Genomic DNA, 72,089 nt, shown 5'->3' with positions numbered 1-72,089 from the left:
GTTGATCCTCTCTATTATTTTTTCAGTCTCTATTTTGCTTATCTCTGCTTTGATTGTTATTATTTCCTTCCCTCTGCTGACTTTGGGCTTTGTCTGTTTTTCTTTTTCTAGTTCTCTTAGGTATTAATAGTGTAAAGTTGTCTGTGATTTTTCTTGTTTTTTGAGGTAGGCCTGTATTGCCATATATTTCCCTGTTAGTACCACTTTTGCTACATCCCATGAGTTGTGGGATGTTGTTTTAATTTTCATTTGTCCCCAGGTGTTTTTTGATTTCTTCCTTGATTTCTTTATTGATCCAATAGTTGTTCTGTAGCATTTTGTTGAATATCCACGTCTGTGACTTTTCCAGCTTTTTTCTTGTAGTTTATTTCTACTTTCATACCATCGTGGTCAGAAAAGGTGCTTGATATACTTTTGATCTTCTTAAATTTATTGAAGCTTGCTTTGTTTCCCAAAATATGGTCTACCTTTGGGACTGTTCCATGTGCACTTGAGAAGAATGTGTATTCTGCTGTTTTTGGTTGGAATATTCTCCCTCAATTCAAAATATACTTCAAAACTTAATAATCAAAACAGCATGGTATTCACACAAAAAACAGAAACTCAGATGAACAGAATAGAATTGAGAGTACCAAAATAAACCCACACATCTATGGGCAGCTTATCTTTGACAAAGGGGCCAAGAACATAGAAGAGGGAAAGGAAAGTCTTGTCAATAAATGGTGTTGGGAAAACTGAATAGCCACGTGCAAAAGAATAAAAGTAGACCATTATCTTACACCATACACAAAAATTAACTCAAAATGGATTAAAGACTTGAATGTAATACCTGAAACCATAAAACTCCTAGTAGAAAATGCAGCCAGTATGCCCTTTGACATCAGTCTTAGCAGTATCTTTTCAAATATCCTGTCTACTCAGGTAAGAGAAAAAGGGGAAAAACTAAACAAATAGGACTACATCAGATTTAAAACCTTCTGCACAGCAAAGGAAAACATCAACAAAATGAAATGACAACCCACCAACTGGGAGAAAATATTTGCAAATCATATATATCGCAAGAGGTTAATTTTCAAGATGTATAAAGAACTCATGTAACTAAACAACAAAAAACAAAACAAAATCAAAAAATGGGCAGAGGGGGGCTGGCCCAGTGACACAGCAGTTAAATTCACACGTTCTGCTTCAGCAGCCTGGGGTTCCCTGGTTCAGATCCCGGGTGCTTGGCAAGCCATGCTGTGGCAGGCATCTCATGTATAAAGTAGAGGAAGATGGACACGGATGTTAGCTCAGGGCCAGTCTTCCTCAGCAAAAATAGGAGGATTGCTGGCAGATGTTAGCTCAGGGCTAATCCTCCTAAAAAAAAAAAAAAAAAACTTACAAGGAATTACAAGTCAAGAAAATTATACACCAACATTGCCTATAAACTTAGACACAGAAATCTTTAACAAAATTGAATAAAATCTTGCAGTGCATAAAAGGTTTATTATGTGATGATCATATGGGGTTTATCCCAGATAAGGAAGATTGGCTTAATATATGAAAATCAAAAATAATTCACTAACAAAATATAAGAGAATAATCACAATATTATCTCAACAGATACAAATAAAATGTTTGAAACATTCAACATCACATTGTGACAAATACTCCAAGTAAACTAAGAATGAAAGGGTACTTTCTCAAATTGTTAAAGGGCATCAACAAAAACTTACAGCTAACATCATACAAAATGGTGACATTATAGGCTTTTCTTGTAAGATTGAAAAAAAGGTAAGGATGTCTGGCTCATCATTTGTATTCAGCATTCTACTGGAGGCCTCAACCTTATTAATTAAGATTAAGGTTAATAAATAAGAATTAGTAAGGCAAAAGAAAGAAATTAAGGACATAAAGATAGTAAAGCAAGAAACCTAACTGTCTTTATTTGTAGGTGACATGATAGTCTCTATAACAGAGAACATTTGCTCCTCTTCTAGCCTTTTCTCTCAGTCCAGAGCCTGCCTAGTTAGCAGACAGTTTGCAAAGTTTGTGGAAGAACCAAATTAGCAATATAAGAAACCACTCTGGGAAATAGGAATAGCATAGAACATCTCATTGAAATTGCATCAATGAGCTAAACTATTTTTGCTTTATCTAAATTTTTAAATAAATATGAATAGCAGCAAAACCAACACAATAAAATTTATCATGGCTAAAACTGCATATAATAACATTTAGCTCTGTACAACTCAATCTGGGAAAACTGCATTTTGGTAGAAATAATGGCTACAAAAGAAAACTCACAGACGCAAAACTTTACAGGTAAAAGTCAACATTTGATTTGTGAATTTGTTTTTACAGGGATAATTTTTTCATATAAAAAATTGATGCCAATGAATATACTTTTTTTTTTTTTTTTTTAGGAAGATTAGCCCCGAGCTAACTACTCCCAATCCTCCTCTTTTTGCTGAGGAAGACTGGCCCTGAGCTAACGTCCATGCCCGTCTTCTTCTCCTTTCGATGTGGGACGCCTACCACTGCCTGGCTTTTTGCCAAGCAGTGCCATGTCTGCACCTGGGATCCGAACCCGTGAACCCCAGTCTGCAGAGAATCAGAACGCGCGAATTTAACCGCTGCGCCACGGGCCAGCCCTGAATATACTTTTAATAATATATAAATAAAATTGGGAAAAATAGAAATTAATTATTTGTGGTTTTAGGATAATAGAATTAAATTTGCATAATGGAGTTTACTTGGTAAAGTATCTCATAATACTTTAATTTGGAGATTTAAGTAGACTCCCAAAAGTTGGAGATATTGGGATTTTTAGATTATAAATGCAATATAGAGATCTCATTGAGGCTGACTGTAACTATGGAAAACATAAGCACAGATTCAGATAAAATCATCCACTTACAGCAAAGTCTTACTACAAAGCTCCCCACATCGAAAGAGTTTACTTACAGGGTTCCAAATTGAGTTTGCCTGCTCTTCTTAAAGTGGTGGGTTAAGATCAGGATCCCAACAGATGAACAGCTGTTACTGCAGGTGACTGTCCACATCAGGCACTGGGTTTCTCATTCAGAATGGAGTGAAACTGAGCAACAAAATTTTCAGAGGAAGAGCTGAACTTGATGCGTGTGAATGTCTCTATTTCACCACTAGGTGTCACTGGGAGCTAAACAGTTCCTGAACAGACTGGGAAATTGAGGTTTAATAGATACTGGCAAACTGATTTTCATAGTAGTTATACCAATCTATCTTCCATCTTCTCCGCATTCTCACACATATTTGATATTATTAACTCTTCATTTTTAGCCACTCTAGTGAGGGTGTAGTTTATCCAACTGTTGTTTTAGTTTATATTTCCCTCTTAATTAATGGTACTTAAAATATTTTCATATGTCTATTAGCCATTTAGATACACTCTTTATGAATTACTAGTTTAAGTTTTTATCTATTTGTGTGTACGTGTGGCATGGAGGAGGTCAGTCTTTTTCTTGCTCATTTGAAGTTCTTTATAATTTCTGGATACTAGTCATTTGTTCCATATATCTATTGTGAATATTTTTTATCAGTCTGGTTTACTTTTCACTTTCTTAAAGTAGTATTTTGATGAACAGTTTTTCTTTTTAATGTGATACAGTTTATTGATATTTTTCTTTATGGCTATTGTGTTCTACTCCTGTAAATTATTTATTCCTAATCCCAGGTCATGAGACATTCCCTTTGATCTGTGGTTCTCAGACTTGAGTGGGCATCAGAATCATCTGGAAGGCTTTTAAAGCACAGATTGTTGGGACATACTTCCAGATTGTCTAATTTTTTAGGTCAGGGAAGAGGTCCAAGAATTTGCATTTCTTATGTCTTCCAGATGCGCTGATTCTTACAGTCTAGGGTTCACATTTGAAAACAACTGTACTATTTTAACTTCGAGAAGCTTATCTATTTTATCTTTTACATTTAGATCTGCAATATACCTGACTTGATTTTCATGTATGGTGCGAAATAGGGGGAAAATTTTACTTTTTCAATGTTAGTTAATTGACTAATACCACTAATAAGCAGTCCAATTATGTTGTAATTTGTGTCCATATACCTGGATCTGTTTCTACACTCCTTATTCTATTCTTTTCTTCTATAATCCCTTCTTGCGCTACTGCAATGCAATACAAAATGTTAATTAATTTAGATTTATGATAAATCTTGATGATCACTGGAGTTACTCTTCCTACTTTCTTCATCTTACTCAAGTGCAGCTCATGAAACAAGGGGAAACGTAAAATGTTTCTCTTTGGGCTTAATAAAGAAAAATCAGCATTATTCATACATTCTAGGAAACACATCAATTTAAATATAAATGCTAGGACAACAATTATTACTAGTAAAATAAGACAGAATCACAGACTTTTTGGGTGTTAAAGGTTACTTTTCTAAGCCATAGCAACATTCTCTAGAGTCTAGATGTCAATGACACTCCTCTATTAAAAAAAAACACATTTAAGGGACTGGCCTGGTGGCGCAGTGGTTAAGTTTGCACATTCTGCTTCTCGGTGGCCTGGGGTTCGCCGGTTCAGATCCCAGGTGCGGACATGGCACCACTTGGCAAAAGCTGTGCTGTGGTAGGTGTCCCATGTATAAAGTAGAGGAAGATGGGCATGGATGTTAGCTCAGGGCCAGTCTTCCTCAGCAAAAACAGGAGGATTGGCAGTAGTTAGCTCAGAGCTAATCTTCCTCAAAAAAAAAACAAACAAACAAACCACATTTGAAACTCAAGATGATTTTGAAAAATGAAAATAGCCAGTGTTATGAGCTGAACTGTTTCACCCTAAAATTCATATGTTGAAGTGCTAAACCCCAGTATCTCAGAATGTGACTGTATTCAGAGATAGGGCTTTTAAAGAGGCAACTCAATTAAAATGAACCCATTAGGGTGGGTCCTAATCCAATCTGAATGGTATCCTTATAAGAGGAGGAAATTTGGAAACACAAAGAGACACCAGCTGTGCACTTGCGCAGGGGAAGATGTGAGGACACAATGATTAGATGGGCATCTGTAAGCCAAAGAGAGAGGCCTCAGGAGAAACCAAATCTGCTGATACCTTGATCTTGGACTTCTGGCCTCTAGAACCATGAGAAATAAATTTTTGTTGCTTGAGTCGCTCAGTCTGTGCTACTTTTTATGGCAACCCTAGCAAACTAATGCATTCCATGTTGGCAACATTTTCTTCTAGATGATTAGTCATTAAGCAAACTAGCAAAGTAAATAAGCATGCAAGGGGCAATGGAGGATAATAACTAAACATTTAGGGAGCATTTTCAGAACATGTTAGGGAAAATCAAATTCTCCTTAAAATGGTTTTTGTAGAGGATACGTTTAAGGAGAAGTTTGAGTAAATGCGTAGCAAAGAGTGTCTTCACCTTCTTTCTACCTGATAAGAAAGCCTTGATAAAGTAAACCAGAAGAGAAAGCAATATTAAATGTCCAAGGAGCTGGCCCCATGGCCAAGTGGTTGAGTTCATGTGCCCGGCTTCGGCTGCCAGGGTTTTCGCTGGTTCTGATCCTGGGTGCAGACATAGCACTGCTCATCAGGCCGTGCTGAGGTGGTGTTCCACATAGCACAACCAGAGGTATTCACAACTAGAGTATACAATTATATACTGGGGGTCTTTGGGGAGAAGAAGAAAAAAAGTAAAATGTAAATGGTCCTGGAAGAGGCATCTACCAGGTGTGTTAATTTATCCTTATCTAGTGATTGCTAGAACAAGTGAGAACTATTAATATGGCCAGGAGAATGTCCTATGACTATCCAAGAATTCTCATCAGTTTCTTATTAAGCAGTTAGGAGAAGCTGATATCTAACACACAAGGTGGTATATTTGGTGGTCACTATGTGTGTTCTGTTTCAATCCTTTTTGATATCCTTATAAATTTCTGAATTAAAAACCACTTGAAATTTTCTCCTTGATGTATAGTCTCACTGCCTTGGTCCTACCTGATTCTTGCAGCCAATATCCTGCTCTTCAGAGTGAGCAAGTCCACAAGCAGTGCAAAATTAGATACAACAGATTTAATGAGGCTCATTTGATCCCTATACTTTGTCTCAGAAGAGAATTATCACACTCTACATTTATGGTTGGTTGTGTTTTATTCTATACAGTTTGAACTTCTTTCTATTCTTTGCAATCTTAGTGTTTAACACAACCCTTGGTGTTTAGTAGTGTAGACATAGAAAAAATTTTCCTCTATCCTTCTAGGTTCTTCTGGCTAGTCTAAGAATTAAATAGACATGGGACAGAATAACAGGGGAAAATCAAAGTTTAATAACGTGTATACATGGGGAACATGGGATAATGGAGTAACTCACCAAAATGGCCAAAGCTACCACCTTAAATATCATCTTCAGCTAAAGACCAAAGAGGATGTTGGTGGTAGTGGTTTAGTACTTCAAAGGGGAAGAAGGTACTTTACATGGACATGTAAAAGCAGATGTTTGGTAACCTATGGATGGCCACAACAAAATGAGTAACATATGCCAAGGCTTCTAAAAGGGAGCTGGGAGGTCATTAAGGAAATGGGGCTTATGCACACACACCACGTTTCTACCCAGATGAAATGTAACTTTTGAATTGTGCTTCATTGTTGTCATCTTGACCTTCATAAAAGAAATATGCTCACTCCCATAGATAAGAACTTTTTGTCTTAGGGGTGGCCTTGACAACCAATCACATATAACCAAGAAGCAGTAGCTGTGGTCAACACCAATTAAAAATTTTGCAAAACTACCTATGTAATTTGTCCCTTTTTGCCTTTATAAACCCTTGTTTCCTTTATCTTCCTTGGAATGCAATTTGGGTTTCTGCCTCAATCCGTGTCTCCCAAATCACAATTCTAATTGCCCAAATAAATAGCTGCTGCTTAAGTTGTAATGATTTTTTTCTTAGTTGATAAAAACAACGTTTGCCAGGCCTTGCAGAGACAATGTGACATGGAGAGGAGTCTGATCTGGGCCCTGTTGTCTCCCCCCACCACACTTAGACCATATTCTTTGTAGATATCTCTAGTGATATCTCTGTTCCTGTCTAAATTCTTTTAGGCAGTTAACGGGGAGGTAACAAGAAAAACTTTCTGAGTCATTTGTTTTTAAAAAATAATACTCATGTTAAAGAGACACATTTTGGGGTGGTAAATTTTGTTCCCCTTCAGTGGACATTGACGGAATTATTACTTAAGAAATAATTGAAATCTAAGAAAAAACAACTTTGGTTTATTGACTTATAAGTTACCTAGATCTTTGAGTTGCTTTCTTCTCTATGGAAAATGAAGATTATATTCAAATCCATTAATTTGGCTTGCAGATTTATATTTTCCTGAATCTAAAGATTTATGGTTTTCATTAATTCTAGAAAATTCTCAGTGATTATTTTTTCAAATATTTCCTCCTCTCCTTGTGTGCTCCATCTCCTAATGAAATTCCTAGTGGGCTTATTCAGATTTCATTTTAGTCTTCAGGCCTCTTAACTTCTTTTTTCATATTCACAGCTCTTCAGCTCTGCATTGCATTATAAGATATTCTTCAACTCTCTCAATTTAGAAATATTTTTAAATTACTTATTTGTTGCCTAATACACCCATTGAGTTTTTAATTATGGTGACTGCAGTTTTTATTTCTACAGGCTTAATTTGCTATTAAAAACCTACCTGGTATTTTTTGATCATGTCTCTTTCTTCTGGTATTGTTTCTTTTTATATTTTTAAGCCTTTAAAATATCATTTCTTCTATGTGTGATTTCTTGAGGGTCTACCCTATTGTTTGTTTGTCTGCCAACTTTCCTTCACAATGAATTATTTTTTCTGTGTTCTCTGATTTTTGATTGTGCCCTCATATTAAGACAGACTTTATGTATGAGAATCATTTACAGCTCATATCAAGGGTGATTCCTTGAGATTAACTTGGCTTTAAATTTCACTAAGTGTCACAGATGTATTACATACCGGAATCACCGTTTATTTTCATTTACTGGATTGTGTATTCCAGGATCACACAAGTAGAATATTTTTTTACTCTAATCTCAGATTTGTGACTAGTAATTCTCAGAATGAGAAACAAACAAAAACCAAACCAACATTTACTGAATACAGAGACAGACAAGCTTCCTCTCTTGTATAATTGGGTAAATCTTCTCTTGAACTAGAGGAAAATGTAGCAGAAGCCTCAGTTTCATCTTTCTCCTTGTTTGCCTGGTCTCAAGACATTATCTCCTGATCCAAGTGACCACAATAGGCAAACCCCTAGGGAACCCATACAATACCTCCTATGCCCAAGTGTCAGTTCCTGCTTGCATCTCTGGCTTCCCATTTCTTCTTTGTTTTGTTCCCTAGAGAGTTTCCCTTATTTTGTTGTGAATGCACCTCTGTATTTAAAAAGAAAGACATTTTTACCTTTCATTTCTGGATGTTGTATTATGTTTTTTCAAGTTATGTAGTGTACCATCTTGCCAGAAATAGAATCCATAACTGTGTCTTATATATTTACACCCAGGAACCCAAGGATCATGTGATAAAATGAAGCTATAGGTTTTAATGTCAGTCAGGGAAGAGGGATTGAGATGAGATTGAATAGATAGGGAGTATGAGAAAACAGAGAGGAGGACCTGGGAGCTGAGATGAAGGCTAAGTGGAGAATGACTGAGAAGACATGGAGGAGTGAGAAAGAAAGAGGGAGAAGCAGAGTGGGGAACGAGAACACGCAAGTGGGAAGGAACAGGAGTCCATAGAAGTAAGACACACAGAATATTAGAGCCAAAAGTGATAGTAGAAAGTACTCAGTTCTTTCAACCCAGTCATTTTACATATAAAGAAACTGATGCCAGTGTGCTGATATGATTTCTCCAATTCATGGCATCCACCAAGTGTCCCATCTAGAAACTCATCTTGACTTTCAGTCCAAAGCTCTTTTTACTGCAAGAGATTTGCTGTGAAAGGCAAGAAGCACACATGCCAGATGCAGGAAGAGCTGCTGGAAGCCAGAAAGGTGAAAAACTTGAAGCAGAGCGAGAGGGAAAATGAGAAGCTCAGTAAAAGGCATATGGTTTTAAGAGCGGTAGATTTCTCTAGCTGGGAAGTTGAGGTTTTTATTGGTGGTGAGGGGGATGTCAGATGAGTATGTGAGACTGATACTGGCTCAACAAGGTTAACACAAGGGAAGCCATATTGTAGAAAAGAAACCGTGTTGTCACTTGGAATGACTTCTGATTAACTAACTCTGACTCACCAGCCCTTTTGAATCTTTGCATTAGTTTGCCTAGATAAGTAAGAGTCTGTCTCCCAGGGATTTGCAGTCTCTGTAGATTTTATGGCCCCTCCCAGCTGCAATAAGATGACAACTTTGTTCTTTTGAGTTCCTTTGGAATGTGATGACCCCCAGGTGGAGAATCTATGGTGATAGCCATCATCAATGACCACAGAAAGATCAGGGTATAGGGCATTGCTCCAGTCTCTGATGTATATCCAGTAAAACAAAAGATTATCAGGAACTAAGACCAGATGTCTATCCCCACTGGGAGATCAGATGGAAACTCCACCGAGAGATCACATGGAGGCCCCACCCAGAGACCAGCCCAATATATAACTGGTCTGTAGTCTTTGTTCTGTAAGATTGTTCTTTTGGACATTAATGAGCTATCTTCTCTTTTGCTGGCAAGTGTAATAAAAAAAAAACTCTCTCCTTTCACCTTATCTCTTGACTATTGGCAGGTCTTGCAGTGGGCAGATGACTCTCACTTGGGTGGTAACAGGACTGCATGGGGAGGGGAGTTCACATCTGGGTTTCTGAGGAGAGTTTCACAGAATAAGGAGGGATTCAGGAAGTGTTATCGTGGTTGGGGAAGGAATAAGTAAAAGCTGTTAGAAAGAACATAAGCAAGCTTGTGGCCTGAGCACCAATGAATCAAGAAGAGGGAGCCAGGGAATTCTGGCGACACGGGGAAGAATGCCAGACTCCCCTAGGAGAGCTGGGTACCCTGCCTGCTTGAGTTTTAATTAGAGTATATCTCACCCATACCAGGTTTCTTCTCTGGGGTTTCCTATGTCTGGGAGCACTCAATTACCAGTGACCTATATAGCCATCTCTTTCTCTCTCAGACTTTTTTTTAGTCCTGGTCCTGGTCACCTTCCTGAGTCTCCATTTTGTCTCTTGATTTTTGCCTCCAATTCTGCTCTTTCTCAGCTCTCCCAGTTCTTAGTATCTCTCAACTCCCAAGCAGCTCCTAAGAAGCCTCTTTCCTTTCTCCTCTTTCAGATCCTGTACATCATCTAATATTGCCATGTGTGCACTCAAAGGTGGGGCTGGCTGGGAAAGCTTCAGAGCCACGGTGAGATCATGACTCAAGTACCAGCTGCTTCCTGCATCCCTGATCAGGATTAACTCTGCCCACAGGAGCTGAGCTGAAGAAACTTGTGGCTCTGCTCCATTTCCCTTTGCAATACTACTGGTCCTCCTTCTCAGCCTCTTCTTCCTCCTCCTTTCCTACTTCCATCCTCTTTCTCCTTCTGCTTCCCTACTTATTATTCTGTTTCCCTCCTCCTCTCTTTCTCTTCTGTCACCTCCACCTGTTTGATTCTTAGTCACCCCCCCCCACCGCATCTGTTATGCCCTTGGTGTCTCTGACCATCTCCCAAGCCTTTGGTCCCAGAATTCTATTACTCGTTTAGTTACTCTTCCTTCTCTTTCCTACGCAAACCCAAACTGCCTCCTCCTTACTTACCCCACTCCACATTCAGGGGTATAAGTACTAGCGGGTACATAATTTTTGTGGCTCAGTGCAAAATGAAAATGTGGGGACATATTTAAAAAGTAAAAACAAAAAAAATGCTTTTAAAGGTACTAAAATGTAAACCTTTTTCTGTTCTTTTGGTGTCTCTCTCTCTCTTTTTCAACCTTTGTGGTGTTTTGTGTTGTTATTCTTTTGTTGTTATTTCTTTGTTTTAATTTGCTAATGTCACCCATCCTTGGGCATAGTAACTCACAGGGCAAGTAAAGACCCTCTTAGGTGACTGTAGGCTCTACTCTCCTTGTTTTTGTCTGTGTGTGTGTTTAATAATATTTGGTCAAAAGGCATACATCTTGTGTAGAAGAAGAGACATGAGGTAAACAGTATTTTTGAGGGGCTCTGGAAGTGGGCATGACTTTTCTTTTGCTAAGCATTGAGTGTGGGGTTTGAATCAATCTAGTCAGGAGTTAACTGGGTTTGTGTTTTGTTATTGTTTGAACAGCCTTCAAATGACTCTAGTATTACTTTGTCAGATGGGCTGTTTGCCAGAGGGTTTTTCTTAATGTCTGCTTCCCTCTCAGGTTTTGGTGCGTCCTTTGTGCTGTGCCTCAAGAAGAATTATCTCCATATTCTTGCTCCTCTTCCAGCAGTGCTGGCTCCTGTGACTTGACACTTACTAACCTGCTTGGAAGAGGGAGTAGGGGCATTATCTTTGTTCTGATTCAGTCTCATTAGCAGGTAGGAGCTTTTTTTTAAAGTTTGGATTGGGCCTTTAAGAGTTCTTGCCTTTCTCTCCGCAGTATGGAACCTTTAATAGTCTAGGACAGGACATTTTACTGTCCTTTCCCCATTTTTCCCCTTCCCCTAGCTGCAGGGTATCTTCACCTGTGGCCTGAAGGCAAGAGGGCTTTTTGCCCTTCCCCCACCAGGTTAAGATTTTTTTCTGTGTGGGAGATAGGGGAGAAAGATCTGGTAGGGACTTCCTGCCCTTCTCATTCTGTAGCTGTTCTCATACCTCGGGCTTGCACCATGAGAAAGAATTTCTCGGGCCTACATCCTTGACTCTAATTTTTCAGGAGCCCCTGGTGAGGTCTATGGAATAAGCCTAGAGATACAAGTGAGTTTTCTCTTTGACTCTCAGGTGTTCTTTATACTCATTTTAGTCTTTAGTAATTTGTTAACAATTTTAGCTGAATTATTCTTACTGGCTTGTATAACATCTGGCATCTCTTCCAAGTCAGAAGGTTTTGCGGTCCCCGGGTCTTTGGAGGAGTCTATCATTCCTTAGATTCTGGGTTAATTGGTTGCCCTGATATTTCAGGTCTCTTATTGATTCAAGAAAAGTTGTGATTTTGATTATCCAGCTTTTTAAAATTGTAAGTATGAGAGTAAAGCTCTTTCCAGCTTTCTATGTTCTAATCTTAACTTTCCAAAAAAATACTTTCTTCCTTACAGAAGCCTGAGATCATTTCTATTTACTTTAAAACTAGGAAATAACAAAATAAAAAGCCCAAATGATACTGGATCAATACAAGGTTGACATAAGGGAAGTCATATTGTGGAAAATAAGACACATTGTAACTTGGAATGACTTCTGATTAACTAACGCTGACTCACTAGCCCTTTTGAATCTTTGCTTTAGTTTGCCTAGATAAGTAAGAATCTGTCTCCCAGGGATTTGCAGTCTCTGTAGATTTTATGGCCCCTCCCAGGTGTGATAAGATGATAACTTTGTTCTTTTGAGTTCCTTAGGAATATGATGATCCTCTGGCAGAGAGTCTATGCTGATAGCCATCATGAATGACAGCAGAAGTTCAGGTATAAGGCATTGCTCCAGTCTCTGATGCATATCTAGTAAAACAAAGGATTATCAGGAACTAAGACCAGATATCTGCCCCCATCCAGAGACCGGCTGCCTCCCTCACCTGGAAATCAGCTCATATATAACTGGCCTATAGTTTTTGTTCTGTAAGATGGTTCCTTCTAGACATTAGCTGGCCATCTTCCCTTTTGCCAGCAAGAAGTAATAATAAGTCCTTTCTCCTACCACCTTGCCTCTTGACAATTGGTGTGTCTTATGGCGGGCAGACGACAGCCCCCCAACCTTGGCGGTAACACAAACACATTTATCCAGATGATACAAAGCACGGACAAATACTTAAGGGCCTTTAAATAGTTATAAACACCATGAAAGAGGATTGTGGTCACATCTGACAGAGACCAGGTTATGATAAGATAAGCACAAAACATCCAAGCAGGACCAATATGAAGGGAATCTTAGACAAATGATCCTAGGATACTCTATCAACTTCACTTCCCACAAATTCTCACCGGTTTCTTGTTATAAGTGATAGGAGATTTACAGCTGGACCCTCTGTGTAAACTTCATGTTTATTAGCATGTGCTTTCATCCTAAATAAAACTGCAAAATTGCCTAATTTCATCAAGTAGGGTTACAAGTAACACTTTCTGATGTTTTAAAAAATGTTCATGTTGAACATCTGCATAATTTAAAAAAATAATTGGATGCCTGAACCAAATTAATTTAATCATTCAAAACTATTCATTGAGCACTTGCCACTTGCCAGGAAATCTGTTAGATGTTGGAGATCCAGTACAATAGGGGTATAGATGTAACACCCCAAGCCAACCACTGAAGTCAAGATCTTGAGTGGACAAAAATCAGTTAAGGGTTGCCACTTTAGAAATTATTGTTTCAAGCATGCTTGTTTTTGTCTAAAGAGTCTATATATTATAAGAAAACTCAGCACTCAAAGATTTATAGTTCTTGGTTTAAGTATTTTTCTTCCCAATGACAAATTAGAAATGGCAAGCAATAGGATACATTTACATTGTAAAGGAAATCTCTGTCTGTAAAGGTGTCTCCCTCTCTGTACCAGGAAGGAAGGATAACCTTATCTCTAGAAACTCTCATCAATGTGGAAGGAAAGGACTCAAGTCTGCATAATAACCTGACTCTTGTTTACTGTACCTGTGTGGTAATCTCCCATGATCGACTCTCCTTCCACCCCAAAAATCCTTCTTTGTCTTGAGCTGAAGATGATATTTAAGGTGGTGGCTTCAGCTGTTTTGTAAGGTGCTCAGGTTGCCTCAGCCTCCCCCACGTATGCATGTTATAAAGCTTTGTTTAACTTTCTCTTGTTAGTCTGTCTCATGTGAATTTAATTTATTCTCCTGCCAGAAGAACCCAGTGCGGGTAGAGGAAATGCCTTCCTTCCCTACACCAACAATTGCTGTGCCCCAACAGAGCAGTCTCATGATTATTGTAAAAGGGACATTTCAATCATATGTGAAACATCCTCTTTGAGGGTATATAACCACTCTGTACACCCCATTTCTTTGGTGCCCTTTCTTCCTTCAGAAAGGAAGGCCCTGGGCTATGGTCCCCACATTTTGGCTCAGAATAAACTCACCCCAATTTTCATCTATAGATTAGTTATGGATTATTTGTGTCAACACCAAGTAGACTAAAATCTCCTTGAGTAAAGTGATCTTGTTGTCAAGCACTGTATGGCCATGAGTATAGCAAGCTGTTTGGATCCAGCAGGTGCTAAGCGACTGTTTGGTGAGTAAATCTTTATCAATGCAACTCAAACAGAGGGAGTACTTCTTCATGTGATTCAATATTCCAGTGGTCTCTATGATGAATACTGGTTCTTCCCTAAAAATAATGGAGAATTGGTGGTAATTTATATTGTGACACAGTATAGTCATAGTGGATACTGATAAAGCAAATAAAGCAAGCAATGAGAAGTCAGAGATGTGATTGAGGAGGGGTTGGGGGACAGGGGAAGAGAATATTCAAAAGGGTATGAGAAGGGCAGAGTGACAGAAAAGAGCAGGGGCATGAGAAGACTAGGTATGGTGCTGGGAAGCCACTTAGTTTCATGCTTTTATTGTATGAGTGAGAAAGAAAATACCCTAGAGGTAAAGTGACTTTTCAGCATCACACAAGACTTAATCCACAGCAATTGAATCAGGAGAAGGTGAACAGGATAGAAGCTGGTGCAAGCATAGAAGCTGGAAGCCAGAGAGGTGATTCAGAACTGGAGGGGCCACGAGTCTGAATAGGCAGTCCACAGAACTGAAGGGGAAATGACGTTCTGAGTAGGCGGTCCACAGAACTAAAGGGGAAATAAGAGTCTGAATAGGCGGTCCAGGGTTTAGGGAAGGAGTATATTTTCTTTCTGCAGATCATGAGGAAAGGAAAGGTTTTTCTGGTGGTAGGAGAAGGAAGTCAGAATAGAGGTATTGTGGGGTAGGTTTGTTTAGAACAGAAATCAAAGACCAAATTTTCTGAGAGAAAGAAAGAACATCTGCAAATGAAATGCTGTTCCTACAACTTGTATTGCTAGCAGTTCTCCTCCCACCTGGTGACAATAAAGATGGTAAGAACTCTGGCAACTGCCCAGTTGGATGCAAGATGATGTGTGTGTGTGTGTGTGTGTGCGTGTGTGTGTCTGTGTGTGTCTGTGTGTAGGGAGTGGGTTTTCCCCAGCATATATCTGGAGGGTGAGAGTGTTAGCCTGGTTCCATTCTGAGGATCCTTTACCAGATCCCTGTGCTCTTGTGATAGTTGAACATAAAGCGCAGGGCCTTGTGGCAGGCAAATGTCTCCTGAGATAACTATGGCTCCACTTTCCTTCGGATTCTGAGTTTCCCCTCTCTGGCATCTTTCTTTCTCCTTTCTCTCTCCTTCCCAATGCCTGTTTTTGTCCTCATTTTATCTATTCCTTCCCCACAGACTTCCAGGAACTAGTCTCCTTCCAAATCATCCAAATCACATCTTTCTACAACAATTCCTGGGTACAAAGTCTGTGCTCAGGTTGGTTGGGTGAGTTGCAGACTCATGAGTGGGACAGTAACTGTGGCAACACCATTTTCCTGTGGCCCTGGTCCAAGGGCAACTTCAGCAATAAAGAGTGGATGGAAGTGGAAAGATTAATCCGTATGTTCTTCACTGGAATTCCTCGGGCATTTCACAACCATGCCAGTCAATGGCAGCTTGAATGTGAGTTGAGTTCTCTCCATGGGGAGTGGGGATATGGAGGGAGGTGGGTGAGTATCTCAATGAGTTTCTTATTCCTTTAAGAAACAGCCTCCATTCATTTCTGAACATTACCTCCCCTTATGATAAGATGTCAATTATACACTTTTGGACAGGTAGTATAATCCACACCCTGATTCTTCAAAAGTTTCAAGTCTTCTGTTACTTACAAACTCCTCTCATTGCCTGTAGGCTTGTGCCCTAATAACTTCTGTTAGTGATTTTCTCTGGTCATCCTTTTCCCTGGCCTCCAACCAGATACTCTCAACTTCCTCACTCTTTGATCCTTAAAGTGTGATTTTCTCCTCCATTCCATCTCTTCAGCAACGTCTGTCAATACATTCATTGTAATCTATTGCATTTCTTTCACCCTAGATTACTAAAATGGGAACACTTTCAGACTCAATCTTATCTTACTTTCTTGCCCACATCATTCATGTTGCCTTCTTTGAACAATTTGGCCCCTTCCTCATGTCATTCCCTCTTCTTCCAACTCCAACTACTACCAATTCCCCTTATAATGAAAATCTGATCAAACCAAACTTTGCTCTATATCCTTAAATCTCCTATGCTTTTTCCTTCTTTTTCTTTTGTCTTTTGTTTGTACTCATTTCATGTTATCCTGTTTACTTCCTCTTTCCTCTAATTCACAACCCTTCTTCCCCAGATCCCTTTGAGTTACAGATAGCAGGAGGCTGTGAGCTGCACTTTGGGGGAGCCTCAGTAGGCTTCCTACGGATTGCTTATCAAGGATCAGATTTCCTGAGCTTGCAGGACACTTCATGGTTGCCATCTCCAAAGGGTGGAAGTAGGGCTCAGCAAGTCTCCAAACTATTCAATTTGGACACAGTCTTCCTGAGAATAAAACATAGGATGGTCACTGACACCTGCCCACGTTTCCTCTTGAGTCTTCTTGATGCAGGGAAGGCAGATCTCCAGCAACAAGGTCAGTTTTGCACTCTTATCCAAGAATTCTCCATTCTCAAATCACACATTCCACTCATCTCCTAACCCTTCCTAAGAAGGAACCAAGAGGAAGAGGGAATAATGGGTGACAGATTCCTAGAGGTGGGAAAGGTATGTCTATCTAAACTGATGTGAAGATCTGAACCTCTAAGTCTGTGTTAGAGTTCTCGTCTGAATATGTTTCCTGTTCTCCGCAGTACAGCCAGAGGCCTGGCTGTCCAGTGGCCCCAGTTCCGGCCCTGGCCGCCTGATGCTGATTTGTCATGTCTCCGGCTTCCACCCGAAGCCTATTTGGGTGATGTGGATGAAAGGTGAGCAGGGGCATCCAGGCACTCAGCAAAGTGATGTCTTGCCCAATGCTGATGGAACATGGTATCTTCGGAAGTCCTTGGATGTGGAAACCGGTAAGACAGCTGGCCTGTCTTGCCGGGTAAGACACAGCAGTCTAGGAGGCCAGGACATCATCCTCTCCTGGGGTAAGAATAAAGTGGGGCCCAATCTGGGTATGGGAGTAGATGTTTCTCAAGGAAAGCAGGAGAGCCAGATGAAAACTTTGGGATTTTAGGGACTTCAGGCCCACAAGAAGTCAAAGTAAGTTATCAAAGAAATAAATAAGTGGAAAATGAGGGACCTGCCAGTAGAGGAGGATGTTGAGGGTTAGATGAAGGATCTATCTCTAAAGAGAGATGAGGGAAGAAATAGGAAGAAGGGAAATTGGTGAGGCAGACAGTCAAATTAACAAAGGAAAATGAGGGAAATGCAGTAAAATAGAGGGTAGATTTGAAATGACACTTTTCTGTGCACCCAAACCCACAGAACGCCACAGCTCCATGGGCTGGATCTTCTTGGCGGTGATAGTGCCCCTAGTGCTTCTGACAGGTCTTGCGTTTTGGCTTAGGAAGCTCTGGTGAGTCCTTTGTATCCATCCTTCATGCTCTCTTCCCTATTCCCGACTTGTCTTCCCTTTTTTTTTGGTTTTCTCTCTCCTCAGTTTTCCTCCTTCCAGTCCCCTTCCTTCTTACTCCTCACTTCTTACCTCCACCTCATGCACGTGTCTTCCATCTCTGTTCTTATTAGGATACACAGTGAACTTCCAAGAACTCTTCTCCCTTTGGAATGAGATCCCTGCAGCCCAGAGTTTATCTAAATCCAATACAATGATGATGTCCTTTCAACTCTCTTTGTAAAACTTTTGTTATTGTTTATTTCTGCTTAATGATCAGTTGTCAACATAAGATAAAAGTAATTTTGCAAGATTTGTTGTTCTGCCCCGGGTTCTGGGACTTTAAAACTCAAATTGTAACTCTTAATGGATGAGATGCTAGCAACCTCCACATATTCATATATTAATGGGTCATCAGGCCCATTTCAGATGTCAACTCCTCCAGAGGGCCTTCACTGATTCACAAGTGGAAGCTGTCTCTGCCTTCTCTGAACTCCCAGTGCACTTGAACTGTAATTTGCCATATCTGCTCCTCACTTCCTGCCCTGTGTTGCAGCTATTTAGATCCTTTTCCCCTTATAATTTTAAAGCTTTTTGAGAGCAAAGTCCACGTCTTTCTAATATTAGTATCTAGGCAAAGTGTCTTACACACATGAATTATGTTCTCAATAAAAATATTTGTTGAATTTATGCCAAATTTATAGACTTTTCTTATTCTTTTCCTTACTGACATCTTTGTAGTAGTTGAGACATTTGATGCTCTTCCTGTTAAAAGTCTTCTCACTTGGCCAAGGGACTCACACTTTCCTAGTTCCTTAGTGACTTCTCTGAGCCCCTGATGAGAAACACAGTGTTCCCTCTGACCGTTCTTATTATTTAACTGTAGAGACCTATTGGAGTGAACCTATTGCTCCCAGTATTGTAAACAAAAAGTGTAAGGCAGGGTGTAGGCCCCACTATTCAGTGTGGTTCAGGAACACACAGCAGAGTTATCACCTTGGAGCTTGTTAGACATACAGAATCTTGGGTCTCAGACTTAGTGAATCATAATTCACATTTATGTCAGCAGGGGATTCACAGGTGCATTAAAACTTGAGAATCACTGATATAGGCAATGCCAGAGGGGTAGTAGCACAAGTGTATCAGTGAAGAGAAAAGAAGATGGTCAAGAAAAGAGAGCAAGACTGTTGATCCTCAGAATTGAAGTGAGAGCAGGGCAAGGAGAGAACATACAGTACATTCTGGCTATTCGTGGCTGTTGTATTAAAGTCACTGGAACACCAAGTTAGTGAATATATTGAGCCATTGCTCCCAGGGGAAATATAGGGTTAGGTTCCTGTGAGCCTCTGGTCACAAGATTTGTGTCAGCTGATGAATATATAACCTTGTTTTATGTGTGTTTCTGTTTAAAGATCTCTTATTAAATATATATATTTCCAAATAATTTATGTATATTATGTATTATTTCTTTATAAGAAAACACTAGCCAAGAAGTATTTAATGTTTTCCCCACCCTGGGTAATGTGATACTAAATTTCTTGGGTTTTCATCCACACAGCTGTACTGTCCACTATGTTTTTAAAAACAAATAAACAAACAAAAAATGGTCATCATCTCATGAATTCACAAATTTAGCTCCTTTTCTATCTTTTCATAGCTTCATCATAGCCTTATAGATATTATCTTACCACTCTCTGGGATGGCTTCACATACAGATCAGCCAATTTCCTCTTTCTTTCTTGGAGTTACTGAATTGTTGATTCATTAACACTGAACTCATGGCTCACAAATCTATAACTCATGACTGAACAAAGATTGTCTATGTGTGCATTTTCTCCATAAGCCATATCACAGTCTTCTTGTGCTTAGGAACACTAGACAACACTTCAGCTCTATGTTTCTGGGCCATTTTAAACTGCAAAATCTCTCAACCAAGAGCAAAAAAATGCAGAAAATTGGTACTAGTAGACCACAAAAAGAGCATTTGTTTACAGTGTGAGAATAGAAACAAGAAAGCAGAGTGCTATCTTGTTTGACCTCAGCTGGAAATGTGTGAGGAGGGTGAAAAATTTGGCACCACTCTGTACATGTCCTTGAATGACTATGAAAGTGTTGTAAGGAATTATTTGGATGTTACAAACAAATTTCAGCAGGGAGGCCAGTTAGCAAATACAGAATTCATGAGTAATGAAGATCTACTCTTTATGACTAATAACCCTAAATGGCAGTGTGAGTGGAGATATCCATGGCTAGATTTCAATTACTTTAGGAGTGATTTATTAATCAACAAATAGTTCTTATGCACTTACTGTGCAGCACAGATTTATTGAGTATAAAGTAGTGGGGAAGAGAAAGATGATCACTACCTTCTGAGCTAGAAAATTTTGCTTCCTAATTCAGTTCTATAGTTTACTGTTTTCACTGTTTGTTGTTTCTTTCTTAGTTTCTTAGTGCAGCAATTTATTTGGGTTGATCTAGGGGAAAGGGACTTCACTGGTATTTGTTTAGGGAGCTGAGAAAGGGGGCTCAGGGCAAGGAGAACATCCAGAGGGACCAAATGCAGATGGTAGCAGCTTCACATGTGTAAACTTTTGGAAAATTAAGTTGAGATTAGAGTGACAGGAAAGGTGAAAGCTATGGAATGGGGGAGAGCAAAGAGTGGGACCACCACAATCTTCCTACCTGAATTAACTGGTTGAATATTTCTCTAGGCTCCAATCTACCTTGTCACCCTGACATAGCAGCCATGTGGTATCTGGTTGTTTGATTCCATCCTCATCTGTAGTCCTGGACTGCAATCAGCCTGAGGCAATCGTGAGAAAGCATCCTTGAAAATGTGATAGGTTAAAGGATGAATGGGTAACCAACAATTTAAGCCAAATCAGAATATAGATCCCACTTATGCTTGGGGAGAGTTATGGCTCAGGGCTAGGCACCTCCTGTAAAGTGGCACAGTTTATATGAAGCTTGATTCTTCTGTTTGATGGTAGGGGAATGAGATGCTCTCTCTTGTCCTGGATGTTATGGTATGGGGTATAAACCATGAAATGCCATGGCAATGATAGTAAAATAATTGAAATGCAAGAAATTTTCTGTGCATTTCCTCCTGACACAATAAGGTTGTTTGTTCATTCATTGATTCATTCATTCATCACACGTTCAGCTTTTATTATTTGTATGTTAAACATATTCACTGGGATTCGTCCCAAAATGTATGAGAAGCAGCTGTGTCTCCAGGTATTTAAAACACAGTGAATAATCTCTTCCTCCAAGCTCATTCCTTTTTTGATGTCTATATTTACTCATCCAGAGTCAAACTTCAGAGAACATTATAGCCTTTCTTTCCCTGCTTTTCTGGTTACCAATTATTCTTTATAAAATTTCTGAAAATTATTTCTTCCTTTCCCTATTGGTAGGCTTAACAACCTCAACATGGGACAAATACAGAGATTTTCTCTCTCTTAGTATACATTCCTGTTGGTTTTTTAAGCAAACACTCTGCCTCAGCCACAATGGACTCTTGTTTAAGGGACAGAAGTTTCTGTTACCAAGAACCTACTTAAGAAAGGATCTAGACCCTAGTACAAAATGTGTGGCAATTGTGGTAGTTGGACCTGGAAGAAAATAGAAGCTGAAATATAAGCCTCCTGGGATTTCACAATTGGAAAGAGTTGCCTGTACTGTCAGAATTAATCGTCAGTGCAGGGAACTGGGCAAGTGGATTGATGACAAAGATGCTCCATTTGTGAGAACATGTAAGGTCCTCGGTATTGTGCCCACCACCCTGTGTCCCATCTCCTGATTACATGGTGTAAAAGTAACCTGATCAAGTTGAAAGATGAGATTTTTTTAAAATATGAAATTATATTGAATGTAAAAGGATGTACCTTAGTATTTGATGTTTTTCTAATTTATTAATTAGAATTTAACTTTGTTCTAAACTTTTTAATGACACATAAAGGATTTTTTTTTTAAGGAAATTCAGACATGTGACCAAATGGCTATAGTCAGCCATTTGTAAATGAGAGATTTCACACATCACTGCATCATCACATTTATAAATATTTATGTTTAATATTTATAATTATTGATTTATGAATTCTTTAGTTATTTTAATTGATTACATGAACTTTAAAAAGATCATTTTCTTATTCATACAAAAAGAGTTTAATTTACGAAGTCTACAGTAAGCTGAAAGTTTAGAAGAAATTTATCAGTTTTAGAAAAAAGGATAAAAAGAGAATTTGTGAGTTCAGGCATGCAAAATTCCAGGGAAAAACAAGGGAGGGGAAATTTCTTCTTCAAAGAGACCTCGCCAGGTCTACACACAAACATATTTTTCATCACAGTCATGAGTAAGAGATTAGGAGGAATTTTAGCAAGAATAAAGGAAAAACCAATCTATATCGTGTATCAAGCAAATTAGTATTATGCATTTTTACTTTGAAATTCATTTTCTGTGTGATGTTAGTTTGGGAGCTGGAAACATTCATTGGTGAATTTGATAACTAATGTGGTCTATAATCTTCAGAAATGATTTATTCAGGCTTTGTTCAATTTTCTGTGGTGATTTGGAAATTCAGTACCTCAGTGTTTAAAACGGGAAGCAGACCTGGACTGGGAACGAAGTGCATATCTGCACTCACAAATTTCTGCTTCTGTTTAATTTTAATCATTTTGAGATGTTTAAACGATGGTCACTGGGATTAGTTTTTGCAACCTGTTATCACCTATTGTTTTTACATAGGTGAGCACATATTCTCTTTTTCTGGTTTATAAATCTTTCTAAAGTGACATGTATAGAATAATTTATAGCTTTAAAGCATTTATTTGTAAATAAGACAGATTAAAACATATGAGATAAGATTTTAATTGAGGAAGCTAAAAAAAGTGACAAAATCAATAAAAAATTAGAGGTAAAAATTAATTTAAATGTAGTAAAATTTGAAATAAAAAGAAAAACAAACAATTGATAAAAGTGACTGGCAGTAAAGGTTGGCTTTTTGAGAAAATTAATAAAAATATAAAAACCTCTCTCAGAACTGATCAAAACAGTAATAAACATTAGAAAAGTAGACATATTACAGTAAGTAATATATAGATTAAAATAAGAAAATGCTATGTGTAATTTATACCAACATATTTGTAATGTATAAAATTTTATTTAAAAAAATCCTAGAAGAGAGAGAAAATCTGAATGTAAAAGCAATTGGTAAAGAAAATGAACAAATTGTCAACATTACTAGTTGCACAAGGTCCTAGGTCCAGATTCCATGGAGCAGCAAATAATCATATTTCATATACTTTGTTCCAGGTAGAGAATAAAATGGAAAACAATCCCAACTAACTTCATGACGCAAAATTCTCATGACACACAAGCCAGCAAAAAGTCCTCCAACAAAACCCAAAACACATATTAAAATAGTAATTATCAGCTAATCTCATTTATGTATTTTTTACCCAGAAATTATGTATATAAGTCAAATAAAATATTTACAAACAAAAACTATCACCAAATGAAGTGAGATTCATCCATAGAATTCAAGGATTTTTTTACCATTAAAAATCTCTTAATAGAATCACTGCTTCAACAGATTATGATTAAAACCATATAATCACCTCCAGAGTTACAGAAAAAGCATTTCATGTATTTAAATGTTCATCCTGATAAAACATTACAACTTAGAATAGAACAAAACTTCTATGGTGTGATCAAATGTACCTAAAAAGTACCTACATGAGATATATTTAAGTCGGAAGCTTTAAAGCATTCCAGTGAAAATCGAGAACAAAATGTCTGTCTTCTATAGTCATCACTATTCAATAGGATGCTAAAAGTCTTAGTTAATGTGGTAAGGCCAGAAAAACAAGGAGGTATGAAAATAGATACTAAAGAAAGAGTTATGATCCTTACCAGATTATATGATTGTATACAAGAAAATAAAACATAAAAAAAAATTGGGAATAATAAAAGAGCCCAGGAACTTATTTAGTTATAAATTTAATATAGAAATAAAAACTGTATGGATTTCAAGAGAATAGGTCTTTTTTTCAGACAATATGATTTATACCTAGAAACTAACAGAATAAAAAGTGAAGCATTAGAGCTACCACGAAAATTGAGTAAGTTATCTAGATAGGAACTAAGTATTAGAAAATCAAGAGCCCTTTTTTTTTTTTTTTTTTTTTGAGGAAGATTAGCCCTGAGCTAACATCTGCTGCCAATCCTCTTTTTACTGAGGAAGACTGGCTCTGAGCTCACATGCATGCCCATCTTCCTCTATTTTCTATGGGGAAAACCTACCACAGCATGGCTTGCCAAGCGGTGCCATGTCCACACCTGGGATCTGAACCTGTGAACCCTGGGCGGCCGAAGTGGAATGTGTGCAATTAACCGCTGCCACTGGGCCAGCCCCCAACAGCCCTTTTTTATACAAGCAACAAACAAAAGAAAAGAAGATATTATTTATAATAGCAATGAAACCTATAAAATAGTTAAAAATTAGCTAAAGAAAGAATATACAGGAATTCTATAGTGAAATTTTAAATACTGTTAAAGATCATAAAAGCATTTCTGATTAATTGGAGCTGTATGGAAGGAGTTATTATTATAAAAAATTATAATTCTTTTGAAACTATTCTATAACTTTGGTAAATACCTAATTGAAAATCCAGCTGGATTTTGGAGGTGCTTAGTAAACTTATTTTTTATATTTTATAGAAGAGTAAATGATTACAAATATCTAAATCGTTTTTGAAAGTGATGATTCACAATGGAAGAAAGTCCTAAATGCGAAAGATAACATTACAAAGCTAGTAGCATATAACAGCACAGTATCTTTATGACCTATTAGTGGGGAATTATTTCTTAAACTAAATTCCCAAATTGAAAAGTCTAGAGCCTTGGGGAAAAAATGGTCAATGGTGGGTCATTCCTCTGATCCTCTATACATATACACACATTCTACTTAAACAGTGGGCCCCTGAGGGTGCTGGTGCCCCTCCCTAACAGCCTTGACTTTAAGGGCTTGGCCCCTCCCAAGGTCCTGTAACTAAGTCTGTTCCTGCATGGACCGGGAACCTGGTTCTCCATCCCTTGGAGGACAAGGGTGGGCAAGTCCAGGTGGGGAAGGGCAGCATAGACTGTTCAATTATTTTGCATATTGTTGCATCTGAACCACAAACTGTATGAAATTGATGGATGATTGCAAAAAAAGAATTATAAACTTAAATGAAATTAAAAGTAAAAATTGTTGAATTTTGCTTTATAAAATTAAAGCTTCTCTTCAATGAAATATACACTGAACAAAATTAATGAGTGAAAAATTGAGATACGTATTTGGAAGTCTAAAAATAAAATGTATATATGTGTTTTTACACAGAGTAATATGAGAAGATTTAAAGAATGATGAAAAAATACATTAATAAATGAAAAATATATATAATACCTTTTGTTTAAATTAAAGTTGTACTCAAACTCATTGGTAATTAAAGTGGAAATTAAGACAAGCTCTCATTTTACCCCACCAAACTGGCAAAATCTGAAAGCTGCAGAAGCCCAGTGTTTACAGGGATGTGGGATAGGTGGAAATCCCCATTGATGGTGGTGAAGTAATTCTGGAGAGTTTGTGGCAGTACCTTCTCTAATGATATACACGTTGAGCCTGCAATCCCACTTCTGAGTATGCATAATAGAAAATATTTACCCAGCTACAGAGGGAACATATATAAAGATGTCTATCAAAGCACTTGTATGGTAGCGTAGTGTTGGAAGCATGCTAAATGTTCATCCTTATGGGAACGTGTAAGTAAATGGAGTAGATGCCCACTATGGGATTCTATGCAGCACGCAGAAACAACAGACTAGACACAGAGTAATATGGAAGGTCTCTAAAAGAGTACTGAAGGAAATACATTAGTAGATGATGCATACAAAGCCATATCCTTCATGGAAATGAAAGTTGTACAACATCAAATGCCACATTTTATAAGAATACATAGAAACAGAAAAATTACACGTTAATACTTTAGAATGTGGTGAAGGAGAAGGAAATGGGGATAAATAAATAAACCAGTTTGCAGAGAAGGCCTGCTCAGACCAAATGATATCTATGAGTCTTTAAATGGAGGAGAATGATTAACTCAACAATCTGCACTTACGATTATAAAGGCAAAACTCAACACAACTTAGCAAAAATTGGAAACCGTTTCATGATGCTCTATGGAATAGAGACCTAATTGGGATAATGGGTTGCACCATGGGAAGTACCTTCTGAGGGAAAAAACATAAAAATACATAATGTTATATAAAATACTTATATTTCTAACAGAATTAAAATCTCTGCAACATCAAAACCCTCTGGTTGAAAATGTCAGGTTTTTGTAATCATCAGGAGGTACAGATTGAGACAAATATCTGATTTTACCACTGGGTGACAGTAGAGATTAAAACAAAGTTTTGGCATCCCCATTATTACTAAAAACTTAGAAATCCCTCAAATCATCAAGCAACGTACACATCCATGCTTAAATTCTCAATAAATTGTTAGCTCTAAAAACAATTGAAAACAACTTAGAAAAATATGCCCATAAAATTTAAAATATATCAATAACAATATAGGAATAGAATCCAAGTGAATATACCTGGCAAAATATGGTAAAGACAAGAATGGAGTAAATTAAAAAAAGTGTCACGATCCCCTACACATTGGTTATATGTGTGTTGCAAATTATTAGAGGACTGTAAGATGATTAAGACAGGATTAATTACATATTCATAGTGTCCAGAAGATATAGACAAATAAGTTGTTCAGGAAAAGTATATCTATTCCTGATTCTGTGACCACAGAGAAATTTGTCCCCTCAGTTCTATTGGTACTGAACTATTTGGTTCAGTGAAAACTGTTCTCAGGAAAGTTCATTCAGTAAATTTTACTAGTTTCATAGGCCTGTTTGTTTAAGTCTCTTAAAGTAAGGTGATTATCTCAGCCTAAATTAAATAATGGGGAAAATAACTCTACACAACACAACATGATCTGGTCAGTGTTAGGCTCTCTGATGTTCTGTCAAACTCAAGGGTAGAATTTTACCTTATCTATAGGAATGAATAGACCCTAAGTCTCCCATAAATATTTATGTTGAACTAATATAATTATTTTGAGCAGCAGCAACTTTTAGATTATTCACTCTAATACACACCTTGTGTACAACAGTTTTATATTATCTGTTACATGCAGAGCAATAATTCTAACAATCACTTGAGCTATGAATGGAATTGGCAATTGGAAATTTCTTGTGGCTTCTGGAGATCTTCTGAAGAACGGTTGTTCTGATCTCAAGTTTGCTCCTGGAAAGCTGTTAACACTCATAGAGAGAGTACCAAGATTCTTCTTGAGATACAATTTGGTTCTGTTCTAAGACATTGGTGCTGTTGTCCTACCTACAACTCCTTCCATCCCCAGTGCACAACCAATTCTCCCTCAGAGAGAATGTCAGATACAACTTTAGATATGAAAATATTTAGTACAAGTATGAGCCTAATTGTCATATAAAGTGTCCTGAGAAAAGTACCTATGTCTTTGAGCTTTGAACAATATCATTTCCAGGTCACCTATTCAAGTGAAACAGATTACCAACTGTCTACTCACATACCTAAGTGGATAGATGAATTGCCAAAGGGGTTATACCCACTGGCTGTCTCCCAGAATCTATTTTCTATTTCCTTTAGAATAAATCAACTCCCCAACTATTAGCTGGGCAGAGTAAAAGCTACATCTCTTAGCCACCCTTTTAGCTGCTTGTGGTTATGTGACTGCAGTTGACCATTGGCGTGTACAACTTCTGTAAAGTGGATCTGAAGCAGTGGGAGCTGGACGTGCTTAGCTTCCTCCTTTCTGCTTATTTCTGACAAAAAGGTAGGTTTGATGGAAGGAGCTCTGGCAACCATCTCAGAGTACGAGATGACCTTTGGAATGAGGACCAAGCACGGTGAAGACAACAACAAAACAAAATATACAAAGAAAGAAAAACCTCAAAACAAAAAGGGAAACTGGGAACCAAGTCCATGATGAATGGCATCCCAGAACAACCCTGAATTGCCTACTTCCAGTCCCTTCACAAGATTGAGAAATATAAATGCATCTTTTTAAAGATATTGTATGTTCAAATTTTCTGTCACACGCAGTCAAACTTGATCCAAATGAATCCAGGTTGTTAGCTGAGTGTCATTGAAAGGTTGACAGCTTTGGTTCATGAAATGTTTGCCTGTAGGTCTGTATTTTTCTCATTGTAAGGATCTATATGGATTACTTATTTTTTGCCAAGGCTAAGTCAGATTTTTGACAATGACACCCATGTTATCTCCATATAAATTCATAATTATCTGTATATTCTCTAAAGCAAGGGGGTAAATGCAACCAGCCCTTCCAAAATTTATATGAAAAGAAACGTTACAAATCAGAGTGAAATTCTGGGAAAATATTAAAGTGACATATTTCATAACACATTGCTCTGAGATAAATCCAAAGTAGAAAATGTAGCTTCATCTATGTCGAATCTAAGGAAGAATTGTAACTTAAAACAAAAACCAAGGAAATTATAATCAAAGTTGGAGCAAAATTTTAGCAAACATTTTCATTAATTTTGATAAGATGAATGACTTGATGTTTGTGGTTTTGAGAGTAAATTCAATTCGGGAGAGAATAGCAAAGGCTACTGGGACGTTTGTTAGAAGACAACTGAGAAGAAAAAAATATTTTGAAAAAGGAGGATAAATTAATGTGTGAGAAATATTTGATAGAGCCAAAGCAAATGACCTTCAGCTTTAGAAAGTAGGGCATAACCATCCGAGTTTCGGCCTTGTTGGTGCGCAGTGGTCTATAGGGTTCCACGTGACTGGCTTTCATATGCAGCACAGTGGCTTCTTTACTGCTGTGGCCTGGACACACAGCTGTAGGATTTTTGCATCTAGTGCCCGTTTGAGGTTTTCACTGTGACAGATTGCTGTCGCTTAGGATGGCTTTGTCAACTCAAGTGGTTGTTTTTATATAGATGAGTGTCTTAGGTCAGTTTCTGAGGAAACAGACTCAGGTGGACATCTACATGTAGAACATTTATTAGGGAGTGCTCTCAGGAGCACGACCTGTACAAGAGAGAGGAAAGCAGGATTTAGGAGAGAAAGATGTTGAACTGTGATGCAGTTGCAGCAGAGGATTTAGTCAAGCTCACAGAGAGTTTGGGAGATAGGACGGCCCTTTAGAGATTTCCTAGAACAGTTAATGGGGCTGCCCTTTTTATTCCCACATTTGATATGTCCTCTCCCCAGGAAAGGAACATTCTCTTGGGCAAAGCAACTCTCTTCAACTGAAGACAATTCCTAGAGAGGGACCTATCTGTGAGCAGTCAGCAGGCAATACACTCCTAAGTTGAGAGAATAAGCATATTTGTCATGAAGTGAGTGTATTACTGACTGGCTACAACATCCACTAGAGCAAGAGTATGTTCCTATGGAAGAAGAGATTTACTTACTGGGCCTTAAATAAACGAAATCAAAAATAAAGTCAGTATTGAAAACACAAGCCACAAGGCCAAAGCAAACTTTAGGCAATGTGCATGAGATTCCATAAGCACTGATGTCAATGAGGCTGCCTCAGCAGGAATGGCTGTGGCAAAAGTTCAGTTAATGTAATCAGAGACCTCTTGAAATGAATCCTTTAAAAACATTAGGCAGAAAATCTTGATTTTTGCTTTGGTTCTCAGGCAAGACTAGGTATGTAGCCTAGATGTGATGCCCCAAATTTGGTTCCTCTCTTATACTATTTTGAACTGGCTTCATGGTCTAAAAGGAGACCTTTAAATAAACAAACCTTGAATTCATGTGGCTTGTACACAGGCTTAGGAGTCACCTCCACAATGTAGTCTCAATTTATCTATACCAGCTCTGTTATTGCCTAGATTTGTGAGATAAAATTTGTTTCTTCACTCAGGGAAGGAAGGTACATTTTATTAGTAAACAATTCAAAAAGAAACAGCAGGCCTTCTACTTCTAGAGATGATAGGCTACCTAATTTGGACCAACTCTTATGCATATATATTACATTTTTTGTTTGTTTGCTCATAAAAACTTTATGGTATCAGAGAACTCTTGTGTCCTGCCTCATGTCTCTTCAGCCTACATTTTTCCCCCAGACATTGCTAAGGCAACTGGTGACAGAACCTAACTTCTGCTACACTGCTTATCTTTTCCATTTTTCCACAAAGGCTTTTCTCACAATGTGGTTGGGACACCTGTGAGAAGTTGCTTATCACTGTGGATGCTCAAAATGAAAGAGTGGGGGAATTAACATTCCATGCGTCAGTCCTTGACTATTAGGGGCTGGGGATCAAGAGGACAACACTGAGGCAGGATCTGCATGATTCATCAGAGGGTTGAAATGGGATCAGATCCTGATGTTCTGTAGTGGTGACCACTCTGATAATACACTATTGTGTCTCTCTCATGGCTCCACTTCCTAGTCCTTTTAAAGACAACAAATATTCTGATCTCTATCACCGTAAATTAATTTTGATTCTGTTTTTGAAGTTCATGTTATTAGAATCATACACTAAGTCCTATTTTATGTCTGCTTTCTTTCACTTAACATTATTTCTGTTAGATTTATCTATGTTGGGGCATGTAGCAGCAGTTCATTATTTTTCATTGCTGTGTAGTATTCCATTGTGTGAATATAGCACGATCTATCCCTTCTACTTTGGAAGAACACTTGAATTGTTTCCAGATTTTAGCAATTTTGAATAATACTGCTTTGAACACTTTTGTCTTTTTGTGAACATAAACCCTCATTTCTCTTGTGCACATACATGGAAATGGAATTGCTGGGTCACAGGTTACACATGTTTCTTACATTTCATAGATACTGCCAAATTGGTTTTCATAGTAGTTATACCAATCTTCCTTTCATCTTCTCCACATCCTCACCCATATTTGATATTATTAATTCTCTTAGTTTTAGCCATTCTGATGGAGGTGTAGTGTACCCAAGTGTTGTATTAGTTCATATGTCCCTGTTGCCTATGGCACTTAGCTTATTTTCACATGCCTATTAGCCATTTAGATATACTGCTTGTGAAGTACTGGTTTGAGTTTTTATCTATGTGTGTGTAACAAGGAAGGAGCTCAGTGGTTTTCTTCCTGATTTGAAGTTGTTTCTAATTTCTAAATACTAGTGCTTAGTTGGATGCATGTATTGTGAACATTTTCTCCCGGTCTTGGTTTACTTTTCACTCTCTTAAAGTTGTATTTGGATGAAAAGGTTTTCTTTTTAATGGGATACAGTGTACTGATATTTTTCACTAGGGCTATTGTGCTCTACTCCTCTAACTTATACACTCCAACAACAAGGTCATGAGATATTCCTCTTAATCTGTGGTTCTCAGACTTGAGTGGGCGTCAGAATCTTCTGGAAGGCTTTTTTTTTTTTTTTGCTTTTTCTCCCCAAATACCCCCCAGTACATAGTTGTATATATATATATATATTTTTTTTTTTTTTAAAGATTGGCACCTGGGCTAACAACTGTTGGCAATCTTTTTTTTTTCTGCTTTATCTCCCCAAACCCCCTCTGTACACAGTTGTATATCTTAGTTGCTGGTCTTTCTAGTTGTGGGATGTGGGATGCTGCCTCAAGGTGGCCTGACGAGTGGTGCCATGTCCGTGCCCAGGATCCGAACCCTGGGTCACTGCAGCGGGGGTGCACAAACAACCACTTGGCCATGGAGCCAGCCCTCATAGTTGTATATTTTAGTTGTGGGTCTGGAAGGCTTTTAAAGTACTGATTGTTGGGACATACATCCAGGGTGTCTAATTGTTTAGGTCAGGGAAGATGCCCAAGAATTTGCATTTCTTATATCTTCCAGATGTGCTGATTCTGCTGGTCTAGGGATCACACTTTGAAAACAACTGTACTATTTTACTTGGAAAAGCTTCATTGTTTTACCTTTTACATTTAGATCTACAATAGATCTGGACTTAATTTTCATGTGCGGTGTGAAATATGGGTAAAATTATTTTTTCAATTTTAATTAACTGACTAATACCACTAAGAGGCAGTACCAATTTTGTTGTAAGTTAAGTGTCCATATACCTGGATATGTTTCTGGAATCCTTATTCTATTGTTAACCTCCATAAGTCTATCCTTGTGCCAATGCAATGTAATAATTTTAATGATTTTAGATTCATAAGAAATACTGATAACCACTGGAGTAACTCTTCCTACCATCAGTTTAAAGCAAAGAGGGTCTCTGATGTCTAGATCCTGCTGTTTCCCCCACCACACTTAGCCCATGTTTTTCTGGATATCTCTAGTGATAGCTCTGTTCCTGTTATAGGCCATTTATCGAAATTCTTTTGGGCCATTAAGGGAGAGGTAACAAGAAAAACTTTCTGAGTCTTTTGTTTCTTAAAATAATATTCAAGTTAAAGAGACACATTTTGGTGTGGTAAATTCTGTTCCTCTTATCGACAAAAATAATCCATATCCAATCTATAAGTGAAAATTTGGGTGAGTCTATTCTGAGCTTAAATCTGAGGATTATAACCCGGGAGAGTCTTTCCACAAAGGAACAGAGCACTCCAAAGAGGTGGGGGGGTATACAGGGTCGTTATATACCCTCAAAGAGGATGTTTCACATATGATTGGAATGTCCCTTTTACAATAGTCGTGAGACTACTCTGTCGGCACAGCGATTGATGGAAATAGCAGGTAGGTCTTCTGTCTCGGTGAACACAGCAGGTGGCAGTCTGTTGTCTCCAGCTGGGTGGTCACAGGTGAGCTGGGAGGTGAGTGCAGCAATCGGTTCCTAGCCTAAGGAAAAATGCTAATGTCGGGGGGAAGTTGCATCTTTATCTCAAGGGCCTTTGTTCTGGCCATAGGAAATGTCTAAGCAGATATGCAATGCGTGCTCAATAGCCAGTCAGGCCCTTTTGGAGGAAAAAAAGAAGTCAGGCCGAATTAGGTTTATACCAAATGGCTTCCTCATATACTCCAATATATCCTATTGCTTGCCATTTTTATTTGTCACTCTTCAGTAGACATTCATGGAATTATTACAGAAGAAATAATTGAAATCCAACAAAAAGGAACTTTTCTTTAAACTGATGTATATTCTAATTTACTTACCCATTTGAGTTGCTTTGTTCTTTATGAAAAAGTGAAGATTATTTTTCGAACTCATTAATTTGCTTTGGAGATGTTTTCTTTCCTGAATCTAGAGATTTCTGGTTTTCATTAATTTTGGAAAATTTTTAACCATTATTTCTTCATATATTTCCTCTTCTTGATAGTCCTATTGAGCTTATTTTGGGTTTTTTGTTAGTCTTCATATCTTAACTTCTTTTTTCATACTCTCCTACTCTTTAGCTCTGTGTTGCAGTATAAGAAATTCTTCAGATCTCTCAATATAAAAATATTTCAAATTCCTTTCTCTATTTTTTGCTTAATCTACCCATTGAGTTTTTAATTACAGTGATTAGGTTTTTCAATATCTTGAGGCTTGAGTTGCTATTAAAAATCTTCTTGGTATTGTAGGGGAGGAAGACATTTCCTCTCCCCAAATGGGGATTTGTCTGGCTGGAGAACGAATTAAATTCACATGAGACAGAATAGCAAGAGAAAATTAAACAAAGTTTTATGAGGAACCATGGCCCGGGGCCTTTCTTCCCGAAGGAAGAAAGGGCACCGAAGAAGTGGGGTGCACAGAGTGGTTATATAGCCCCCAAACGGGGTGTTTCACATGTGATTGAAAAGTCCCTTTTACAATAGTCACGAGGCTGCTCTGTCAGCACAGCGCTTGATGGAAACGGCAGATAGGTCTGCTGTCTGAGTGAGCGCCACAGGGTGGCAGGTGTGTTGCCTTGGGCTGGGGGTGGGGGGGGTCACAGATGAGCGCCACAATCGGTTCCCAGCCTAAAGAAAGATGCTTAATCTTTAAGGAGATGCCAACGTTGGGAGGGGGAGGGAAGTCAGTTCCAGGAGGTTACCAGAGAAGCACAATAAAATGCAGATTTAAGTCCTTGCCTTTGGTATTAAGAGTTTCTAGAGAGAAGGTCATCTCCTTTCTTCTTCCTGGTGCAGAGAGGGAAGCACCTTTTACAGGTAGAGATTTACCTTACAAATGTAAACATGTCCTAACAAAGGGCAAGTTCCATTCCTCCTTCCCTGTCCCAGTTTATCAAAAGCAATCAGCCTCAAATAATCCTGATGCCAAAGAGACATATCTTGGAGTGGCCAGCTCCAGGTCCCCACAGTATTTTTTTGATAATGTTCCTTCTTTTCTGGTGTTATTTCTTTTTATATCTTGAAGTTTTTAAAATATAATTTTCTCTATATTTTATTTGAGAGTTAAAAATAGATTTCTAAAATACATTTGTTTTTCTGTCGACTTTCCTTCTTGATGAATTATTTCTCTCTGTGTTCTCTAATTTTGGCTTGTTGCCACATAATAGGAAGGACTTTATGCGTGGGAATCCTTGGCAGCTTGTGTTGAGGGTGGTTGTCTTGAGATTAACTTTCTTTAGATTTCAGTAGGTGTCCTAGAGGTATTACCAACTTAGAATCACATTTTACTTTGATTTCTTGGATGGCATACTCCAGGATCACACAAGTAGGATATTTTCAAACTCCAATTTCAGACTCGTGATTAATAATTCACAGAATTAGAAACAAACAGAAACCTAACCAATCTTCACTGACTACACAGATAAGCTTCCTCCCCTGTACAACTGGGTGGATTTTTTCTTGGACTAGGTGAGAGTATAACAGAAGCTTCATTTGCATCTTTTGTTCCCTGTTTGCCTGGTCTCAAGGTCTTATCTCCTGTTCCAAGTGACCACAACAGCCAAACCCCTAGGAACCTGTACCTGCCTAGTACACTCAAGTATCAGTTCTTGCTTGCCTCTCTGGGTTCCAATTTCTTCTTTGTTTCATTCCCTTATTTTGTTGTGAATGCAGGTCTGCATTTAAAAAGAATTAAAAGATGCTTTTATCTTGCATTTCTGGGTATTTGTATTATATATCTTTTCAAGTTATGCAGTGTGCCATCTTGCAAGAAATAGAAGCCATAACTCTGTCTTATATATTTACACACAGGAATCCAAGTGTCATGTGATGAAATGAAGCTTTTGGTTTAAACATAAGTCAGGGAGGAAGGACTGAGATAAGCTTGAATGGATACTGAGTATGAGAAAATGGAGAGGGGCCCTGGGAGCTAAGATGAAGGCTAAGTGGAGAATGACTGTGGAGACACAGAAGAGTGGGAAAGGAGGGAGCAGCAGAGTAGGGAAAGAGAAGAACACACAGACGGGAAGGAACGGGAGCTCAAAGAAGTAAGAAACATTAGAATGTTAGAGCCAAAAGTGATAATAGAAAGTACTCAGTTCTTTCAACCCAGTCACTTTACAGATAACAAAATGGAGACCAGAATGCTGTTATGACTTCTCTAATTCACTGCTCCAGCAAGTGTCCCATGCAGGAATTCGTCTTGATTCTCTGTCCAAAACCTCCTTTGGATACTGGCTCAACACAAGTTTGACATAAGGGAAGCCATAGTTTAGAAAAGAAACCATATTGTAACTTTGAATGACCTCTGGTTAACTAACCCAGATGGATATGCATCCTCCAGGTGCAAATATACATGCTCTGTAGACTTTATGGCCCCTCCCAGCTGCAATAAGTCAATAACTTTGTTCTTTTGAGTTCCTTAGGAATGTGATGACCCCTGGGCAGATAGTCCATGCTGATAGCCGTAATCAATGATAACTGAAAGAACTGGATTTAGGGTGTTTTGTCAGTCTCTGAAGCATGTCCAGTAAAAGGAAAAATTCTCAGGAAGTAAAACCAGATGTCTCCCCGACCTGGAAACTAGTCCTCTATATAACTGACCTATAATCTTTGCTCTGTAAGATGTTTATTTCAGAAATTAGTCAGCTATCTTCCTTCTGGCTAGCAAGCTGTAATAAAACTCTTTCTCTCCTACCCCCTTGCCCTTTGTCTATTGGTATGTCTTGCAGTGGGAGGAAGACTCCCTTTTAGTGGTAACACTTTTACTGCAAGAGATAGACCTTGAGAGGGAAGAAGCACACAAACCAAATGGAGGAGGAGCTGCTGAAAGCCAGAAAGGTGAGAAAAAACTTGAAGCAGAATGGGAGGAAAATGAGAAGCTCGGTAAAAGGCAGAAGGTTATAAGACCAGTGTATTTCTCTAGCTGGGAAGTTGAGTTTTCTGTTGGTGGTAAAGCAGGATGTCAGATGAGTGTGTGGGACTGTGTGGGGAGGGGAGCTCACATCTGCATTCTGAGGAGAGCTTTAAAGGAGAGGGAGTAATTCAAGAGCATTGACGGTGTTTGAGGAAACAATAAGTTAGAGCTATAATAAAGAGCACAAGCAAGCTTGTGTCCTAAGCACCAATGAATCAAGAAGAGGGTTTCCAGGAAGGTCTGATGACACAGGGAAGAACGCTGGACTCCCCTTAGATAGCTGGGATACACTGCCTGGTTGAGTCCTAATTAAGGTACATCCCACCCATCCCAGTTTTCTCCCCTGGGGTTTCCTATGACTGGCAGCACACAATTATCAATGACCTGTATAATCATCTCCTTCTTTCTCATTTCTTTTCTTTCTTTTAATCTTAGTCCTAGTCACCTCCCCCTGCCCACATTTAACTCTTGATTTTTGCCTCTCGTTCTGCTCTTTCTCAGCTCTCCCAGTTCTCAACATCCCTCAGGCAACTTCTAAGAAGGCCCTTTTCTCTCTCCTCTTTCAGATTTTGCCCTTCATCCACCATAGTTGAGTGTACACTTGGGAGTGGGGCTGACTAGGAAAGCTTTAGATCCACAGTGGGATCATGACTCAAGTACCAGCTGCTTCCTTCATCCTTGGTCACATTTAACTCTGCCCACAGGAGGCTGAGATGATGAAACTTGTGGCTCTGCTCCACTTCTCTTTGCAATCCTCCTCTTCCTCCCTCTCAACCTCTTCCTCCTCCTCCTTTTCTTACTATTTCCCTCTTCCTCCTCCTTCTGCTTTTCTGCTTCTCCTTCTGCCCTCCCCTCTTCCTCTCCTGCTCTTTTTTCTCCTCCTCCTCTTTTATTCCTCCTCCTCCTTCATCTTTTTGTGCCCCTTGTTGTCTCTGACTGTCTCTCATCCATTTGATCTCAGAAATCCATTCCTCATTTAGTTAACTCTTTCTTCTCCTTCCTACCCAAACCCAAACTGCCTCCTCCTTGCTTTATCCATTCCACACTCAAAGCTATAATCACTGGCAGTGACATAATTTTGGGGGTTAAGTGCAAAATGAAAATGTGGGGCCTCATGCTTAAAAAGTAGAATAAAATGCTTTTAAAGGTACAAAACCATAAAACATTTTCCATTTTTTGATGTCTCTCTCTCTCTTTCAACCTGGCATGTGTTTTATTGTTGTTATAGTTATCTTTGTTGTTGTCATTTCTTTGTTTTAATTTGTTAATGTTGCTTTCCCTCAGGCATAGTGACTCACAAGACAAGTGCAGACCCTCTTACGTGACTGTAGTCTCTACTCTTCTTGTTTTCTGTGTGTGTGTTTAATAATATTTAGTCAAAATGTAGCCATCTTGTGTAGAATAATAGATACTGAGGTAAACTATTTCTGAGGGGCTCTGGAAGTGGGCGTGCCTTTTCTTTTGCTAAGCACTGAGTGTGGAGGTTTGAATCAATCTAGTCAGGAGTTAACTGGGTTTGTGTTCTGTTGTTGTTTTAATAGTCTTCAAGTTCCTCCAGAATTGCTTTGCTTGTAGGGTGGGACTGTTTGCCAAAGGGTTTTTCTTAATGTCAGCTTCCCTCTCAGGTTTTGAGGTGTCCTTTGTACTGTGCCTCAAGAAGATTTATCTTGCTCCTCTTCCAGCAGTGACTGCTCTTGTGACTCAATGCTTGCTAACCTTGGGAGAGAGATTAGGGGCATTACCTTTGTTCTGAATCAGTCTCATTTTTATGCAGGTGCTTTGTTTCTTAGTTTGGGATTAGGCCTTGAGGAATTCCTGCTTTTCTCTCGGCAGTATGGAAAGTCTTACAGTCTAGGACAGGAAGTTTTACTCTTCCTTCCCCATTTATCTCCTTCCCCAGCTGCAGTGCATCTTCACCTGTGCCCTGAAGGCAGCAGGGCTTTCTAGCCTTCCTCTCGTGGTTAAGGCTTTTGTCTGTGTGGGAGAGAGATCTGGTAGGGACTTCCTGTCTTTCTCATGCTGTAGCTGCTCTCATACCTCAGATTTGTACCACAGGAAAGGATCTCTCTGGTCTTCATCCTTAACTCCAATCTTTTAGGAGCCCCTGGTGAGATCTAGAGAGGCAAGTCTAATACAAGCTCAACACAAGTTTGACATAAGGGAAACCATATTGTAGAAAAGAAATCATATTGTAACTTAGAATGACCTCTGATTACCTAATCCAGACATGCTCTGTAGATTTTATGGCCCTTCCCATCTTCAATAAGATGATAACCTTGTTATTTTGAATTCTTTAGGAACATATTGACCCCTAGGCAGAGAGTCTATGCTGGTAGCCATCATCAATGACAACTGAAAGATCAGGATATGGGTGTTTCTCCAGTCTCTGATGCATATCCAGTAAAACAACAGACAATCAGGTGCTAAAACTAGATGTCTGCGCCTACCTGGAGATCAGATAGAGGCCCCCCTGGGATTAGGTATATTTTTCAAGGACTGGATAGGTGATTCAGGGTTTAGGGAAGGAGTAGATTTTCTTTGTTGCAGGCAGTAATAAAGGAAAAGATCTCCTGTTGGTAAGAGAAGGAAGTCAGCGTAGAAGTATTGCGGGGTACCCAGAACCTCATTTCCCCTCCAGTTCTCTGTGCTTCCTACTCAGACTCATGACCCCTCCACTTATGACTCTCCTCTCTGGCTCCCAGCTTCTCTTCTTGTCAACAGCTTCCATCCTGTTCACCTTCCCCTAATTTGATTGCTGTGGAACAAGGCTTGTGTGGTATTGAAGTCATTTTTTCTTGGACTAATTGCCCTGAAGATCTCAAGGGTGGGTTCGGAAGCATTTAACTGTTTTTCCAAATTATTTTTTTTTCCTTTTGTTATGTTAAGGAGATACAATCACCAACCACCCTGAAGCAGAACATACCTCACCACAAGATCTATGCCTATGACCTTCGTCTCATTTTTGATGCTAAGATCTCCTCTCCAGGAAGAACTTAGTTCTTATTACCCTAATTTGCAGTGTATGTGGAAGTACGTTTTCCAACTGAGCCTGTGCGATACCCACCCATCCTGTTTGAATATTCATTCCCCACATTAACATTTACAGTTCTTGGCTTAACTGTTTCTTTCCAAGTAGACTAAAAGCACCTTGAATAAAGTGATTGCATTGTCAACTACTGTATAGTCATGAGTATAGCAAGATGCTTAGATCCAGCAGGTGCTAAGTGACTGGTGAGTAAATAAACATCAATGCAAGTCAAACACAGGGTGTTTTTCCTTATGTGTTCCAATGTTCCTGTGGTCTCTGTGATGGCTACTGGTTCTTCCCTAAGAATAATGGAGAATCACTGGTAATTTATACTATTACATCAGACAGTTATAGGGATTCTGAAAAAGTTAATAAAACAACCCATGGGAAGTCAGAGATATGAATGAGGTGGGGTGGGGGTGAGACAGGGGAAGAGAATATTTTGGGAATATTCAAAAGGGCAAGAGAAGGACAGGGTGACAGAAAAGAGCAGGGGCATGAAAGGATTAGGTAGGGTGCTGGGAAGCCACTTAGTTCTATGCTTTCAAATTATGAGTGAGAACAAAAACGCCCTGGAGATAGTGATTTGTCAATGCCATATAAGTCTTGTTCCACTGCAATCAAATCAGGAGAAGGAGGACAGGAAGGAAGCTGGTGAAAAGGAGGGTCAAAATACACACATCCTGCACTGCTTGCTATATGCTTGTTTACTTTGCTACCTTGCTTAATGACTAATCATCCAGAAGAAATGTTGCCAACATTGGATACATTAGTTTGCTAGGGTTGCCAGAACAAAGAAGCACAGATGAGGTGACTCAAACAACAAAAATTTGTTTCTCATAGTTCTAGAGGTCAGAAGTCCAATATCAAGGTGTCAGCAGGTTTGGTTTCTCTTGAGACCTCTCTCTTTGGCTTGTAGACGGCCATCTTCTTGCTGTGTCCTCACCTCATGTTTCCTCTGTGCACATGCATCCCTAGTGGCTCTGACATATTCAGAAGTTGTGATTTTCATTATCCAGTTTTTTTAAATTATAGGTATGGGATGGAAGCTCTTTCTAACTTTCTATGTTCTAATCTTAACTTTCCAAAAAAGTATTTTCTTAAATTAGCCCGAGATAATTTCTTTTCACTTCTAAACCAAGAACTAACAAAATAAGCAGCCCATACTCATTCATCCAGATGATTCAATAGCTGGATCATATGGTATTTCTATTTTTAATTTTTGGAGTAATCTCCATATTGCTGTCCACAGTGGCTGCACCAGTTTACATCCCCACTAGCAGTGTATGGAACTGGAAAAGTTATGCCGTATGTTCTCTGTTGTGTTACTTCAGGCATTTCACAACCATGCTAGCCAATGGTAGCTTGAATGTGAGTTCAGTTCCCTCTATGGGAAGTAGGGATATGAGTGGGAGGTATGTGTGTGTCTCAATGAGTTTCTTATTCCTCTCAGAAACAGCCTCCAATCACTTCTGAACCTTACCTCTCCTCACTATAAATCTGCAAATAGACACGTTTGGGCAGAGTATAAAATCCAAATCCTGATTCTACGAAAGCTTCAAGTCTTCTGTTACTGACAAATTCCTCTCTCAATGACTGTAGACTTGTGCCTTATTATCTTCATTAGTGGTCTCCTGTGAACCCCCCTCCCATTTCCTTGGCCTCCACCCAGATACCCTCAGCTTCCTCACTCTTTGATTGACTCCTTTCTCCCTATCCATCTCTTCAGCAATCTCTGTTGATACATTCATTATAACCTATTGCATTCCATTCACCCTAGATTTTTATAATGCCAACTCTCTCACATTCAATTTTAGCTTGTTTTCTGCCCACACCATTCATGCTGCCTTTTTTGGACAATTTGACCCATTCCTCATGTCATTCATCTCTTCCTCCATCTTCAGCTACCACCAATGCCTCTTTTTCTGAACCTCTGATAAAACCAAACTTTGCTCCATTCCCTCAAATCTCCTAAACTTCTCCCTTCTGCTTCTATTATCTTTTATTTCCACTCATTTCATTTTATCTTTTTTACTTCCTCTTGCAACTAATTCTCAATCCCTCTTCCCTGGATCCCTTTGAGTTACAGTGGGCAACAGATTGTGAGAGGCACTTTGTTGAGGCCTCCATAGGCTTCATGCAGGTTGCTTACTAAGGATTAGATTTTCTGAACTTCCAGAGCATGTCATGGTTGCCATCTCCAAAGGGTGATGGGCTCATCATGTCTGCAGACTTTCAACAGGAGTTGAGTCACCTGGATATAATATACAGGCTCCTTGGTAACATCTGTCCACATTTCCTCTTGAGTCTTCTTGACTCAGGGAAGGCAGATCTCCAGGCACAAGGCCAATCCTGCACCCTTCCTCCAAGATTTCTCTATTCTAATATCATATCTTGCCATCCTCCTCCTCCTATGAAGGAGCTGAGAGGGAGAGGGGATAACGAGTGACAGATTCCTAGAGGTGGGAAAGAAGTATCCATTTAAACTGATATGAAGATCTGAACCTCTATGTCTGTGTTAGAGTCCTCTCTGAATATCTTTCCTGTCTTCTGCAGTAAGGCCAGAGGCCTGGCTGTCCACTAGCTGCAGGCCCAGTCCTGGCCACCTGATGCTGGCTTGTCACATTTCTGGTTTCTACCCAAAGCCTATTTGGGTGATGTGGATGCAGGATGAGCAGGAGCATCGGGGAACTCAGCTAAGTGACATCTTGCCTAATGCTGATGGGACATGGTATCTTTGGAAGTCTTTAGATGTGGAAGCCATTGAGGCAGCTGACCTGTCTTGCCAGTGAAACACAGCAGTCTAGGAGTACAGGACATCATCCTCTACTGGGGCAAGAAAGAACTTAGGCCCAAGCTGAGAATGGGAGTAAGTGGTCCTCAAGCAGATCAGGAGATCCAGATTAGAAATTTGAAATTCTAGGGACGTCAGCCCCAAAAGAAATAAAAGTAAGTTAGCCAAGAAATAGAAAAATGGAAAATGAGGGTCCAGCAGATGAAGAAGGATGTTGAAGGATTCATATCTGAAGAGGGATGAGAGAAGAAATAGGAAGAAAGGAGATTGGTGAGTTAGTGACGCAAATGAACAAAGGAAATCCAGGGAAATGCAGTAAAACAGGGGGGTGGATTTGAAATGACGTTCTTTGTGCACCCAAATCCACAGAACATCATAGCTCCATGAGCTTGATCTTCTTGGCAATGATAGTGCCCCCAGTGCTTCTGGCGGGTCTTACATTTTGACTTAAGAAGTGCCTGCGAATTCCGGGATCCACCCTTCCTGCTCTTTGCCAAACTTCCCACTTGTCTTTTCATTTTTTTTGTTTTCTCTCTCCTCATTCCTCCCTCCCAGTCTCCTTCCTTCTTACTTCTTACTTTTTGCCTCCATATCATGCAGAATGGCTTCCATCTCTGTTCTTTCAGGACACACTGTGAACCTCCAAGCACTCTTCTCCCTTTGGAATGAGATCCCAGCAGCCCAGGGGCTCAGGATGTATCTAAACCCAACACAGTGATGACATCCATTTGACTCTTCCTGTACAACTTTTTGTTGTTGTTTATTTCTGCTTAATGATCAGTTGTCAATGTAAGCCAAATGTAATTTTTCAGGATTTGTTGTTCTGACTTGGGTTCTCTGACTTAAAACTCAAACTGTAACCGTGAATGAGTGAGGTCCTAGCAGCCTCCATGTATTCAAATGCTAATGGGTCATCACGTCCATTTCAGATGTCACTTCCTCCAGAGGCCCTTGCCTAATTCACAAGTAGAAGCAGTCTCTGCCTCGTCTGAACTCCCAGCACACTTGAACTGTTTTCTGCCAAATCTACTCCTCACTTCTTGCCCAGTGTTGCAGATTTTTAGATCCCCTTTCCCTTATAATTTTCAAGCTTCTTGATAGCAAAGTCTTCGTATTTTAATATTTCTATCTGGGCAAAGTGTCTTACCTGCATGTGATATGTTCTTAATAAAAATCTGTATTCAATTTATGGCAAATTTATAGACTTTCCTTATTCTGTCCCTTCCTTACTTGTTTGTAGTAGTTGAGGCATTTGATGCTCCTCTTGTCGAAACTCTTCTCACTTGACCAAGGGACTCACATTTTCCTAGTTCATTAGTGATTTCTCTGAACTCCTGAGGAGAAGCACAATGCTGTCTCTGACTATTTTTATTATTGAACTATAGAGACCTATTGAAATGAAACTATTGCTCCAACTATTCTAAACAAAAAGAGCAAGGCAGGATGTAGACCCTTGCTATTCATCATGGTTCAGGGACGTGCAGCAGAGTTATCACTTTGGACCTTGTTAGAAATGTAGAATCTTGGATCTTAGACTTACTGAATCATAATTTGCATTTATAAAAATCAGCAGAGGATTCATAGGTGCACTAAAATTTGAGAATCACTGATATAGGTGATATCTGAGAGGTAGAGTGCAACTGTATCACTGAAGAGAAAAAAAGATGGTCAAGAAAAGAGAACAAGTGGTTGATCCCGCAGGATTGAAGTGAGATCAAGGCAAGGAGAAAACATACAGTGCATTCTCACTATTCATGGCTGTTGTGTTAAAGTCACTGTTAACACTGAGTTAGTGAATATTGAGCCATCGATCCCAGGGGTAATACAGGGTTAGGTTCCTGTGAGCCTCTTGTCACAAGGTTTGTGTCAACTGATGAATATATAACCTTGTTTTACGTATGTTTCTGTTTAAAGGTATCTTATTATATATATATATATATATTTATTTATTTATTTACAAATAATTTATGTATTTTATGCAGTATTTCTTTACAATAAAACACCAGCCAAAAAGTGTTTAATATTTTTCCCAACCTGGGTAATGTGATGGTAAATTTCTTGGGCTTTCATCCACACAGCTGTGCTGTCCACTATGCTTTTAAAAACAAACAAACAAGCAAACAAACAAAAAGCACTCATTACCTCATGAATCCACAATCTGGTACTTTTCCAGCTTTCCATAGCTTCATCATAGCATTATAGATATTACTTTGGCACTCTCTGGAATAGCTCCAAATACAGATCGGCAATTTTCCTCCTCCTTTTTCTAGGGTTACTGCATTGTTGATTCATTAACACTGAACTCATGGCCTGAAAATCTATAACTTATGCCTGAACAAAGCTTATCTACACATTCATCTTCTCCATAAGGCATATCACAGCCTTCTTGTGCTTAGAAACACTAGACAGCACTTTGACACTATCCTCCAGGACCATTTTAAACGACAAAATGACTAGCCAAGAGCACAATAAAGCAGAGATGTGGAACTAAATATACCATGAAAATGACACTTGTTTACAATGTGAAAACTGGAATAAGAAGGCAGAGAGCCACCTCGTTGGACCTCAGCCAGAAACGTGAGAGGAGGGTGACAAATTTTCCTTCACTCTGCACATGTTCATGAATGACTGTGAAAGTGTTGTGAGTACTGATTTGGGGGTTACAAATAAATTTTAACAGGTACGTTAATTAGCCAATATAGAATTAGTGGGTAATGAAGATCAACTCTTTGTAAATAATGACCCTGAATGGCAGTGTGAGCTGAGATATAGACTTTAATTACTTTAGGATTCAGTAATTAATTCCATAAATAATTCCTAAGCAGTTACTATTCAGCAGGGACATGTTGGATATAAAGTAGTAGGGGAAAGAAATATCGTCACTCTCTTCTGAGCTTGAAAATTTTGCCTTCTCAATTTAGTTCTACAGTTTGCCGTTTTCATTTTTTGTTGTTTCTATCTTAGTTTCTTAGTAGAGCAATTTTTCTGAGTTGAACTAAGGTAAAGGGACTTCACTCTAATTGGTGTAGGGAGCTGAGAGGGAGGCCCAGAGTAAGGAGAACATCCAGAGGGACCACATGCAGGTGGCAGCAGCTGGACATGTGGAAACTTTTGGAAAATAAAGTTGAGCTGGGAGAGGCGTAACAGGTGAAAAATATGGGATAGAGGAGATCAAACAGCAGGACTGCTGTAATCTTCCTACTTGGATTAGACTGGTTGATTGCTTCTCTCGGCTCCAATCTACCTTGTCATCCTCGCACAGCAGCCATATGATTTTTGATTGGTTGACTCCATGCTCATCTGTAGTCCTGGACTCTGATCAGCCTAAGGCAATCATGAGAAAGCATCCTTGAAGATGTGATAAGATCCCACTTATCCTTCTTCAGAGTGATACCTCAGAGATATGCACCTTTTCTGAGTTGGCACAGTCTATATGAAGCCTGATTCTTGTGCTTGAATGTGGGGGAAAGAGACATTCTTTCTTGACCTGGATGGTGTGGTATGGGGTATAAACCATGAAATGCCATGGAAATGACAGTTAAATAATCAAATTGCAAGATGTTTTCTGTGAATTTCCTCCTCACACAATGTTTGTCCATTCATTCATTCATTCATCATATATTCAGCGTTTTCCTATTTTTATGCTAAATATGTTCACCAACATTGGTTCCAAAATGTATGAGAAGCAGCTGTGTCTCTAGGTATTTAAAATATAATGAATAATCTCTTCCTCCAAGCTCATTTCTTTTTTAATGTCTATATTTAGTCACCCAGAGTCTAACTTCAGAAATCTTGTAGGTTTTCTTTCCCAGCTTTTCTGTTTCCCTTGTTATTCTCTATAAAATCTCTGAAAGTTGTTTCTTCCTTTCCCTATTGGTAGGTTTTAACAACCTCAACATAGGATAAATATAGAGCTTTCCTCTCTCCTAGTAGACATTCCTGTTGGCTTCCTAAACAAACTCTCTGCTTCACCCACAGTGGGCTCACGTTTAGGGGATAGAAGTTTCTGCTCCTGAGAATCTCCTCAAGAAAGGATCGAGACCCTGGTATAAAATGTGAGGCAAGTTTGTAATTGGACTTGGAAGAAAACAGAAGCTGAAATATCAGCTTCCTGTGTGTCGCAATTGGAGGAGTTGGCTGTATTGTCAGAATTAGTAGGCCATCCAGAGAAGCGGGTAAGTGGATTGATGGCAAAGCCCCTCCATTTGTGAGAACATGTAAGGTGCTGGATATTGCGCCAACTCGCCTGTGTCCCATCTCCTGATTACTTAACATAAAAGTAACTTGATCAAGTTGAAAGATGAGAATTTTTAAAATAGGAAATTATGTTGACTGTAAAAGGGTGTGATTTACTATTTGATATTTTTCTCATTTATTAAATAGTTTTTAATTCTGTTCTAAATTTTTTAATCACTTGTAAGAGATGTTCTTTTTAAGTAAATCCAGACATGTGACCAGATGGCTATAGTCAGCATCATAAATGAGAGAAGATTTAACACATCATTGCATCATTGCATTTATAAATATTTATGTTTACTATTAATCATCATTTAATTATGAAATATTTAGTTATTATTTTAATTGCTTAGAGTGATCTCAAAACAATTATTTTGGGGCTGGCCCTGTGGCTGAGTGGTTAAAGTTCCATGTGCTCCACTTCAGCGGCCTGCGTTGGTGGGTTTGAATCCTGGTTGTGGAACTCCTCCACTCATTAGCCACACTGTGGAGGCATCCCACATACAAAACAGAGGAACACTGGCACAGATGTTAGCCCAGGGTGAATCTTCCTCACTCAATATATATATTTTTTTCTTATTCACACATGAGAAGTTTAACTGACCAAGTCTACAGCAAGCTGAAAGTTTATAGGAAATTTCTCAGCTTCAGAAAGAAGGATTAAAAGAGAATTTGTAAGTCTAGGGATGCACAATTCTAGTGAAAAACAAGGGAAAGGAAATTTCTTCTTCAGAGACATCTGGCAACATCTATACACAAGCATATTTTTCATCACAGCCAGGAGTAAGAGATTAAGAGGAATTTTAGCAATAATAAAGGAAAAAATCAATCTGTATCACATATCAAGAAGACTAATACTAGTCAGTTTTGCTTTGAAATTCATTTTCTGTGTGACAGTTTGGGGGCTAAAACCATTTGTTATTTGATAATTAATGTGGTCTATAAGTTTCAGAAATGATTTATTTATGCTTTGCTCGGTTTTCGGTGATGATTTGTAAATGCAGTACCTCAGTATTTAAAATGGGAAGCAGACCTGGACTATGAACAAAGCGCATATCTGCACTCACACATTTCTGCTTTTGCTTTTGTTTAATTTTAATTATTCTGAGAGTTTCAAACAGCGGGCCCTAAGGATTAGTTTTTGCAATCTTATCACCATACGCTGTCTTTACATACCTCCGTTAAAGTGCATATTCTCTTTTTCTGGTTTATAAACGATTCTAAAATGACATATATAGGAAATTTATAGCTTTAAAACATTTATTTGTAAACAAGACTGACCTAAAACATATTGCGCCAAGATTTTAATTGAGGAAGCTAAAAAAGAAAAATAAAATCACTGACAATTTACAAGGTAGAAAATTAATTTAAAAGCAGTAAAAGTTAAAAAAAAAGGAGCAAAACAAAAATTGATGAAGGTGACTGACAACAACACTAAAGGCAGACTTTTTGAGAAAATTAATAAAAATATGAAAACCTCTCTCAGAACAGATCAAAAAGTATTATTAGAAAAGAAGACATATACAGATAAGCAATATATAGCTTAAAATAAGCAAATTCTATATATAATTAATATGAACACATTTATTATAGATAAAATTTTATTTAAGAAATCCTAGAAGAGGGAGAAAAATTGAATATAGAAGCAATGGTTAAGGAAAATGAAGAAGTAGTGAAAGTAGCTATTTGTACAAGTTCCTAGGTCCAGGCTACATAGAGTAACAGATAATCTTATTTCACACACGATGTTCCAGGTAGAGAAATAGATGGAAGACAATCCCAACTAATTTTCTGAGGTAAAATTTTCACAATACCAAAGCAAGTAAGAAATCCTCCAGAAAAAAAACCAAACAAATATTAAAATAGTAATTATCAGCTAATCTCAATTATGTATATTTACTTGGAAATTCTGTATATAGACTCAAATGAAATATTTACAAACAAAAACCAGCACCAGATGAAATGGGATTTATCCATAGAATGCAAAGATTGTTTACCATTAAAAATATCTTAACAGAATCACTTCCTTCAATAGATTAAAGAAATAAAATCATATTATCATCTCCAGAGTTACAGAAAAAGCATTTGATATATTTAAACGTCCATTCTGAGAAAATATTACCAACTCAAAATGGAAGAAAACTTCCACTGTATGGTCGAATGTGGCTACAAACAGCCTACATGAGCTATATTTAATTTTGAAGCTTTAAAGCCTTCCAGTGAAAATTAAGAACAAGATGTCTGCCTACTGTACTCATCACTATTCGATAGAATGCTAAAAGTCCTTGTTGATACAATAAGACAAGAAAAATAAGAAAGTAAGAAATAGAAATAAAGAAAAAAATATTATTTTCAGATCATATGATTGTACACAAGAAAATAAAAAATAAAATGTTGGGAATAATAGGAGAGCGCAAAACTTATCTAGTTACAAATTTAACACATGAATAAAACTGTGAGGATTTCAACAGAATAGGTATTTTTTAAGAAGATATGATTTCTACCTGGAAAACTGGTAGAATAAAAAGAGAACCGTTAGTGCGACCATGAAAATTTACTGAGGTATCTAGACACAAACTAAATATAAAAAAGTCAACAGCCCTTCTTAGTACAAGCAATAAAAAAATAAAAGGAAATAAGATACCTTTTATAATAGCAGCAAAGTCTATAAAATAGATAAAAATTAGCTAATGAAAGAATATATAAGAATTCTACAGATAAATTTTTAGTACTATTAAAGATCACAAAACTTTCTGATGAATTGGAGTTGTATGGAAGGAGTTATTACAAAAAGTTATAATCTTTTAAAATTAGTCTATAATTTCAGTAAATTCTTAATTGAAATTCCCGTTGGATGTTGAAAGTACTTAGTAAACTTTTTTAAAGATATTATATGGAAGAATAAATGACTACAAATTTCTAAATAATTTTTGAAAGAGGCAAGCAAAGCTTTATTCACAGTGGAATAAAGACCTAAATGCAAAAGATAACACAAAGTCAGTAGCATATAATATAGCAGAATATCTTTCTGAACTATTAGTGGGGAATTATTTCTTTAACTGAATTTTCAAATTGGAAACTCTGGAGTCTTGGGAGAAATGGCCTATGGTGGGTCATTCCCTCCAACCTCCATACACATATACACAGTTCCAGTTACACAGTGGGTCCCTATGGGTGATGGTGACCCTCACTACCTGTCTTGATCCTTAAGAGCTTGGCCCCTCCCAGAGTCTTGTCACTAAGTTCACTCCTGCAAGGACGGGGTCCTGGGGTCTTCACCCCTTGGAGGACAAGTGTGGGCATGTCCATTTGTGGGGGCAGCACAGACTGTTCCACAGTTCTGCATTTTGTTGCTTCTGAACCACAAACTGAATAAAATTGATGGATCTTTGAAAAAAAGAAGAAAAAATTAAATTTAGCTAAAAGTAAAAATTATTGAATTTTGCTTTATAAAATTAAGGCTTTCTCTTCAATAAAGTATACATTGAACAAAATTAATGAGTGAAAAACTGAGAGAAGCATTTGAAATTCTAAAAGCAAAATGTGTATATGTATTTTATAAGTATATATATACAGAGTAATATGGTAAAATTTAAAAGAATGCTGAATGAAATACATTAATAAATGAAGCATACAATACCTTTTGTTGAAATTAAAGTTGTACTCACGCTCATGGGTGATTAGAGAAATGCAAATTAAGACAAGAACTCATTTTACACCACCAAATTGGCAAAATCAGAAAGCTGCAGAAGCCCTGTGCTTGCAGGGATGTGGGATAGATGGCAGTCCCCATGTGTTGTTGGTGGTGAAGTAATTCTGGAGACGTTGTGGCAGGATCTTGTCTAATGATGTTGAGCCTGCGATCCCACTTTGAATATGTATAATAGAAAATATTTACCCAGCTCCAGAGGAAACATGTATAAAGATGTTTACCACAGCATTTTTATGGTAGTGAAGTGTTGGAAGCATGCTAAATGTTCATCCTTAGGGCAACACGCAAATAAATGCAGTAGACGCCCACTACGGGATTCTATGCAGTAGGTAGAAACAACAGAATAGACACAGAATAATACGGAAGATCTTTAAAAGAATACTGAATGAAGTACACTAATAGATGAAGCATACAGTATAATATCTTTTGTGGAAATTAAAGTGTACACATCAAAGAACATTTTATAAGAACAGATGGAAACAGAAAGATAACACATTAATACATTAAAATGTGGCAAAGAGAAGGAAATGGGGATAAATAAATAAATCAAACAGTTTGAAGAGGAAGTCTGCTCAGACCAAATGATATCCATGAGCCTTTAAATGGAGGAGAATGATTAACTCGACAATCTGTGCTTAAGATTACTAAGGTTTGGGGCTGGTCTGGTGGCGCAGTGGTTAAGTTTGCATGTTCCACTTCTCGGAGGCCTGGGTTCACCAGTTCGGATCCCGGTACGGACATGGTACCACTTGGCAAGCCATGCTGTGGTAGGTGTCCCACATATACAGTAGAGGAAGATGGGCATGGATGTTAGCTCAGGGCCAGGCTTCCTCAGCAAAAAGAGGAGGACTGGCAGTAGTTAGCTCAGGGCTAATCGTCCTCCAAAAAAAAAAAGATTATGAAGGCAAAGCAACACAACAAAGCAAAAATTGGAAAATGTTTAATGATGCTCTGTGAAATAGAGACTGAATTGGGAAAATAGGTTGCACCATGGGAAGTACCCTCTCAGAGAAAAACCATAAAAATATGTATTATTATAGATAATACTTAAATTTGTAAGCAAACAATCAAAATATCTGCAACATGAAAACCCTCTTGTTAAAAATGTCAGGGTTTTAATAATCATCAAAAGCTACAGACTGGGATAAATGTCTATATTTTACCACTAGGTGGCAGGAAAATGTTTAAAACAAGTATGAGCCCGATTTGGGGTATAAAGGGCCCTGAGGAAAGTGTCCATGATCTTTGAGCTTTGAGCAATGCTATTTCTAGGTTACCTATTCAAACTGGTCCTAACTATACACCGACGTGCCTAAATGGATAGATGAATTGCCAAATGGGGTTATACCACTGATTGTCTCCCAGAATCTATTTCCACTTCCTGTAGGATAAATCAACCCCCCAATTACTAACAGGGCAGAATAAAAGCTCCATCTCTTAGGCACCCTTTAGCTGATTGTGGTTATATGGCTGCAGTTGATCAACGGGGCGTACAACTTCTGCAAAGTGGATCTGAAGCAGTGGGAGATGGCTGTGCTTAGCTTCCTACTTTCTCCTTATTGCCGCCTCAAAGGTAAGCTTGGTGGAAGACCTCTGGCAACCATCTCAGACTATAGGATGCCCTTTGGAATGGAGATCAAGCATGGCAAAGACCACAATGAAACAAACAAGGCAAAACAAAAAATCAAAAAAATGACCAAATAAAAGAAGAAACTGGGGATCAAGTCCCTGACCAATGGAATGGCAGAACAACCCTGAATTGCCTACTTTGAGTCTCTTCACAAGGCAGAGAATATATACATCACCACAGGGAATATAACCACATGTTTTGAAAGTGGGTGTTCATTTGAATTTTCTGACACTTGCAGCCAGACTTTACCCTAAAAAATCCAGGATGTTGGCTGAATATCAATTAAAGGTTGACAGCTTTGGTTTGTGAAATGTTTACCTGTAGCTCTTTATTTTACTCATTGTAATGACCTATATGGATCATTTATTATTTGCTAAGGCTAAATCAAATTTTTGACCATGGTGTCTGTGTTATTCCTATAAGTTCATTTCTATCTTGTCAATATCATTAAAATTTATTTGTATAAATATATTTTCTAATGCAAGGGAGAAAAATGCAAGCAGCCGTTCCAAAATTTAAATGAAAAGAAACATGTTAGAAATCAGCATGAACTTCTGGGAAAATATTAAAGTGAAATATTTCATAACTCATTTCACTGAGATAAATCCAAAGAAGAAAAAATAACTTCATCTATATTGAATCTAGGGGAAGAGTTGTAACTTAAAACAAAAAACAAGGAAGTTATAATCAAAGTTGGAATACATTTTTAGCTTGTGTTTTCACTAATTTTGATAAGATGAAAGATTGATGTCTGTAGTTCAGGAGAATAAATTTAATTCAGGAGACAATTAAGAAAGGGACTACCGGGGTCTTTGTTAGAAGGCAACTATGGAGAAAAAAGTTTTGTGGAAATGTTGGATAAAGTAATGCGTGAGAATCTTTTTGTAGAGTCAAAGCAAATGGCCTTTGGCTTTAGAAATTAAAGCACGATCACAAGAGTTTTGACCTTGTTGGTGTGCAGTGGTCTATATGGTCCAAAATATCTGGGTTTGTATGCTGTGCAGTGGCCTCTATATCTTTGTGGCCTGGACAAGTAGTTGTAGGACTTTGCATCTAGTGTCCATTTGAGGTTTTTACTGTGGCAGATTGCTGCTGTTTAGGATGGCTTTGTCTGAGTCAAGTGCCTGTGTTTACATAAATGAGTGACTTAGGGCAGTTTCTGAGGAAACAGATTCAGACGGACCCATGCCTGTAGAACATTTGTTAGGAAGTGTTCTCAGGAACAACACCTGAAGAAGAGAGAAGGAGGTAGAATTGAGCAGACAGAGAGGTTGAGGTATGATGCAGTTGCAGCAGAGGATTTAATCAAGCTCAGAGAGTTCTGGAGCTAGGATGGCCTTTCAGAGATTTCCTAAAACAGGTCATAAGGCTGTAACTTTTTATTCCCACATTTGATGTGTGCTCTCCCCCAGGGAAGACACATTTCCCTGGACAAAGAAACCGTTTTCCACTGTTGGCAGTTCCTGGAGAAGGACATAAATGTGATCAGTCAGCAGCCAACACCTCCCTAAGCTTAGGGAAAGAGCATATTTGTCCTGAAGGGGGTATATTTTTGACTAGGCACAGCATCTGCTAGAGCAAGAATGTGTTCCTATAGAAGTAGGGATTTACTTTCTGGGCCTGAAATAAGGGCACAAGCCTAATAAATAAAGTTGGTACTGGAAATACAGGCCACAAGGCCAAAGCAAACTTAGGCAATGTGCATGAGATGCTATAACCACTGACCTTCAATTAGACTGCCTCAGTGGGAATGGCTGAGGCAAAGATCCTGTAAAAGGAGTCAGACAGCTCTTAGAAATGGATTATTTTAAAACATTAATCAGTAAACAATTAGTGCCAGTTTTTGCCTTGGCTTTCAGTATAGACCAGGTGTGTAGCCTAGATGAGATGACCCAAATTTGGTTTCCATTCTACGTTATTTAGAACTGGCTTCATAGTCAAGAAGGAGACCTGTGAAGAAACTAACCTTGAGTTCATGTCACTTGTACTTACACTCAGGAATCACTTCCCACTATATAGTCTCAATTTGTCTATACCTGTTCTGTTATTACCTAGATTTCTGAGACACAAGTTGAGGCTTCACTCAGGGAAGAATGGTAAGTTTTATTAATAAACAATTAAAAAAGAAATAGAAGGGCTTCTGCTTCTAGAAATTGTAGACAAACGAATTTGGACCAACTCTCTTGTCAAGGACAACTAGAAAAAGCAAGAAAAATATAAAATAAAATCTGCCTCAAGGCATTGAAAAACCAACAGAGATGAATTAATGGGTCAGTATCTGGGAAAAGACAAAAACTCACAGAGGTGAACTTTGTATTTGGGCTGCTTTTTCCCTAGGAGCATCTTCTGATTCAGCGAGAGGAAGCTAAATAGACTGAGAAGCTAAATAAAGTTTCAACAGACTCATAAATCTTCAAAGATATCACTGGAGCCTGAATTTGGTTTGTGACAATCCTAGGAGTAAGCATGAAGCAGCAAGAGAGTAAGCCTGGCAGAAACTATAACTGAGTTTCAAATTACTTTAATCTCTGAAATTAAGAAAGTAATTTTGTACTGCCAATGTCCCTAAATGATTCTGAAGGCAGGTAACATCATCCTAAGCCCCAAATTATTTTTACATTTTTTAAATATAAATGATCAACACTCAAAAACAAAGACAAAAATACAGCAAAACACCACCCAGAAGCATACCGAGAGAAAGTAATATCAAAAAAATTTAAAAAGGACTACAGAGGACAGATGCAGAATTACCAGTGTCCTAGATAATTGAGTTATCAAGTATAGATTTTTAATAAGTAGGCTTAACATGCTCAAGGAGGTAAAAACCAGATTGAGAGTTTTGGCAAAGAAGTGGAAGCAATAAAAAAAGATCAAATGGAAATTCTTTAATAGAAAAATAAAATGATAGCAGTTAAAAAAAATGGAAGGATGTGACAGCAGATAGCACCACACTGAAGAGAGAATTAGTGAGCTGGAAGCTAGATTAGAAGAAGATGTCCAGAGTGAATTTTGGAAGGACAAAAGTTGGAAAATATAGAAAAGATAAAGTATGAAATTGGGGGAATATCATTAAAAGGTCAAACATATGTCTAGCTGGAGTCACAAAATAACAGAAGAATGGAGAAGATAATTGTTGAGATGAAATTACGGCTGAGACCCTCCAAAACAGAAAGTGAGCTTCAAATATTCCAATGAACTGGGGAAAAATCATACCGAGTATGTCATAGTAAACCTACTGAAAACCAAAGACAATGAGAATATCTTAAAAATAGCCAGAGACAAGAGACTCATTTCTTAGAGAGGAATGACAATTATATGAGCATTTGACTTCCAAAAAACCACAATGGGAGCCAGAAATATGTGTAATATTATTTTCAGCATGCTAAGACAGTAAAACTGAAGAAAAACAATTCTATACTCAACAAATTATCCCTTAAAACTGAAGGTAAATACATTTTTTTTGTAAGAAAAAACTGGAATAATTTGTCACCATACAACAAAATGATGAGGGTATTCTTTGGGGAAAAGGTAAGTTATTACAAAGGGATAGTAAAACTAATTATGATGTTGGAAGTCAGGATAGAGGTTGTATTTAGGGATGAGACATGGAGTGGCCTAAGGAGTCTTCGGAGGTGCTAGTGACATTCTACATCTTGATCTGAATTGCATAACACAGGGGTGCTTCTCTGCGATGATTCAATGAACTTTATAATTATGATTATGTACTTTTCTGAATGCTCATTATACTTCAGTAGAAAGTTTAAGTAAAGATAGGAGGTTTTGAAACATTTCTTGCACACAAATTTTTTTGATTGGTGAAAAAATAACTAGATTCTGGTTGCTTTTGAAAATAACTTCATGTGTATTATTACTATTTAATGTATATCAGAACTTCTTAGGAATGACAAACATCTGATGAATGAGAATGAATAAAAGATCAGTAGATTTATCATGTTAAGAGCCAAATGAAGTGAAAACTCCTTAATACTTGAATACATAGTAAGTATTCAAATATCTAACAATTAAATTATGTAACTATGAATGCTGTTGAGACTATCACTATATGCTGTAAGTGAACATATAATATGAGTAATTTAAAACTGAGACAAAACTTGGCAAGACAAAATCAAGCATTCAGAGTACCATCCAAGAAAATGTATTGGTATTCTCTTCATTTAGTAAATACTATAGCCAAGTATGCCTATATAATGTCAGAACATTTGTTCAGAAGACTAACATTAACAACAAATAATATAACATTTTATTTAGGAAATGAAACACAAAGCTAAGCAATTAAGATCTTGGTAGATGTGGTGAATCAAATAATTTTTTTTTAAATATTTTATCTTTTTCCTTTTTCTCCCCAAAGCCCCCTGGTATATAGTTGTATATTCTTCGTTGTGGGTCCTTCTAGTTGTGGCATGTGGGACGCTGCCTCAGCGTGGTTTGATGAGCAGTGCCATGTCCGCGCCCAGGATTTGAACCAACCAAACACTGGGCCGCCTGCAGTGGAGCGCGCAAACTTAACCACTTGGCCACAGGGCCAGCCCCAAATAATTTTAAATAAAGTAAGAAATGCTAAATATTTTCCAATAAGATTTGATGATATAGCCTGAAATTAAGCCAGATAAAACAATTATTAGATTTGTGTATTTCCAAATAAAAATTTTTTTGTTTTTTGAAGAATTTTCCCAGTACATGAAATGACTGGAAAATGATTATATAAATCATTCATAGACAAGTTGCAAAAGCTGAATACAGAAAAACTGACTTGAATAGTCACACATATCATAACACCACCACGCATGGAAAAATATATTAACAACATCTGAAAATTCTTGAAAAAATTCTATGACATTCTGTATTCTTTGATCTGTGCACATTCTTTTGAGAATTTTGGTAGTAAAAGATATGGCATAAGTCTATCTTTAAATAGTTTTTAAAAATGTCGTACAACAATAGTACACTTACTTTTCAGTCTCAACAAAACTTTGGAGTGTGTTGAAAACATAAATAAATATAAAATTAAAATCATCCTTGACCATATGATGAAGAATTCAACTAATACAATCATGGGAGTAGGAACTCAATTTGTGATAATCTGCAATACTTCTTTAGAAATTTTGAAGATATTAATAAAATTATGGATTCTAGAAAACAGGCAAATGTATACTTCCGAAATATCCCTTAAACTGGTGTGTTTGGCGCCAGTTTGGCATGATATTTTAGTAAAATTCATACCATAAACAGAATGCCATTAGAATCCCAATTCAATGTACTTAATTCCTTGCAAGCTTCAAAGGATTAAGGGATTCTTCAAAGAAAAATGAAGTGATCATGTCAATAAGAAAATATCATTGCTAAAAAACTGCACATTCTCGATTGTGACTCCAAATCTTATGATATAAAGTCAGTCTTTGCTTTGCATGATAGTGTGGGACTGTAAAAATTGATCATGCAAGCTGAAACCATGCAAAAGAACCTTAACAATCAATGGGAAAAATTATGATCATTTTGTCACTTAAAAAAACTTTTTTTTTAGATTTTATTCTTCCTTTTTCTCCCCAAATCCCCCTGGGTACATAGTTGTGTATTATTAGTTGTGGGTCCTTCCAGTTGTGGCATGTGGGATGCCACCTCAGCATGGCCTGATGAGTGGTGCCATGTCTGCACCCAGGATTCGAACTGGCGAAACCCTGGGCCGCGGAAGCAGAGTATGTGAACTTAACCACTTGGCCACAGGCTGGCCCCCAAAATTTTTGTCAAAACGATCAAAGCCCTCTCACTGTCAGTAATAAATAAACAGGAAAATTAAAAAATAATAAAAGTAATATTAATTTAGAGCATTGCTACTTAAATCAATAGAAACATACGGAATTAAAGTGTTTTATTTCTTTGTAAAAATTTATCAACAGTGGTTTGAGCAGTGCTTGCTTTAGTCTCATCATATAAGTTAAAGATATGAAGTATCCTTCCTATGCCTTGGTGAATTTTCATACTTCTTTCTAAGTTTGGGTCAGCTTCCAATATTTTACACTTCAGGTTTTTGATACTGAGGAATATCTCTGAGAGTTCCTTAAATGTGAAGTTTCCTGGCAGCATCACTTCATCTGGGACAACGGCATCCTTTTTGTCACAATCACTTACCTCATTTATGTTAAGTGTGCCTTCACCAAGTTCCTCTAGGTTCATATCTATAATTTCTGAAACAGTGGGAATATCAACAGTCCCGAGCTCAGCCACTTCTTCTATAGCTGCGTTTACATTCAATTCGAATCTCACTTCCAGCCTTTTTCATCTTTGGTGGCCAATTCTGTCTTTCTATTACTTTCATGTAAAATGTCACATGGATTTATTATTGGAATACAAGGAAACAGAACACGTACACACTTTGCTGCCAGTGGGTGGAATAGAATAACAGTCACCGAGGAACTTTGAAAGAAGTCATATGATTGGTCACTGCTGTCTTTGGTTACTGACTGCACGTTTGTTATTTCCATAGTGATTGATGGACTGAACAGCTAGTAGTAAAGTTTGTACTTTATTCAATTTCTAACATTTGATATACTGTGGCAACTGAAATTTGAGCCGTATTCTTGGAGGATTGGTGTTATTTAAACAAACAATGGTAACTAAAATTTGTGTACATTAAAATTGTGAAAGCAAGAATTGCCCGTGTTAGAAAAAAGAAGATTGCATTGACTATGGACGCCTAGAAATCAGTTTTGCATTAGCTTCTCTCAAGTGACCAGCTTGGAACCACTTTTTTTTAAATGTAAAATACTTAGTATTTAAAAGATATGACAGAAATGACTATAAATTTCAAATTTTAAAAAGCTGACTAAATACCAGAAAGAGCATATCATTCAGAAAAAATAAAAGGATTTTTAAATTAATTGCCTGTCACTTCTCTGAAATATTTTTCCACTATATGTTTTCCTGCATGTTTTTTGATGGTCTTCTTCTAGGATGATTTTGTAGTATCGTTTTCCCTAGAGAACATCGAAAGATAATTCAGTCTGTCCTCTAGCATAAGTTGATCAAAATTGTTTTTCTTTCCTATTGATTGTTTACAAAAACTTTTTTGGCTTTACAATTTATTACTACTGTCAAATTAATAAACAGAAACGTCATGAGATTCATGTTGGGAGGTCCAAAAGGGGGAGCTCTTACACCGGAAGTGATAGCAGAGCCCAAGGGAAAGAAGAAAGACTTCCTCTTCTTGATTGGCATGAAGCTCAGGCAATGGAGACTGTGACAATTCAGCCAGTGAAAAGCCACTATGCATCAAACACTCAATTCCTCCAGTGGACTCTTTGTTTACAGTAGTCTTCTGAATTTCCTCTTCTCCTCTATAGAAGAATTTCTATTTTATTGCTGCTGAGGGACTTGCAGATGCCTCACCATTGTTGCAGATCCAGAATTGTAATTCTCAGTTGATTATGAATAAACTCACTTTTGCTGGGGAAATAACTGGCTGCCTATTTGTTTAAAGTCAACACTACTAATGTAAATTATTTATTTATCTTATTGATTTATTTTTTAATTTTATTGAGGTCAATTTGGTTTACGACATTAGGTAAATTTCAGGTGTATGTCATTATAGTTCAGCTTCTGTATGGACTGCAGATATTCACTACCAAAAGTCTAGTTTACATACAACACCATACGTATGAGCCCCTTTATCCCTTTTGGCTTCCCTCCTTCTGCTTCCCCTTTGAGAACCCCCAATGTGTTGTCCAGGTCAATGCATTTGTTTGTTTGTTTATCTTCCACAAATGAGTGAAATCATATGGCATTTGTCTTTCTTCATCTGACTTATTTTGCTTAGCATAGTACCCATAAAGAATATCCAAGTACTTGCAAATGGCACAATTTCATCCTTCTTTTTATGGTTGATTAGTATTCCATTGTATGTGTGTGTATATATATATATTTCTCACATCTTCTGTATCCATTCATCCATTGATGGGCACTTGGGTTGCTTCCAAGTCATGGCTATTGTTAATAATGCTGCAATAAACATAGTGGTGCGTATGTCATTTCAAATTAGTGTTTTCCTGGTTTTTGGATAGATACCCAGAAGTGGAATAGCTGGATCTCACAGTATTACTATTTTTAATTGTTTGATAAATCTCCATACTATTTTCCACAGTGTCTGCACCAGTTTGTATTCCCACAGTGTATGAGGGTTCCCTTTTCTCCACATTCTCCACTTGTTATTTCATGTCTCCTTAGTTATAGCCATTCTTATGGGTGTGAGGAGATATCACATTTTAGTTGGGATTTGCATTTCTCTAATAATTAGTAATGTGCAACATCTTTTCCTGTGCCTGATGGCCAACTGTATGTCTTCTTTGGAAAAATGTCTGTTTGGATCCTCTGCCCAGTTTTTGAATGGGTTGTTCATTTTTTTATTGTTGAGTTGTAAGAGTTATTTACATATTTGCGAATTTAACCTCTTATTGGATATTTGATTTGCCAATAATTTCTTTTAGCTGGTGAGCTGTATTTTCCTTTGGCATGGAGAAGCTTTTTCCATAATGTAATTCTACTTGTTTATTTTTTCTTTTGTTTCCCTTGCCTGAGGAGACACAATATTCAAAAAGATACTGCTAGGACTGATGTCAAAGAATGTACTGCCTTTGTTTTCTTCTAGGAATTTCATGGTTTCAGGTCTTACATTCAAGTCTTTAGTCCATTTTGAGTTAATTTTTGTGAACGGTGTAAGATAACAGTCTAGATTTATTCTTTTGCATGTAGTTGTCCAGTTTTCCCACACCATTTATTGAAGAGACTTTGCTTTCTCCATTCTATATTCTTGGCTCCTTTGTCAAAAATTAGCTGTCTATAGATGTGTGGTTTCATTTCAGGACTTTCACTTCTGTTCTATTGATCCATGCGTCTGTTTATCTGCCAGTACCACGCTACTTTGATTACTACAGCTTTGCAATATATTTTGAAATCAAGAAATGTGATACCTCTGCCTTTGTTCTTTTTTCTCAGGATTGCTTTGGGTATTCATGGTCTTTTGTTGTTCCATATAAATTTTAGGATTCTTTGTTCTATTTTCAGGTAAAATGTCATTGGGATTATGCTTGGGATTGCATTGAATTTGTAAATTTCTTTTGATATTATGATCATTTTAACTGTTTATTCTTCCAATCCATGAACGTGGACTATCTTTCCATTTCTTTATGTTTTTTATGATTTCTTTCAATCATGTCTTACAGTTTTTAGTGTATGGGCCTTTTACCTTCTTGGTTAAATTTTTTTCTAGATTTTTATTTTGTTGCCCTTGTAAATGGGATTGTATTCTTGATTTCTGTTTCTGCTATTTCATTATTAGTGTATTGAAATGCAACTGATTTTTGTATGTTGATTTTGTACACTGCAACTTTATTGTGTTTGATAATTATTTCTAATAGATTTTTGGTGGGTTCTTTAGGGTTTTTCACACATAGAATTATGTCATTTACAAATAGTGAGAGTTTTACTTCTTCCTTTCCAATTTGGATTCTTTTTATTTCTTTTTTCTTTTTAGTTGCTCTGGCTAAGACTTCCAATCTATGTTGAATAAGAGGGGTGAGAGTGGGCATCCTTGTCTTGTTCCTATTCTTAGCGAGATTTTAGTTTTTCACCACTGAGTACGATGTTGGATATAGGATTGTCAGAAGTGACTTTTTTTTATGTTGAGAAGAGTAAGTATTAAATCCTCTTTGAATGCTTGATAGAATTCACCAGAGAACCCATATGGTCCTGGACTTTTGTTTTTATTCAGTCTCTATTTCTTCTTGATTCAGTTTTAGGAGGTTGTATGATTCTAAGAATTTATCTATTTCTTCTAGGTTATCCAATTTGATGCTATTTAGCTTTTCATAGTTCTCTTGTAATCCTTTGTATTTCTGTGGCATTTGTTGTAATTTCTCCTCTTTAATTTCTGATTTTATTTATTTGAGCCTTGTCTCTTTTTTTTCATAATGAGTCTAGCTGAGGGTTCACCAATTTTATCTTTTCAAAAAACCAGATATTAGTTTGACTGCTCCTTTCTATTGTTGTTAGTTTCTATTTCAGTTATTGCTGCTCTGATTTTTATTATTTCGTTCCTTCTAATACCTTTGGGTTTTCTTTGTTCTTTTTTTAGTTCTTTTATATACAGTGTTAGATAGTTTATTTGAGATTTTTCTTGTTTCTTGAAGTAGGTCTGTATTATGATATACTTCCCTCTTAATATTGTTTTTGCTGCATCCCCTAAGTTTTAATACATTGTGTTTTCATTTTCATTTTTCTCTAGGTATTTTTTGATTTTTCCTTTCATTTCTTCATTGATCAATAGTTGCTCATAAAGTAAATATTTCTAGAGTATTTTTTAGAACAGTTTTCAGGTTTATAACAAAGTTGAGAGGAAGGTATACAGATTTCAAGCGTAGCCCATGACCCCACATATGCATAGCCTCCCGCATTATCAGTATCACTTACCAGAATGCACATTTTTTGCCAAAGATAAACCTACACTAATACATAATCACAAAAAGTCCATAATTTACTTTAGGGTTCACTCTTGGTTTTGTACATTCTATTGTATTGAGTAAAGTCATAGTGACATATATCCATCATTATAATATCATACACAGTATTTTCACTGTCCTAAAAACCCTCTGTGCTATGCCTATTCATTCATCCTCTCCTGGAGCCACTTTTTATTACTAATTTATTGGATTGGGGATTCCAAATTAAGTAGAATATTTTTTCAATGCCAAATTCATGTGAAGGCAAATGTAATTAAGAATTTTCATAAGAATAATTTTAAAAATTTCTACCCAGAGCCTGAGGCAACCATGTGATTCCTTGCTATATCCCTATTCATTTGGACAGATTTTTCTCCTGGTCCAATTTCACTGAAGGTGTGGGAAAAAGTCTCACATCCAACTTGCATCATTTTTTGAGTGGTCTCAAGAATTTATCTCCTCACCCAGGTGACTGCTTGAGCCAAAGCCCTTGGGAACCAACTCTTGACAATGCCCTAGGAAGCCCAAGTGTCAGCTTCCATTTCCCTCTCTAGTTTTCAATGTCTATCTGTTTTATTCTTGAAGATTTCCTTATCATTTTGTGATGTCAGTGTACACATGTAAAAATAATTTTTAAAACTGTAGCTTAGCTAGTATATCTATTTGTTTTTTAGCAGGTTTTTTTATTTTTTAAATTTCCTGGCTTCTACCTAGAAAATAAAGCATCTTGTCTGAACTTCATATATTTATGCACAGAGACCTAAGGGCCAAGGAATAAGGCAATGCTTTTGGTTTCAAAGTTTAGCTGAGGTGGTAAGCAGTGCTTAGAATGAGTGGGTAGGGAGATTAAGTAGGAATGGTGATGAGATAGAGAGGAGGCCCTGGGAACTCAGATCAAGGGTAAGTAGAGAACAACATGGAACCATAGGAAAATAAGAAATGGGGACTGGAAGCAGAGAATGAAAGGACTATGTAGATAACAATCAATGTGAACATACACCACATCAAAGAATATTAAAGTAGAAGCAGAATTAGAGAATATCAAGTTCTTTCAATCCAGTCATTCCACAGTGGGTCACACTGACGTCTAGAGTGTTAATCAATGCATTCCTGTAAGTGGTCCATCTAGGAGTATATCCTCACACTCAGGATGGGACTTTTCGCACTGTTGTAGGTATGAGAGGGAGGAAAACACAGAACAGAGGCAAGGACAGCTAGTAGAAGCCAGAAAAGGGAGAGAATAACTGGAAGAAGTACTAACTGGGAAATGAAAGCCCAGTAAAAGTCAAGTGGTTGTGGGAAGCAGTGTGGTTGCTCAAATAGGGAAGTAAGCAGAGAGTGAGGTTTCAACTGGCAGAGAGGGGGATAATGCAATGTGAAACTGTATGGAGTGAGGACACGACATCAGCGTTCTGAAGAGAGCTCCGTCTTTAATTGGACAAAAATAATCCCAGGAGGTGAACCTCAGGGAGTGCCAGATAAGAGCCCAGTTAAAAGTTAATATGAGGGGTCCCTGGCCTGAGTCCCAATGGGGCAAGCAGAAGGAGCCTAGAGAAGGCTGGTGACAGAGGAAGAGTACTGGGCTCCCCCAGGATACCAAGGACCCTCTGCTCAGGCCAGATTCTAATCATACAATATCCCATACATCTCAGATTATTCCTTTGTTATTGTGTGTGCCTAGATGGCCTATATAACCACTTCCTTCTCTCTCGATTGTCTTTTATATAAATCTCAGATTCTTGAATCTATGTTCATAAGTATTCACCAGGAAAAATAGTCTGTCAGTTTCCCTTCTCATGGAACCCACTCCCTTCTACTTCTCCTATGCTTTTTGTTGGGGATTGAGCTGGATAAGCCTTTGTGCATTATACTGATGTCTTTAGGAGTTTGTCTATTTTTCATGAAAGAAATTTAAATTTTTAATCATGAGCTTGATGTGGTTGGGTTTATATTTTATGTAGCAACTCTGCAGCAGAGTGCTGAATAGACGTGGAGAGGATTTTAACTGTGATGTACAGCTAAGGCATCGTGGCAGTAATCTTGGTCACACCTGATGAAAGCAGTGTTAAATGTCAGTGAGTTTAGAGAGGAAGAGGCAGATTTTACAAATTATGGAGAGAAAAGGCATGGTGACCCACGTTTTCTACCATTATCCAACATAGTTGTTCACCCCACAGAAGTTTAGCTCTCAGATTGAAAAACCTGCTGTACTTTCAAAACTTCAAATTCTGGACACCCCAGGGGTTAGGCAGTCAACATGCTTCCCTAGAGAATATTGTTCTGAATAGCCTTGTATCTGGGATTCTAGACACTGAAATGGCAATTGTCACAACGTATTTTAATTCTTGGTTTCAGTATCCTTCTCCTGTAGTTTAAAGCTCCTTGATAAGAGTGAATACATTATCAATCTGTGTATGTCCTACTAAGATGCTTGGTACCAAGTGTGAAATGTGAAACAAAGTGGAGTCACTTGCGTCTAAGGGCTTTAAAATAGAGCCAGGCACTCATGAAATCAATCATACACATCAGGCAACACATGAGCTTTTCTTTTCCTTTTTTTCTTTTAGTGAGGAAGATTGTCCCTGAGCTAACATCTGTGCCAATCTTCCTCTACTTTGTAAATGGGATGCCTCCACAACATGGCTTGATGAGAGGTGTTGAAGCCCATGTCCAGGATTTGAACCTGTGAATCCCAGGCCATGAAAGTGGACTGTGTGAACTTAACCACTATGCCATTGGGCCTACTCCCAAAACATGAAGTTTTGGGCTGAATCACTATCCAAATATTCTGAGAATGCTGCAAGAAATTTCCAGCTTGTCACAGTGTTGGACATTTGTCTCCCTCTAGCTATCTTTAGCAATCAATTATATTTAGTGAAAATTAGTTTTCTACTGCCAACCCCAAATAACATCCCTTATAATGCAAACCTCTCTCTTTTGCCTTTAAAAGACACTGCATCTTACTCCCTCACAGGACCAGCCTTGGGTTGCTATCAGAGTCTGGGTCCACTGAATTGCAATTCTTCAATCTGAATTTAAACTTGTCTCTACTTCACATTAGGCTCTTTATTTTTAGGCTAACATACATGGTGCCAGAAGTGGGACCAGAAGTAACCTCACGCTTGTGGAATAGTGTCCCCTAGAACTGGGTACCATACCAATAAGAGTCCCTTACTCTCACCATTTCCACAGAGTTCTCACCCTTCCAAAAGTAAGCCCCCTCAGGTTCTGACTTTTTTCCATTTGGTCCAGGTAAGTGCCTTCTTTTGGGTGTCAGGTTTGGCTGCCCAGGAGACCATCATCTCAGTGCCAGTACAGCTTTTTTGGCTCGTGGTCATTGCTACAGGACGGACTTTCTTAAATAGGGTTTTTTTTTTTTCCTAATTGGTGAATACTGTGACATATTTGAAGGGTTTCCCTATTGTCTTTCTTGTTTGTGTGATTTTATTTTAACGTGGGTCTGTCATTTTCTAAAGTTTCCTGAGAAATTCCTCTCTCAAGAAAGCCAGCTGATTTTATGTTTAAGAACTATAATCTCTTCTCTTGTAAATGCCTGTCTCAATGAATCAAACTCACTAAGGATTATTTGAAATTACAATGGCCAGTAGAAGGAACATTCTAATTTGATAATATCATTTAAAAGTGCTCTTAAAAGCAAAGGATTCAAAATTCCAAAAAAAAGCTAATGAAAAATTAAAGATATAAAAGATACTTAAAAGAAAAGATTACACAACAGGAAACAAAAGTCCACCAAGTTAGTGGCCCTACAGAAACCTTCAAAGCTACTCTTGTAGGAGGGCCCTGATATGGGCCCCTCCCTGAGTTGACAAGTCTCTGAGGGTTTTCCTGGTGAACTGTTACCTTATTTCCTTAAACAGTCTAGAGAAAACTAAAATTGGAATTAATGGTGTTTAATACTGCCAGAAATACTTTCTGTTTGTCCCAACTGAAACCTAGTAAGATATATGAAAAGATTTAATAACTTTATAATCAGAAGTTTGGCCAAATTTGAAGCTGATATTCAGAATCTGATAGGCATTTTTTGGACTTTCTCCTCTAAGCTAAAATAAAACTATGTACCCAGAGGGAAAGAAGCAAATTAAGGATAATGTAGCTGGGTGGATCAATTTATGTCATCTAAGTTACATCTTACAAATCTTTGCAAAACTGGAAATGTAACTCTAGAAGCAATTCAATTTCCAGCAATTCCTTTTAATTCAATTCCTAGTTTTTAACAGAACTCTATTAATTTGATTAAAAACACTATATAAATTGAGTATACTCTCAAAAATGTAATAGAAACCAACCTAAATGAATTTCAGGATCATGTGTTCTCTCAAAATATTTGGTGTTAAAGCTAATTTAAATTTGTTAGGTTAATTGAAGTAGGTGTGTCCTTAGAGTTATCAGTATTTGATATAAAATTTTTTCTACATAGATTTATTGAGTCAAATTTATGTTATCTGTTACAAAATTTGTCAGCAAAAAATTGATGACTGACTTTGTATAATGTGTCATGAAGTTTTTGTATGTAATCTAAACATAACTATTGGGAACAAGTAAATTAAATAAATGTAAGCAATATAAAAATTTCTTAGGTGAACTTTTTATAAAAATTATGTTATAGTATATGTACTTAAAAACCTTTTGGCAACTTGAAGCCTTAGAGTTTTTCCAAATTAAGTTAAAGGATAGAAATTTACTGAGTATCTAGATCATTTCCAAAGAAGATATAATATTAGACATTAATTACTAAACCCACATTGATATACTTTTTGTTTCTGTATACAAAAAAAAGAAAAAACTAAAAGATGTTTGGGTCTATTTTAAACATGTCTTGTGTCACATTGAGAAATTTATGGTATGAGAAACTGTATGTTTTCCGTAAGAGAAGGTATGAAGAATGTATATGTTTTTGTCCAGAAAGTCAATTTGTATTAAAGTAAAACTGATTATGGGAAAGAGGAAAGGATAAATTCTGAATATAAAAAAGAAATATATAGAAGGTTTATGAAAAAGGAATTCTGAGAAAAGAAGTTTTATGTCTAGTCAAGCTGGAAAAAATTGGAGGAAATTTAATGAAGTAAATGAGTTTTAATACTAAAATAAGCTGGTGCAAAAGTAGAATTTGGTTTTCTCTCTGTTAGAAGGATAAAGTTTTCTGGGACTTTTGGAAAGAGCTCTCTGCTCTTGACAAAGAGATTATTAAAGGTTTTCTTTACTTTTGAGTAGTCTACCTAAAAGGCAGAAATTTTGTTTTATCAAAATAATTTCCTGTGCTGTTCTTATCAGGTCTTTAATTATAAGAGTTAAGAGTCTTCTTAAAACTATCTAAACTTTCATATTTGCCTAAAAGTCTTTAATTGTCATCATGGTTAAACAGATAATTGACTATTATTTCGCAGTGACCTATGATCCTATTTGACCAAATGTTTTAAATTTTTATTTTGATTTTTTTTAACGAACTTCCCAAAATCAGATTCTAAATGAAGTTTTTTTGACCTAGATTTCAAAAAATTTGTTAAACTAATTAAGTTTATTTGATATGTTAAGTTACATGGAAAGCATTGTCAAATAAAAAAATAACACTAAGCTTTCTTTATATTGTATTTTCATAGGTATATAAACATTCTACATATTATGTAAAATTCCTAAATATCTGCTATGTCTTGGTTATCACCTATAACTAGTTTTTATCTTAAAATGCTGTATGTCACAGAAATAACCAAATTTATTTGTCAATTGCATTATAATGAAGCATTTTTAAGTCTTTCAGTATATATAGTTACCTGATGCTTTGGCAAAAATACTTCATAGAAAGGAAATATATAAATAAAGTGAGTTTCTGTCATCAAAATTCCAGATGGTACTGAAAAGACTGAATCTGAGTGTCAGCGAAATGCCCTAGCTGACTTTGATATAAAGGCAGCAACAACAGAATCTATAAAGTTTGGCACTTGTGGATGAAGTCCATTCTGCATCCTCATTGCCAGAGTTTTGCCATCCTGATGTCCTCGTAATATGGCAACAGTCTGTCCCCGAATCAGAGAAATTAAGAGAGAGAAACAATGACTGCAATTTAAATAGTCAAGCCTATGGGAAACCCGAGATGGCTGCTTGATTCTCTTCATTGTTCCCTTGAAAATCATATTTCTTAGTTTTTGCATTCCTTCAACTACCATAGTGCATTAGGAAAAGCTATTTCTGCCCCTTGAGTCCTTAAACCTTTTCCCTCTGGACACTTTGAACACCTGCTGCTGGATTTGATTCAACTGACACTTAATATGGTTTATCAATATGTTCTTGTTCTTGGGTCCAGCCCCGTGGCCGAGCGGTTGTTTGCACACTCTGCTTTGGCAACCTGGGATTTAGCCAGTTCAGATCCTGGGCATGGATCTAGCACACTCATCAAGCCATGCTAAGGCGCATCCCACATAGCAGAGCCAGAAGGACCTACAGCTAGAATATACAACTATATATTGGGGAGCTTTGGGGAGAAAAAGAAAACAAAACAGATTGACAACAGATGTTAGCTCAGGTGCCAATCTTTAAAAAAAAAAAAAATTATATATATATATATATATATATATATATATATATATGTTCTTGTTATTGTGTGTATATTCTCTGGATGGCTTAAAGTCTCACCCTGCTGCAAGGCTGATACCCTTACCATGGCAAAGAAACTTAGAAAATGTATTTCCCACTTGGGGTATACCTTTCATAATCTTTAGTGATTGAGGCCCCCTCTTCCCTGGACATATTATGTGAATCTTGAGGAAAACCTGGCAAAAAAACTTCTTGGAATTATCACCATCCCTATCATCCTCAATCATGAGGCAAAGGTAAGAAAACTAATGGAAAAACTGGATTCAAGCACAACAAGTATTAATTTTATGAAACTTCATGAACTGAGCAAGATGATCTAACGTTTTGCTTTCCAGATTTAAAGAAATCTTTTCTCTTTGGTAAGATACCTTTGTGAATAAAGATGAAACATTTATTTTTTTCTATCTGATCCATCCAAAATTCAGACATTCTTACGTATGTAAATAACCAGAACAAGTTTTTTTTTTTTCTTCAGGAAGACCAGCCCTGAGCTAACATCTGCTGCCAATCCTCTTCTTTTTTGCTGAGGAATACTGGCCCTGAGCTAACATCCATGCCCATCTTCTTATACTTTCTAAGTGGGACGCCTACCACAGCATGGCTTGCCAAGTGGTGCCATGTCCACACCCGGGATCTGAGCTGATGAACCCTGGGCCGCTGAAGCAGAATGTGCAAACTTAACTGCTGCACCATTGGGCCAGCCCCCAGGCCAAGCTTTAATACAAACATATTAGTTTAATGTGATTATCTTTGGTAGAAATAACAGAGGCATTTGTAGAGAGAAAAATTATGTTTGTACCTTTGTAGACATTAGATTCTAGTCCTGGTAATTCTCTTTGAGATTTTGTTATATACCTACAGATTGGACTGCCCTGGCCTAAGGTATTGCCTTCAGTCTCACTGATTGTTTGCAGTACCCCCTTTGGAAAACATAAACACACTCGACATGAGATAATCATTGGCAGATCAGTATCTGTTGGCATACAGTCTTTTGTTGATCCCTTGTTGTCTTATGTTAGTATGACCAGATAGTGTAAGTCTCTAATGTCTTATGCTCAAGCCTATCATTAATAGGTTAATGAAGCTTCTGTGGATTCCAATTTAAAGGATCTTGTTGGTCACAGTTAGAGCCTGGTGACTGGGGATTCTGGAAACATCATCAGAGGAAGACAGCCCTTGAGCTCCATTGGAAAGGACCTTACCAAGTGCTCTTGACTGCTGAAATTGCTGTAGAACTACAAGGCATTGACCCTTGTAGATACATCTCACAGCTAAAGAAGGCTCCACATGACATAAAGTCTTGTACAAATGCTAGCACCTCCAAAACAATTTGACTAGGAAAAAAAGCAGCCAGCATCTGATGTTGACAATTTTCCCAAGATTTGAGACCAGGCCAGCATATTCACAAACAACACTCTAACCTTCATAATAGACCTACTCTATCACACTGACAAATTTATTGAGCCTCATGATAATAATCAACTTTTTTTTTCCTGAAGAAGAGTTGTCCTGAGCTAACATCTGTTGCCAATCTTCCTCTTTTTTTTGCTTGAGGAAGATTAGTCCTGAGCTAACATTTATGTCAATTGTCCTCTATTTTGTATGTGGGTCATCACCACAGCATAGCTGATGAGTGGTGTAGGTCCATGCCAGGGATCCAAACTGGTGAACCTGGGCTGCTGAAGCAGAGCATGCAGAACTCTAGCCACTCAGCCATGGGACAGATCCCAATAATTCAACATTCTTGCTAAGAAAGACCCACTTAGTTAGCTGCTGGTTTCAGAATATCACTTAACTTTTTTTGTTATTAGTGTAATTTTCTTATAAGTACATGTATTTAAACTTCCTATGCTACTAATCATTCAGATTTGTTCCAGAACTTCTACAAATACCAAGATTATGGTCTCTCACTGTATTAAATGATAGACAAGGCTTCAAATTAACAGAATGAAATACCCCAGTGAAGGAAACTGCCTCAGAGTCATTTCCTGACCACCTCCTTGTTCCTCAAATGTGGCCTATCTCTTACGACATTCACTCCCTGGAATAATCATCATCAAAAAAAAAAAAATGAAAATAAAATTTGCCTCGATGTGGGACATGACTTTCTGGGACAGGTCTAACCCAGCTACGTGGGACTGAAGAATTCCATGGTTGATCAGTGATGCTTTCAGAGAAAAATCTCAATCAAAAGGGGAAAATGTGAAATGTGGAACATAATGGGGTCACTTGTGTCTAAGAGCTTTAAAGTAGAGCCAGGAAGCCGTTAAGAAAATGGGTCTTATGCACATCCTCATCTGTCAGAACTTGAACTTTTGAATTGAGTTAGGATACAAATATTCTGAGAATGCTGTGAGAAACTTGCAACTTGTCACAGTGATGGTCTTTTGCCTCCCTTTAGATAGACTTAGTAATCAATTATGTTTAGCCAAGACTAGCTTTCTGCTTTCAATCCCAATTAACACATTTTGTATGGCAATTCTCCCTCTCTTACCATTCAAAGCATCTGCATCTTCCTCCCTAGCAGGACACCATCTGGGTTGTTACCAGAAGCTGTGTACCCTAAATTGCAATTTTTTGATCCCAAAATAAATGCCTCTCTGCCACTCGTTTTGGTTCTTTATTTTTATGTTAACACAAGCATATGTTCAGTGATTCTTTTGGTGAGTGAATATGTGAATTAAACTCAACAGGAGGGCATAGTCTTTATATTTTTCATGGTCCTATGCTCTCTGAGACAGCCGCAGTTTTACCTCTAAGGATAATGGAGAGCTGGCTATAGTTTCTACAGTGGTTTGGAAAAATCGTAAGTGATCCGAGAAAGCAACTATTAATCTGTTCTTGTAGCACTTGTAGCAGTGAAGTGCAGATGCTGAAATGCAGTGGATGACAGATAGCTGATACCCTTATGCAGAACCATGGCATCACAGCAAACCAAGATGCAAAAGGGGGACTATGGACAGCTAATCTTCGACAAAGGAGCAGAGGGCCTACAATGGAGAAAAGAAAGTCTCTTCAACAAATGGTGCTGGGAAAACTGGACAGCCACATGCAAAAGATTGAAAATTGACCATTCTTTTTCACCACACACCAAAATAAACTCAAAATGGATCAAAGACCTAAAGATTAGGCCTGAGACAATAAGTCTTTTGGAAGAGAATATAGGCAGTACACTCTTTGACATCAGTTTCAAAAGAATCTTTTCGGACACTATAACTCCTCAGTTGAGGGAAACAATAGAAAGAATAAACAAATGGGACTTCATCAGACTAAAGAGCTTCTTCAAGGCAAGGGAAAACAGGATTGAAACAAAAAAACAGCTCACTAATTGGGAAAAAATATTTACAAGCCACTTATCCGACAAAGGGTTAATCTCCATAATATACAAAGAACTCACACTGCTTAACAACAAAAAAACAAACAACCCGATCAAAAAATGGGCAGAGGACATGAACAGACATTTCTCAAAAGAAGATATGAATATGGCCAATAGACACCTGAAAAGATGTTCATCATCGCTAATCATCAGGGAAATGCAAATCAAAACTACACTAAGATATCACCTTACACCCGTTAGATTGGCAAAAACATC

General features: G+C 37.6%; 1 protein-coding gene and 1 pseudogene across 1 annotated transcript; both read left to right on the top strand.

The window, feature by feature from the left end:
- The first annotated feature begins 14,943 nt into the window (after positions 1-14,943).
- LOC124250576 (T-cell surface glycoprotein CD1a-like) lies at positions 14,944-18,422 on the top strand. The gene is made up of 6 exons (XM_046682585.1): positions 14,944-15,164; positions 15,521-15,787; positions 16,491-16,769; positions 16,987-17,265; positions 17,606-17,696; positions 17,867-18,422. Exons 1-6 carry the CDS (start codon positions 15,104-15,106, stop codon positions 17,907-17,909), a joined length of 1,020 nt encoding a protein of 339 aa, XP_046538541.1. The 5' UTR covers positions 14,944-15,103; the 3' UTR covers positions 17,910-18,422.
- A 21,872-nt stretch (positions 18,423-40,294) lies between these two features.
- Positions 40,295-42,520, top strand: LOC124250174 (T-cell surface glycoprotein CD1a-like; annotated as a pseudogene).
- Positions 42,521-72,089: the final 29,569 nt, after the last annotated feature.

Source organism: Equus quagga, chromosome 13 (assembly GCF_021613505.1).
Source record: "Equus quagga isolate Etosha38 chromosome 13, UCLA_HA_Equagga_1.0, whole genome shotgun sequence".
Lineage (NCBI taxonomy): Eukaryota > Metazoa > Chordata > Mammalia > Perissodactyla > Equidae > Equus > Equus quagga.
Note: the sequence above shows the minus strand (reverse complement) of the source record. Positions and strands in the feature narration are given on the sequence as shown.

Coding starts and splice junctions, on each gene's coding strand:
- LOC124250576 (XM_046682585.1), top strand. CDS start 15,104: ATGCTGTTCCTACAACTTGTATTGCTAGCAGTTCTCCTCCCACCTGGT. Junction 15,165..15,520: donor ACCTGGTGACAATAAAGATG/GTAAGAACTCTG, acceptor CCTTCCCCACAG/ACTTCCAGGAACTAGTCTCC. Junction 15,788..16,490: donor CAGTCAATGGCAGCTTGAAT/GTGAGTTGAGTT, acceptor CTTCTTCCCCAG/ATCCCTTTGAGTTACAGATA.